The sequence below is a fragment of the Sinohyriopsis cumingii genome, chromosome 17 (genome assembly GCF_028554795.1).
Source record: "Sinohyriopsis cumingii isolate HCF-2022 chromosome 17, ASM2855479v2, whole genome shotgun sequence".
NCBI lineage: Eukaryota > Metazoa > Mollusca > Bivalvia > Unionida > Unionidae > Sinohyriopsis > Sinohyriopsis cumingii.
Genome location: NC_142977.1, coordinates 18,510,546 through 18,582,634, shown reverse-complemented (window position 1 = coordinate 18,582,634; position 72,089 = coordinate 18,510,546). Strand labels below are relative to the sequence as shown.

General features: G+C 37.6%; 1 protein-coding gene across 1 annotated transcript; it reads left to right on the top strand.

Annotated features, from left to right (window-relative positions):
• The first annotated feature begins 17,406 nt into the window (after positions 1–17,406).
• On the top strand, positions 17,407–50,892 carry LOC149777848 (uncharacterized). Its single transcript, XM_089938917.1, has 16 exons — positions 17,407–17,479; positions 24,279–25,188; positions 26,533–26,603; positions 27,594–27,668; positions 28,689–28,808; positions 29,778–29,903; positions 31,740–31,814; positions 32,286–32,410; positions 35,646–35,741; positions 37,742–37,831; positions 41,447–41,542; positions 42,525–42,720; positions 43,361–43,534; positions 45,153–45,247; positions 46,275–46,345; positions 48,372–50,892. The coding sequence occupies exons 1-16, from the start codon at positions 17,470–17,472 to the stop codon at positions 48,859–48,861; spliced, it is 2,820 nt and encodes a 939-aa protein (XP_089795043.1). The 5' UTR covers positions 17,407–17,469; the 3' UTR covers positions 48,862–50,892.
• Positions 50,893–72,089: the final 21,197 nt, after the last annotated feature.

Sequence of the window (72,089 nt, the reverse complement as noted above, 5' to 3'; positions counted from 1 at the left end):
GCATCAGTAACACGCGAGGTTGCCAAAAATTGGCTATCAAAACAAGCAATATGGCAAATCTACTTACCACCACCTCGACAAATCAACTTTGCACATTTTGATGTTAGTACCCCCAATGAAGTTCATCAGGCTGACATACTATTCCTGCCTCATGATACTGTCCGCAGAAAAATATACAAATACGCGCTAACAGTAGTTGATGTTGCCAGTAGATACAAAGAAGCAGAACCGTTAGCGACTAAAACAGCGTCCGAAGTCGCCTCTGCGTTTTCGCGAATTTATCAGCGAGGACCTCTAAACTGGCCACGATTATTACAAGTTGATCCTGGTAAAGAATTTCAGGGCGCGGTGTCATCACTGACAAAGCAGCATAACGTTACCATACGACGAGGACATACTGAAATTCATCGGGATCAGGCAATTGTTGAGCGATTTAATAGAACACTCGCTGAGAGATTATTCGGATACCAGTACGCGAGGGAATTCATTTACGATACGAGATCTCGTGAATGGGTTGCAAGACTGCCAAACGTGATAGCCGCACTGAATAATGAAATTACCAGAACAACAAACATGAGACCTGTAAATGCAATCACAAAAAAATATATACCCCGCGTCAGTGAACGTGTTTCAACGCAGCCAACGACGCTAGCGTCCCCGTTGCTGGGTAATGTCACCGTTAGGTATTTATACGAACCCGGCGAACTCGAAGGAGGAAAAAAAAGAGCAACCGATCCCACATGGAGTGTTACAACACATAAGATATCTAGCATAACCAGATCAACTGGGAGAAACGCAATCTACAGATTAGATTCAACTGCTCCTCAGCGTGGGTTCACACGCGAGCAACTTCAGGTGATCCCCGCGGATACACAATTACCACCTCGATCACTTAAATAACTGCAGCAGCACCTCTGCGTCGGTTACACTCAAGACAGGTCAACATCACATTTTCACGCGTATGACCGCGATTACTATCTATTCTATCTACGGTAAATTGCCTTGGATTATTTTTCGAATACTGCCACAGCAATAAACAATTACAACTCGCGCAGTGATTATTCTGCTGTTGTTGTAATTGTATAATAAATGTTTCGTCGAGATCAAACTCGTTGCCATTTTTTTTGTCGCTCTGTTTGTAACCGGCTAATTTCTTTCTTATTGTATCATCAGCGATTGATCTGTTGATGCTGTCGTTGATAACATCATCTAATACAATTCTTCGTAACTGACCTATCCTTCTTACTCTTGACACGGCTAAATAAACTAAATTTGACCACTCGATGCGATCATCAACAATCCAAACTGTTGTATCTGAAATAGTTAGTCCCTGCGAACTGTGGATGGTCATAGCGTATCCTAGCGTCCACGGGGATTTGCTCATTTTCAGTGCCTGTTCAACAGCATCAATATCAACTGTGACAATATCATTTAATACTAAATTCTGTTTTTCCGATCTCCCAGGTATATCAACGTCGGTATTCTGCAATCGCGTATCAGCTGGTCTATAACACAACGGCACTACCAGCATGGGAAATTTCTTCTGATGTAACTGAAATAACCGCTGCTGAAGTGTGTCCCTGACTATCTTTCTACTTGCCACAATTAAATCACCTGGTTTCCACGTTTCCCAAAAGTCGCTCAGCGAAGTCTCTGGAATTATTTCACGCATTATCTCACACTGGACTTTATTGGTTTGTAGCCTGATCAACGCCTTAAACTCTTTCAGCGTTTCATCGAGTGCTCTAACATCGTTAGTTATTTCCTCATAATAATCTACAAAAGTTTTCAGCCACGTGTGTGGAGATTCACCTGTAAATGGCGGTGGTTGACCATGATCGCCGCACATAACAACTGCGGTATTTTTCTTTAGCAACCAATCCAGAAACTGTTTTAATGTATCCAACGGCACAGTGTCTATCTCATCCCAGATGATTATTCCAGGGATATATTTCGTTCCCATTCGCGTAGGAGTCCATGTGCCGCCGCTGTATTTGAAAAAACTGTGATACGTACACGCGTTAACATCCCGTTGTCGCATCTCCCTGGCAAGTCTATGTGTGGGTGTTAGCACAATCATGTCAGAGTTTCTAAATAATTCTATCGCGCGAGTTGTCTTACCGGAACCACCAGCCCCGTTGAGATAAACTGTTCTATGTCTCACAACAGGATCGTGCACCGGCGGCAGCGAAGTTGTCGTAGAAATTGAAAATTTCCCAGATATTTCTGCGCCGCGATATTCATCCTCGATTTCAACATCAGCTGATTCACAATATCCATGCAACATTTCATTTTTTATTCTCCATGAACCCCACGATGGATCATTCGGTATAACCTTATTCAACGCCGCTAAGTGTTTTTTATCGATATAGAATGAATCCGTTGCAACTCTCACTGCGTCAACGGGAAACCTATTAATCATCGACAATAGGTTTATTGATACATAAGCTAGCATCGAAGATCTCAAATGTGTGTACTGAGATGATTCTCCGTCGATATAACTAAAAACAGTTCCTAATTTTTCCCCGTTTGACAGAAACACATCTTCGCGGGTACAAAACGTATTATTCGTGGCGGCATTAGCGACAATAAGATCCAATTCGGCCTCGTCCATGATTAATCGACTATGATGTAGTTTATGATCATACGCTCCACCTTGAGTAAATTTTCCTATTATTCTTCGTCCTAAATCTTTTGCTGTGCTTTCATCAGTTCGGGGAGCTCTTTCGATGATAGTGTCGATAAACGATTCTGGATATTCTCGGAAATTTTCAATTTCTACGGTGACTTGCGGAGTTGGCAACCAAACTTCGGTTTGACGACAATAACATATAATCGCGGTACTGACCGTCAGCGACAGCAGTATTCGACTGTCAAGCATGTATCGCAATAACACTATTGGTGCCCATCGCTTCTCAACGAAATGTTTACCAAACCAAGCATAACACACAGGATGTAAACCCGTAGCGAGTTTAAACGACGACACACAAGCAACCCCGGTCAGGTCAAAATCAGGCAATGGTCCGTTTATGGCAACTCTTGTCATCGAGCTTGTAATATGACCAAACCGTTTAAAATACTCACTACATTCTCCCCGCCCAAGAAAACTTCCTGGATAACACGCCGTCATATCCACGGATATCATATCGCGGTGATCATACTGGGTATTCCACAAACCACCGTGTCCGTATTCGATACAGCTCTGTTGAATATCCTCGAGAAAACTCTTCGGGGTTGGTCTCCATGAATTTCGTTCTCGGGCTATATGCGTGACAACACCCGGGACAGTAAAACACTGCGTCAGTAACGTATCAGTGTTCGTCGCATGATATTTTTCTGCGAGTTTTTTCATTTCGTGATGTAATGCCGCCGTTCTGTATACCTCCCCGTTGGGTTTCACAAATTGATCAAACTCTCCCTCGAGGTCACTTCGGAATAACCACACCGACACTGGATCGGTTTTACTTATCTGATAAATAAAATCAAACATGGAAACTCTTCGAGTTTCAATGCTGGCATTTCCAGAACCACTAGTGGTTCCCCCGCTAGCATTTTCCAATTCCGGATAATACTTTACAACACGATCTCGAGGAAATATCCTAACCGAGTCAGTCCAGGCGTGACTGTTATGATCGATAATAGTTATTGGTGCTCCACGGGAATCATATTTACTCTTGTACAATACCTCACCGGTCAACGATGAAACCGTTATAGGAAATTTTAGTAATCGTTCGAGCTCGGCAACATCATTTATTGACGCTCCTTCATCCACTACTTTTGCCGCCCACGCTGTTATTTTAGTCTGTCTTAGCGGTGTTAGGCCGTTTCCTCGCGCGGCATTTTTAAAATGTTCCATTACTCGCTCGGCTACACAATTCAACCCTGTGGATTTTATCAATGACTTTGACATCTTCATCGGGGCGAGTTTATCAACGCGTGGTTTCTTCATCGGATAAATTCCATAAATGACTGCGGTCACAGGATACGCTCTGGCATAATACGGTATATCAATCCCAACAAGTACTCCCGGGTTTGAGTCTTTGGTTACGACGACGGTTTTCCCCCGCCGGGCATCAAGAATAGGGTCTAGTTTGTCTCTGATAATCCACGTTGTTTCACCTGTTTCCGTGTCGTCGACGCCAACGATAAATTTTATCTGAATGAAATATTTTTTATCATCGAGATACCCAATTATGTTCGACGCGATTGTATCGTTGATGGTACCATCAATGATGGCATTTTCAGAAATGATTTTATACGAAGACCACACATGTGCGGCACCATCACGACGAAACTCTTCTTTGGCGTTCTTGATAACACCAATTACGAGTGTGAGTTCTCGTCGTCGTCGATCAAAAGTTAACCGGTCAAGATCGAATCGACCTCGGGGAAATTGGAGATTTCCAGGTTTTATTCTGGATAGTCTTTCAAAACTCATTATTATAATTAAGACAAGTATTTAAATAGACAAATATATTATATGCACCAATGCAAGTGGATTAAACTAAATTCATCAGCGCCGTGTAGCAAACCATGCAGACACGAATACTGTGGACAACATGCTCAACAGGTCCGCGGTGGGAGTCTAGGACCGATACCGTGTATCAGATGCGGCATTGGAGTACGAGGAAAAACGCAATTATGTTCAGCGTGTGGGGGGAAACGCTATCGAGAACTAAAACGGTATTATGATAAAAAAAATCCAGACTCGAACACGTTCTCGGAGCGTGATTACATAAATAAGTTTTCAGACAAATTATGAATTAGACAAATGATTTGCTTATAGTATAATGAATCAAGAATTCGTCCCCGAACAAGAATTTGTTCCCGAACAAGAATTTGTTGCACATCCAACTATTCCAAATTATGAGGCAAACCGAGATGGCACGGTGCGACACTGCACGCGAAGACGACCAGTTGGTACAGTTGATAATGCTGGTTATTTAAGATTTACTGCCACGTGCTCAAAGAGGTATTTATGTCATCGTTTCGTCTATGAGGTTTTTAACGGAGTGATCCCTAAGGGGTTTGTCATTGATCACATTAACGGTAACATACTTGATAACTCTATAAACAATCTTCGTGTGGTCACTCAGAGCAAAAACTGCCTACTGGGTAACACAGGGTGTTGTAAAACAGTTGCAAGAAGAGCTATTAAATCTATAAACGCAGGTGAAGAAATTGTATTCCAGTCAATATACTCCGCCGGTAGGTATTTCGGTATTTGTCCACCTGCTGTACAGCGTGTCGCAGCTGGGATCCGCAAAACAGCATTTTCAAAGAAGCTCAAACAGAAGATTTCATTCTGTTATATAACTCTTATCGCTGACACAAACGACGATAACTCCTCCACGAGTGTGTAACGCTTTGCAGAGTTGTCGTCGTCAGAGGATTTGCTCCCCTGAGAAAGCCACCTTGATAAAATATTTTATCGAGTTCATAACATGTAATCATTTATTTACCGTAGAATATATATTTTTTTACAAACAATATCCTCGTTTTACTGAATATATCCGACTGTTTTGCTCTTCTGTGCTTGTTATATGACCGCGCTCGAGAAAACATACAATTAAAATATTTTAAACAAGTCCCGCCCACTGCTAGAGCGAATTTCCAACTCGCAAGTAACAGTTGGGTTATATACGAAATCGCTCCCTAAGACCTTTGGGTCGATCGAAAGTCAGCACGCGCAAGCAAAACCATAAATTTAATCCGCCAATGGCGGGTGTCTTTTGTGCACCATCCAATGGTCGATTCAATGGATGGTTTTGCTCTGCTGCTGACCGTAGAAAATGACCCACCTGCATGTTTGTGTCGTCATAGGATAAGGTCTTAGGATAAGTTAGGATAAGATTACATGTTCATTGTGCCTTTACTTGCTGTCATACTCGAATCAGAGGTAAAGGTTGTTCTGTGTTGTATCGTCCCTCCCGAGCTTCTAGACCGTTATTTGACGATCTAGAAGTTCCTCATGGGGTGAGTGACCCCCAAAAATAAACAGATAGATGGATGCATAAAGCTCTACGTCACCTGGGTGCCCACCAATAGAAACATTCAGAAAGAGTGTTGGCCAAAAATAAACGGTAACATGAGGTGCCTAAGGGAAAAATCACAACACGAAGGTCTAATATAAGACCAAGAAAAAAAAATCCTAACAAAGGACTCATGAAAGAACCGTAGGCCGGTGAAGAGTACCCAGTAAGTGATAACCGCTCATCATCTATCTGTTTATTTTTGTTTTTGGTGATGCTAGCATCGCTCATGCATTTAAAAATATAAAAATATATAATAATATGAATCACGAAAATATAAATACCATACTTGTTGAAATTAAAGAATTACAACAGCGAGGTTTTAATATTTTACTAGACACTGAAACAATTATGTCAGATTTTGAATCCTTGAATGAGCTATCACAATCGGGAAAGAACAATCTCCCCGCGTGTTATAGGTTCATTAAGGGTTTGCAAGATCGCATTTACAGATCACTTGCCGGGATAACTGAAAATCAGGTATCTGAATTTATTCCACTGTGCCGTGCAGTTGAGAAGATTCGTCTTGTATTGTCAAGCGAGTATGAGACTCGAAAATTAATTAGCACCAGAGTGAGACGGTTAAAAGGTTATATAAAGAATCTAGACACGGAAATGCCTTGCATTTCTGACGAAAATACTAGTATTTGTGACTACGAGGCCGACAAGGAAGTATAAACCGCCGCGTGTGACTCACAGCACAAAGTGAAAGTAGAACCTGAGAAACGCTAGCCCGAGAAGTCCCTTGGACTTCCGGGGAAACTCAAAGAGTTTCTCGAGTGTAAAGCACATTTCCACGGTAAAAAAAAAGTGTATTATTTTTTTTGCCCGAGCGTGGAAACTCTTCGAGTTTTACATGAGAAGTCCTTAGACTTCCAGGATTTGCTTAAGCGTTTCAACATCAATACAACAATGAGAATAGTTCATAATCTGTTCTCGTTGACACCAAGCTGTGATCATATGATTTTGCTGTAGCTGTGTTAATTGTGACGACGTTAACAAGAAGTCTTCGTCGCCGTACACGTCAACGATTATTTTAACGGGGAAATACTGTTCGTGTGAGTTTCCAAATGCGGTTTTTATTGCCTCGTGAAGAATTTGCTTATCATGAATATGAACTCGTGCGTGAATGTATTCACACATTATATACAACTGTTTTTTTTTAAATGCGTGAGCGTGGAAACTCGAAGAGTTTCAGGACTTCACCAGTAAGTTCACGGAGACAGTCTCGCCACGCAGGTCCAACAACCCCCCCCGTTGGTCGGTGAGTTTAAAATTTATCGTTGACAACCACGGATTATTACACCGCAGATAGACCACATTGATTGGTTCTTGCACAATCAGAAAACCAGGAGGGTCTCTTGGTGTAAACGTATACAGGATAAACCCCTGTTGGGCCGTCGTAGTATCTGATGCGCTGTAGCTACCGTCGATGACGTCACATACAAGATTGACCGCAATAACATCTGTGATATTTACGATCCCGGGTGAGATGTGTCTGCCATCGGATGCTGTACTGTTGTCGTGTCTTAAAATAACAGGTTGTGGTTTTGTTCGCGTGTACGTGGCAGAAATATCTTCGAAAGATTCCGCGATGAGATCCTGGACTGATTTTCTCAGTGTGTGCGCGTTATATCCAGGAAGTTTAAAATCTGAAATATCCTTCACGGGAATACCAAATAGGGTTGCAAAATTCGATCTTTTTCGGTTTCCATAATCGCCCTTGAGATCCAGTAGATGTTGAATTACTTTTTGATTTATAAATTCCATCGTGGATGCGAGTTTGTTTAGTTTTTCTATGGTGGTGATAATGTTCGTGCGAGAACTGCTTGCAGTTCCAGGTTTTGTTATATCAGAGATATAATCTTGAAAATATACTCGCAACAGGTCTAGCTGTTGTTTATGTGCTTGTTTGATCGGATTAAAAAAATGAGCTTCTATGTCTTCTGGCTGGTAATTCCGGAATCTCCCGTCTTCGAAACCTACCCCTATTATATCCAAGGGGAGTCTATCTGATGTTGAAAACCGGGCTTGGTCTGATCGTAATTGATCTGGAAATAATAAATGCTCACCGTACACGAGGTCGTGTAGTTCTTCCTTCGTGGTCTCGAAATCCGATTTTTCAGGTTTTAGTGGATCCGGTCCAACCTCGGGTCGTTCTCGTGGCCATCCTAATACGGTCCTGATTGAGCTGCTATAAATATCCACGGCGTATCCCGGTGTTGAGATTTCAATGACCGCAGACAGCGTTGGTTCGTGCGCGGTCACAGATATTTTGGCTTCCTTGCCGGTGATTCGTTTTATTTGGCGTTGTATCTCATTGTTGATTTCTTCGATCTGATAACTCCCAGTGGGTAGCGTAATTGTATCCCATTCAAGTTCACGTTGTTGTGGGTCCGCGCTGGGTTTCCCGAACACAAACGAATTATTCGGCTGCAAACCGGAAAATGATTCCGACCTGATATTGGGCCAGCTGTGATACGCACTGAGCTTTGCCAACGCGATTTCGCTCACACGAATTGGAGTTCGAAAATTAATGCTGAATTCTGGTGTCGTCGAGGACACTGATATCATCGTTGTTTTTACCGGTGTTGTGTTTGTGACTATTTGCTGAAGCAGTTCCTGTGGCGTTGCCATCAGTGACATTATTTATTTGTTTAGTTTTCAAATAGTCATTGTACACATCTGACATTAGTTTGAATTCAGAATCTGATATCAACGCGGCGTCGCTGGATTGCGCGTCTAACGATGATGATATCAGCGATGATAATTTCTGATATGCGGTCGTGGCTGTATTTAATTTTGTCGTGTAATCGTGTAATTTTGTGTTAGCACACGAGGATATTTTTTTTGCTATGATGCCGAAAACTCCCGCTGTTGCTGTAGCAGCGGAAACAGAGATCGTGGCAGCGACTACTGCAGTCACTGGAGTGACCGCTGATAGTATTACTTCCGCGGATGCAACAACGGCGGATACTGAATAAACCATAACGTCTAACACTGTTATGCGTCTGCGGTATTTTTTTACTTTTTGACTGGTTACTTCGATGACAGTTTTTAACTCAGATTGCCACTCACGGACTTGATTGTATCGATATTGTTGAGCATCTGGAAATCCTTCGGATTTCAACGTTGACATTTATTTAAAAATCGCTGCCGATTTTCAATTACGCGGTAACCAATTGAGGCGTTGCAGCGACGAATTCCAAACAAAACCAGTAAGATGTTGCTGTTAAAGTATCGTCGGCGGCTTCAAGCATAAATGTTTCCTCGGTTCCGCTGTTTAGTATTACAGTGCAAACCCCGGAATACTTATCGGTGGAATGTCTCCAAGGATATGTTGTGAAGATTTCAAATTTAGCGGCTGAAAACACAGACAACCTGTAAACACCGGTGGCTGTTGCTGTATATTTGATAGTGTTGTTATTTTGTCGTGACCATGTTGCGAATCCCGATGATACCGTGAATACGATGTTGGTGATATGCCCGGGAGTAACTCCAGTGGGAACTTTAATCAAACTGGTTTTGTTAACGATCTCAGGAATACCCGATACTATATTCTGCTGTGTTTGTTTGATCGTGTTAATGTTATTTTCTATTATCTGAACTTGATCTGAAAAACTTTTTTCCGTTCTGACTACACCTAACCGGGTATTAATCTTATTGATATCGTTGGCGTTATTAGTAAGATTTGGTATGATTTCAGAAAGTTTCGTGTCGACGACTGGAGGATCCCCAAAGAACTTATCCACGGTCTCATCAGTTTTTGAGAAGTTTCTTCGAAGTCTTGTAAACGCGCCCACGTGAACATCATACTCTGCACGCAGCGTATTTAGTTTACCGTTGACGATGTCCACGTATTGTTTGTTTGACGCATCCTGGTCGGATTCGGGATTTGCTAACGCGGTTATTTTGTTGCCGCTCATGCTGAGTTCACCGGTCATTACGTCGCCGGCTTTTGTTACTTTATCGATGATTAGGCCAGCAACGTGTTGGTACTGCGTGTCGACGTATTGTTTATTTGCGGCATCTTCGGGACCTTCCGGATTTTTTAGAACGGTTATTTTGTTGCCGCCGAGGCTGAGTTCTCCAGTCATTACGTCGCCGGTTTTTTTCACACATTTATCAACACCTTTATCAATACTGTCTTTGATGCTTGCGATTGATATGTTCGAGTCCTTGATCCGGCCGCCATCACTAAATGCAACGAAGTTATCCTTGGTAGCTCCAAGAACTCTGCGAATTATATCATTCCACTTAATGTTGCTCGTTCTTAGTTTTCCCTGCTTGTCCTGAAAAATAGCAACTTCATCTGGGTCAACTCCAGCTATATTCAAAAGATTATCGACTTCATCTCGGGTCGCATATTTTGAGAGATCAGCATCTGTGCTTGGTTTACCTCCTCGTGTGAAAGGTCTTCCGTAAATATCCACCATTATTCTTATTGCTGTTTTTCAAATGCTAGCATTTCTCGATGCGGTATATTCATACACTACTCGATGCGGAGACGTTGCTGGATTTCTTGAGATTGCATCAAGAACATTTAAAACCTCGTTTCCACAAATGGGCGGATCAACTAATGTTTGTGTTGGTAGCGTCGACTGCCACACTGGAACATTATAAAATCTGCTGTTGAGAGTGCGAGGCACTCCGCGGACATACCTGAGAAACTCAGTTGGCGGTGCTAAACCGTACGAATCGAAATAGATAATTCCACGTGGATCGATCGCGTAAGCAACCCAGTGAGTTCCCGGACCATCTTTGTTGTCGAGATTGATAATGCCAGTTTCTGGATTATTCGGCCGCGTCGGTAATTGATCTCGCATAAATACTCCTCTGAAATGTTTTATACGCAATTTTTTAACAGCATCGAGTAAATCAAAATTGCTCAACGGCGTTAGAATTTTTTTGGATACCATGATGGTGGAGTTCCTGGTAGTCTTAGCCCTGATCCGCGAGTGGATCTCCCCTTTTTTTTCTTGTATCCCTTTCCGATTGCTTTCTTTAGTGCCATTCCAGCTGCGGTTCCAACTGTACCTAACGCTGCAGCTTTTGCCGCTGCGCCAAGTAATCCTGGAATTGCAGCGGCGAGTATTGGGATGAGGGGAAATATTCCACCGGTTTTAGTCATGTCCTTGATAGCTGCAGCAGAGAAATCAAGGCGGATACCGGTTTTTGCTGTTAGTGCCTTATTAAAATGTTTAATCTGAGTATTAGTCAACGACAGCTTGTTTGGACCACTACCAAGTTGATCTCGTTTTAGTGTTATTGATGTCCCGCACGTGCTTGCGTTCTTCGATTGCAATTTCTTCGTTTGACCGGAAGTCAAGGTGACATTAACGTGACTGTATGACATTATATTTCAGAAACTAATCTAATTGTTACATGTTTTCTACTGGAGCGTCAATAACTCTCATTCGTCCGCCAACACCTTCAAGCAGCATTGCTTTATCGGAGAGTATAACCGCGACAGCTCTAAAACCACCAGGAATTGCAGGTGGACCAACAACTGCAGCGGGAAACTCACCAACGTTAGCCTTGAAGTGTATATCAACGACAGATTGTTTTGTTAGATCAAGATGTTCCAACGAAAAGTAATAAATCGGATACAGCGTTGTAAAATCCAACTGTGATATCTGCAAACCCGTGTCAATATTTTGATCGCGTCCCATAAATGTCATTAGACGATGATACGCACACGCAACTTGATTATTTTCAAAATTTATCACTATATCCTCGGATGGTTCTTGATGTCCGTTTATTCGCAGCGAAACCTCAGAAACAGCGAGTTTATCAAATATCATATGCGATCGGGTTTGATTATTTACTCGTGCGTTAGCTTGAAGTGTTATGAAAATATGTCGCGGTGCTGACACACCCTGCTGTGATGAGATATGCCACGTGAATTGTCCAACACCAGCACCTTGAATAGAATCTGTTGTTGTTGTTAACCATGATATCAGTGATTTACCGCCTGTGTCCATAAAAGAGAGTAACCGTTGCTCTTCAGCGAGTGATGGAGACATTACTGGCATCCACAACGCAAGCTTTGATAATATTACTTTACCGGCAGCGACAGCGGGATCATCTTCTCGCCAGATAGCGTCAACGTCATCACCTTTTCGGGTAAGTACAACCGTGTGATTGGCTCCAAAAATAACCTTTCTGACATTTCTACAGAACCCAAAGATGTGAGACAGTGGAATTGCGCATGAAAATCTCCTGCGTACACCTGATAACATTAATTTACGCGTAGCAAAACCTAAATTGTAATCTGGACTAGGCCTTAATATTGGAAATGCAGCACCTGGCCTGGCCGCAAATCCAGCCGGTTGTGGATCTACAGCAGTGTCTCGGTCTGTTTGTACTTGAATAGCAGATCTGTGTTCAGGATGATCAGAATTATCCTTAGCGAACATCATAGTCGGACCAGCTGATCTAGTGTAATCATCTGAGTATCTCGCTAATCCCAGGATTGTTGTAGCAACGTCAACATTATCCTGAATTGTTTCAATTTCTCTTCCGTCAATGTTGTATGAAGCACTTTTGAACAGCGCCATGATACCGTTATTAACAAAACCAACTCGAACATTAGCTCCGTATTCTGTATTAGCGGCAACATCTGTTACAAGTTCACCCGTGACTTCAAGAAATGCTTCAGCGGGCAAGAAATATCTACTTGTATCCTGGACTCGTAATTCAATTCGTCCGCGTTGATTAGGTACTGTTGCCTCGTAAGAATAATACTGATAATCGCGCACGGATTCGTCTTTGAGTATTGGTGCTTCCATATCAAATGCTGGATCAGATACGCGTTTAAACATTTTATATAAAATTATTGTCGTCTAAAACGAAGACCACTTCGGGAAATTCCGCTTCCTGATATCAGACTCGTATTTATTTGTTCAGGTATTTGAGTTACAAGCTCTGCAAGTTTTTGATTGGCAGCCTGATTTATTACTTTACTGACGTCCGCGGGCATAAGTTCAGTACTGGCCAGTTTCACCGGTGGCGGTTTTTTTGATCTACGAGTTAACCGTAACAGTCTATCCTTGATTGACGCGAATGCCTTCCCGGCGAGATCACCAACAGATCCAAGGGCTTTATCCTTGATAACATCAATAGCTTTCATCGACAATTGTTTTGCAATCGGTAATGCCTTAGGGGCTATTCTTGAAAACAAACCAGTAATTGTATCACCGAGACCATCTCCGTAGGTTGCTCTGTAGACTGGTAATCGCGAGTTCACTACGCGGACTTGTAACACACGAGCGTGTCCGGGTTGAGAATTGTGCACGATCATTTTATTTAATTATTGTTTCTCTAACTAAATTTGCTAGTCGCTGTGGTAACCATCCGCGAGTTCATCAATGAGTCCCCGGTAAACGCCGATATCCATGATGCCACGCTGAAATAGTCTCTGACAGATATTTGCGGCCTCGTTTATAATTTCCGGAGAGTTGTTTCCGGCACGTTTTCCTCCGATGAGAACTTCTAGCCGTGATACGTCATTGACGATATTGTCAGGACAGATGTGGTTGTTATATCCGCGACCAGTGTAACCTTTTCCTATTTTCCTTATTTCCTTTTGTACCCTTTCAATATCAGAAATTACATCATTTTTCTGAGCTATTTTATCTGATAAAACCATTTTAGCAGAAGTACCCTTCAATGTTTTTTGTTCTTCTATTTCATCGTTTAATTCTCTTAATATATCATTTAAATTGGCTAGTTCCCCCTCTAATTTTTTTCTTTTTTCTGATATATTTGGGGGGATGGACGAAACAGGAGTGGTAAAATCATCATCAGGAGCGCTAGCCCCCATTTGTTCAGGTAATGAAATTTCAGGCACTGGATCAGGCAGTGTTATTGCGGGGTCTATTTTTAGAGCTGGTGGTTTCTTCTCCTGTAGTCTCGACTGTTTTTTCATTTCCTTTTCCTGTATTTTTTTCTTCTTTTCTTCCTCCCTTTCCTGCCTTTTCATTTCCATTTCCTGTATTTTTGCCTGCCTTTCCCTTTCCTTTGCCCTCATTTGTTGGTCTCTTAGTTCCTTACTAACCCCAATTACGCCAGTTTTTATGAAATTATAGGTATCATCAATTTTAGATATTCGAGAAATACCTCGGTTTATTTTGTAAACATAATCCCTCCAATCATTCAGGGTCATACCTGAAGCAGCTTCTGGTTTTAGAAATTCTTGCCGGTTAGGATAATTTAAGACAATCCAAGCAGAAAACTCCTTAAGTTCATCCACGTTAGTAAGCGGAATATTTTTTATCTCAGTAATACCATCTTCGGTAAATTTATTAATAAATGTTTCCTTAGCAACTGTCACTACTCCCGCGGCGGCACCTGGATCAACTACAACACCTGCATCTGCCTGTTGCTGTTTAAGTTCTTCTATTGCTTGAAGTAACCCTCGTTTTGATTTTGTAGGGTCAGCAGGATCAGGTTTTCCTACAATTGCAGTTTTAACTTCACCAGTAGCTGCTGTAATAGGCTTAAATAATTCCTCCGCAGATGTTGCAAACTCAACTTGCGCTTCTTGTCTTGCTTTTAATTTTTCTCTGACGGAATCACGGACAGGAATAAATTTTTTAATCGCGGCTAGTCGTTGTCGTGCCAATCTAGTTGTGAGTGCTTCTCCGATATTTGCCATTATTTATTTATCAATGATTTAATTCCGTTGACATAAAAATGTTTTCTTGGAAATCTTCGTCTTCGTAGAGCAGCAGAGGGGCGCAAACTACACCTGATTTTTCGATGATACCTCACCGTGGAAATTATGTCGGATACGAGTCGGATTTATTGAAGTAACTCGCGTTATATCAGCGGAAATACAAAGCATTTCTGGAAATGCGAAGCATTTCTCAGGGACATTTTTTTTGTCCTGTATTCTGAATAGAAGGGTTTATTTGTCGAAATAAGCCCTCTATCGGGAAAAGTTTCCGTGGAAGGGTTTATTGTGAAAATAGTTTCGGTCTGTTCGCCCCCTCTGCTGCTGCCTACATAGGTATTCATCACCGACTATTTCAGTAATGGGTGTCATTATTTAGAATCTGAGTCTACATACTTTTAAGTGGCAAGTATTCACTTCATTTAGATTCGTATACATCCATATTCCTTTGGAAGGTCATTATTTAGACGCCTCAATGGTGCAAAAGGCAAAATCAGTTTTAAAGTACTTAGACCTTTTTAGACGAAATGAACCTAATGGTGTGATCCAGTACAATCCGTACAGAATGTCGCGCGCTGTGATGTCACAATGAAAGCTACGTATATTGATAAATAAATTCGTACTACCCTCGATTGTGACGATTCCACTCGAAGCGCTCTTATTTTGACCCATGTTTAGTACATGGCCACCATTGTAAAAGTCCATAGCGATATATAATTTTTGTTTGGAAGTTTCTTTGTGACAGTTAAGGTGCAGAGCATTCAATAATCTGGACTGAATAGACTTTGGTTAGAGAAAATTAGTGCTAAATTTTAAAAGAACACTTTATATTTAATTTAAAATGAGCAAATGCGCATACATGACCCATGTGACTTGTTCTATCGACAATATCCGGGATGTATTTCTGTAGAACAGCTTTAAATTGCGCACTACATGTTTATTTCTCTCAAAAAAGATTAATCAGGTTGAGTCATTGAAAATCTGAGAATATGATGACAATACAGTTTGTAGGTTAATTACTGGCGAGATATTATGATTAACTGGGGTAGAGGTGACTTTCATAAATTTAATTTGGACTGCTCCGGTGGCCTAGTGATTAGAGCGTCCGCCTCGGAAGCGGGAGGTCGTGAGGGTGTTTGTGTGTGATTAGGATTTTTAATTTAGCTTTAAACATTTTTCAGTCATCGCTACGATGTCTGCAGTGTGGCAGTTTATAGTGATGTCTAGCACCGGAGCATCAATGCCGCAGACATGTAGCATCACATATATCTATAGAGGAAAGTAATTTTAAAGTGATGGAAGACAATTTTAAGTTCAATATTATATAAAACATGTTTAAAAGTGTATTTCCAAATGCCGTGCTGACAGGGCGCCCCGCGTGTAATCGAGAGGGACTCGCCAAAAGGATCCAAATCGGGCCCCGCGTTTGCTAGGCCGGTGCTGACATCATGTTCCACCCAGTCACTTTATCCTGACACCAGGCCGACCAGTCCCAACACTAACCACTTAATGCTGATTACCAAGCGACGCAGCTGGTAGTACCATTTTTAAAGTCTTTGGTATGACTCGGCCGAGGTTCAAACCAGCTACCTTCGGTATCCGAGCGGACGCTCTAAACACGTAGGTCACAGGAGCTGTCTCTTACAGGTTGTCATTAACATTTAAAGGAAGTCAGATAATTGAGGCCAACATGTTCTGGTACTGTGTTACTGTCGCTCATACTAGTATAGACAGCTGAATAAGTTTTCCTCAATTTGACTTCTAATGTCCAGCAAATTCTCTTGTGAAATATATGGATGTCGTAGCTAAAGTTGCCTTTCTGGTGGAGGTCACCTCTGAACCTGAAGATAAATACCAGCTTTGGATAGGCGGCAATTTTATCCCTTTCACATGCAGATACTGGAAATAGAACATAGGACCAAAGATGTGAGTGAATTACCACCACCATATACGGACCTCAAATACATATTTCTGTGTAATAAAAATTCCAGAAATCAAACACACAATACAAACAAAAATCCATATTCGGCCCTATCTATATACCTTTATAGTGAAATGAGCGACAAATATATATTGGTCTGACATTTTGTGTTGATTATGTATATTGATATCAACCTTCTGGTTATTAGAACTTGTCAATTTTATTTAATATATGGAGAGCTATTACATATTACTGCCATTAATATTTAGGAAACATTTTATTGGCCAGTCTGAATAATAATAATAATAATACTCAGTATATATATATATATATATATATATATATATATATATATATATAATCTTGATTCAATAAAGTACGTAAATATGTCGTAATAGAAGCCGAGATAATAATCTTCAGTCTATGACTGACAGCTTTGTATGAGAGAGAGAGAGAGAGAGAGAGATCTATCTATCTATCTATCGATTTAATATTACGCTCTTACTGAAAAACAGATATGTTGCCTATTTTTGGCAAAGCTAAAAAGCCATACGTCAATCACAAAAAGAAGCATAAAAATAATCAGCTCATGTACATAGATATAATTGACAGATTGACATTAATATGGTCTTTTGAAAATACATGATAACTGTTTAAAATAAATTGTAAGATTACATCTACACGGTCAGGTTAAAGCCATGCCTTTAAATGTGTATATGATCTTACATTGAACACGTGACTAGTGGATACATTAGTGTTGTTTATAATAACAAGGTTTTTCCGCTGACACACTTTCATTTTATGCATTACAGCCTCAAAGTCACGCCGACAATGCATCCATGATTACAGGTATTTTAATTGTCCGATGAATAAGTTTTGGAATATTTGCGTTGATTATGGTTACACGACGTGTCATATATGTGGTAGATTACAGTTCCTGTTTAAGCGTAGGAGTACAAGCATATGAATATCCAGATGAGTATTGTTATATCTTCAGTTCATAACGCCATTGTATATCTTCCACTAGTACATGTACATTTTGCACATTTGTTAGAAGAGGGTTTATCTTGTGCAGTAAATAATTACGCATTATAATTGTCTCTTGTGAAAATCTTTGCTTCAGTACACATGAATAAGGCAAAGCCAGTTTCGAAAGAGTCTTCCTCTCTGTGTGGGTAAACCTCTAGTCTCAGGGGGCCCCGGGTGGCCGAGTTATCTAAAGCGGTCGTTTTAATCGATCACTTACTTCTATCAGCGTGGGTTTGAGAACCATACTCAGCTACTGTGGATATGTAAGAAAGTTTGCCAGTAGCTTCTCGTGGGTCGGTGGTTCTTCCTGGGGTTTTCCCGGGTTCTTCCTCTCCACCATTAATACTGGCAGCCATGTATAGCCTATCGTGTGCTGAAAAATGGCGTTAAACCCCACAACAACAACAACAACAACTGGAGTTTTAACGGGCTCATTCTCCACCAATTATGCTGGCCGCCATGTGTACAACTATCGTGTGCTGAAAAATGGCTTTAAAGGCCACAACTCTAGTTTTAAAGATTCACACCCACCCCTACCACTAACCAATGTTCTCTGTGCATAATATATTTACTGCATTATATTGGGAAAGAAGTACAGCACTTTTTACCATTAAAAAATCTAGACAGCACCACTTACGTATTAAATTATTGTTTGTTGTCTCCCTTACGAGATTAACTTACATGGGTTAACTTCCTTTTGATTCTGCGTTTATGTGTGTCAGTCATGTGTCGGCATTGTATATATGTGTGTGTGTGTGTGTGTGTGTGTGTGTGTACCTTATATATGATGTACACATAGTACACAGGGCCGGATTAACCCATTAACCCATAACTTAGCAAGGCTAATAGCCGTGGCCGTTCATGTTTTTACCTTCCTTTCGGCCTTTCATTTGAATGTCATGCATCCTTAGGCCCTTGCCATCTATTAGCTGTAGGCCCCTCATAACCTTAATCTGGTCTGATTGTATATTTATGTGATCGAATCACTAGGACAAATTTACTATATGATCATATTTCATTGTGCAGTAATGTCTTTACTTTTCCGTTTATATGTGTTTTATAATTCTGAGTACGTAGTACGTAGTAAACACAAAAAGGCAATTAAAGCACACTTCTGCTTCTTATAAACTCTCATAAAACTTCACCGATAATGGAAGCACGGATATGGGGGGATACGGGTGGCTGGTTAGGGCATCGGTGGGGTTTGGGTCCATTTTAAGGAGTCTGCGGTTCTTTTTTTAGAAGGACCAAAGACGACGCTCTCCTGCTTCGCCATTTCGTCCAGTGCAAATTTGTGACCAGCCTGGATAGAAGCGTTATTTTAATTCACAACGTACAAAGTATGATAGGAAAAGACAAAGGATAAGCATTGGAAAAGGTCCTCATTTATGGACCATTTACTGACTCACGTTTTGCTTAATAAAAATAAGTCTAATAGGACCGGCTGGATAAGAGCAACAACGAACACCAAGAACAACATTAAGATTACAATTCCTGTATGTATGCAATGTTTTATACCTGTTTCAACAAATGTACAGATGAGGGTTCGTAGTGAAAGGCACATTCGTTATTGTGGTCACTCCTTAGCCCCTCCATTTTAAAATGTTGTACATACTTAGGGCCTGTTGTCATGTTGCAGAAAGTTGTTTTCATAATTACGTGTAATAAATAATGTAGGTCGCATTGTTGCCTAATGAAATATTGCTCCATTCGTATTGAGAGTAAAATTAAGAGACAGTTTTCATGATGAGATCGTAACGAATTCTCTCAGAATGATATGCATTTTTTGGACTAGATACTATTGCTGGCCTTTTATGGCATGTTTAGAATTATCGTGATACGAATTATCGTATTTTAATTCTAAGACCTCAAAGAGAAATGAGTTAAATGTCATTTGTGCTTTGTTGAGTTTGTGTCTGAAATGCTCGACATTGGTCATATCCGTGTTTTGAATACTGAATACGGAGAGATCATTTCTGTGTGATTGTATTACAGCGAGCTTCACGACGGAGTCGAAATCATGAAAATGTAACATCACGCAAAGTGCGTGAGCACAATAACGTGTCACCAAAATCGTTAAAAGTAAGCATGCATTCTGTTCCAAAATAGTACATTCATGACAAAGTATCAACGCGGACATTTCCTCCAAACGCACTGTTAGGTTCAGTTTATATTCAACGGAAATTCATTGCGGGAGCAAAGTCAAGGCAGAGAAATGCGATAGTACCATAAGAGCCTTAGCTATAGTTTACATTTTTTAAAATTTTTTTTTTCGGACGAGACAACCATTCAAAAATACCAATTAATCATTCCAAAGGAAGCTTACTATTTGACAATGTGTCCCTGATAAAAGAAAATGAACTATTGTCTTCGACATTGGATTGATAAGATTTCAGCACTCTAACATCACATGATAATTGAAATAATTTTTAGGTACTTGACCGATTCATCTAACTAAACGTACTTGCACTTAGATACAAAATTATGATTCAGTTACTCTGCATAATTAGGGAGGTTTTTCTTAGTGGCTATATAGCTATATACACATAAACGCATACATACACCTAACACATATAAAACTCGCTGCTATTGCAGAGTTTACTGCCTGAAACAAATCAAAGTAACAAAGAACATAAAAAGTCCCGTGTAATATAACGCAGAAGTAGAGAATAAATAACTGTGTCGGATGAAAATTAACATGCTTTGTCCTCCATATCCCAACATAATGCGAACATAATACTATTTAATAAATTGTTGGTATAATAATGTAACCCATTCAAAATTTAACCCATTCAGAATTTCTACATGCATGATATTTTTCGACCTTGAAGTGAAATTACAGTAGATTGTTAAAATATGACAAACAAGCATGTGTTTGTAATAGCTACATTTATATTTTTAAAAAATGGTTTCGTAACAAGATAAGTAAAATGATTCGAACATCATCATGATTTTTTCATTTGATTCCAATATTACATTTTTTCTTGGAGAAAACAAACTTAGTGTGTTTGCACTTGCTCGTCACCATTGCAATATGTTATTTATAAATGTCGGTGATATGTGACAATCCAAGGACACATGGGATATTTGTTCGGCACATTGCATATATAAAAAGCGAAGACCATTTGTGACAATTGTTTTGTATTAAGTAGCGTATTTATCAATCTGATTAAAATCTACTGGTCTAGGTGAAGACCTGACCTCATGGTCTGTTGACCTTTGTTATTATCTAAATCGCTAATTTTATCAGCCGATCAGATGTGTGTGTGTGTGTGTGTGTGTGTGTGTGTGTGTGTGTGAAAGAGATTTAGACTATTAACTTAGCTTTAACAATTTTTCAGTTATATCGCTACAATGTCTGCAGTGTGACAGTTTATAGTGATGTCTAGCACTTGGGCATCATGTCGCATACACGTAGTATGATATCCCTCCCAGTCACATTATCCTGACACCAGGCCGACCAGTCCTAACACTAACCTCTTAAGGCTGAGCGCCAAGCGAGGCAGCTGTTAGTACAAGTTTTATAAGTCTTTGGTATGACTCGACCGGGGATCGAACCTACGAACCCTCGTAATATCCTTATATAAATAATACGAAATATTGACGAGGAACCGATGCCTATAAATGGTGGATAAGGTGGCGCTTTACAGTTTCCTATTTTGCACAGGGTTAGAATTTTAAGGAAAAAGAATTTCCCCGGGTGTACTCATTGGTTATACTGGCTATTAAAAAAGACCTTGTATATCTTAGGTATAATTCAAAGAAGTATTAATTCCATTTAGTTTGGTGTATGATTAATGGGTGTAATATGGATTATAAAGTATACAGCTTTACCTTACTCCAGATGTGCAGCTTAAAAAAAACTGCTAGCTCCACTTGGTTATTTTCACTTCCTAGACTTTGGAGGTAAATTGTAAAAAATGGAGCCGATACCTTTTTTGACATTTTATATATTTGTTAAATCATACATCGCACTTTCAGAAGCTGGTATTGTCTAGTTGTGCAAATTTCATTTCCTATTTTAATAGGTGCTAAAGATATTGTACTTTAGACTAATTCAGGCTGATTTTGTTTTAGCACAAGGGAGCAGTAATTTTAGTTAGCAGTGTGCTTAGATCATGTACAGTTTCCTTAAGTGCAATATCCAAAGAAATGTCAGTCATATTACATCAAAGTAACATAGAGGTATATCAACATTCTCTCCATTGTGCATGTTGTAAATGCAATCAACTTCACCTTACAAACGTCACACTCTCAAAATTACATATTAACTATGAGCGCCCCCTATCTTCCAAAGGTGTAGATGCAACAACTACGAAAATATTTGCTACACATTACTAATGTAGTTGACAAAAATATGCACTGACAGACTGACAGACGGACTGATAGACAGATATATAGATAACGACGATAAATTGATGGATGATTACTGGGTGGTTGGTTATACATCTAGGTATCATTTGAGATATCAAGCAAGGGCTTAATACTAAGGGGGGGGGGGGATCCCCGAGTGGCCGAGTGGTCTAAAGCGCTCACCGTTCCGGATCAATTCCATCTCACCTATGTCTGTGTGGGTTCGAGTCCAAGGCTCGGCTAGCGTGGGTATGTGGGAAAGTCTGCCAGTAGCATCTAGTGGGCGTGGGTTCTTCCCTGGGATTTCCAGGGTTCTTCCTCCACCAGTTATACTGGCTGCCATGTATAGCCTATCTTGTGCTGAAAAATGGCGTTAAACAACAACAACTTAATATATATATATTAATGGATTGTTATTTTGATAATTACTTGCGATCTGAAAAGGATGTTTATATGACGATTTGGATATCAAGCAAATCTATATAAAGAAGTGTTTATTCGTCAGAAACAGTAGCAGAATGTGCCATGTGTTAGCGGAAATAGCATAAATTCCATAGAGAAGGATAGGTAAAACGAAATTAAATGATATGCACCTCACGGCATAACTTTACTCATATCTATCTATCTATCTATCTATCCACCCATCCGTCCATCCATCCATCGATCCATCTATCTATCTATTAATCTACCTATCTATCTATCTATATATCTATCTGTCTGTCTGTAACATCAAATGATTAGATACGTTATCCTTCTATTGTATTCCTAGAGAGAGACGGATATGTAGCAATACTTGTATAAAGTCTATTTTTTAATATATCGTTATTAATTGCCCACAAGAATTATTGTAAATTCTGATTTAAAAAAACTTATAAACATAACATACAGACAATCGTCTACATCATATACACGCTATTCTTATTTCCTACCTCTGGTAGAGCTTATCTGGATGTAAAGAAATATATCATCTAGTAACAAATCTGTATATACCTACCTGTTGTTTACCTCTTATAAATTCATCGTCTAATATACAACTTTTGTGATAGTTGTATCAGGTATATACATACATTAGGCTATACAACCTTTATTTTTTTATCATGAAGAAGAAGATTTGAATGTTATAGTCGTGCACATGGTATACTCTCAACAGATACTGTGCACACTATTAGGTACTAATGTTGTTTACAAACATATTGGACACCTGTGGGAACTAAAATAAAAGGATAGCAATACATTGAAATTTGTTAACTGAATTGCCACCTTAAATTCGTCCATATTGTTGCAACTCTTTGGTCTTAATCAACGTATTAAAATAGAGTGCAAACCAACAAGTCTAGTAAAATTCAAAAATTAATAATTTCCAGTAAATAGAAAGTGACAAACTAAAAGTAACTTAACAGTTTGGTAAATGAAATCCCATTTAGTCCTAAAAGTTCTTTCACATGCCCAAAAGTATTGAGTAAACCCAAATGAGTTACAGTGGTAATCCAACGAAGTTCACGCTCTTTTGATGACGTGCCAATGGTCTTTAAGTATCATGATGATAAAATCCAAAATGTCTTTAAAAGACTTCGCAGTAATCCAATACCGCTACTAAATCCGAAAAAAAAATGAACACTGAATAATACCCCCCGCCAAAAAAAATCCCCAAAACTATATGACTCTAGTAAAACTGACGATAATGCTAATAATTTTAGTAATCATCTCTTTATCAACACCTGAGACGCAATACCAGGTTTGAATTAATCACATTGGTATTTCGAAATCACTCTAACTGTAAATGAGGTCCAATAATTTGCCGCTAACCAATCAGAAATTTGGTCAGCTGGAATTCCTTCCGGGGAATCACATGACCTGTACTGAACTCATTAACATTTTTACTTCAATAAGAATACATATAATTATCTCTGAAACTATGACTGTACTTACCAGAATGTCCTCCTCTAAAAGGTACAATCCTAGAACTATATATACTAGTAGTATCTAATATCTTATTTAGTAAATGACACTTTCGATCTGGAATCATGAAAATTAACACACATAATATAGATATAATAAACAATATGGCGAAATGGTGTTACTATGAAAATTGTCACAGTTACGTAAGTTAATTATTACGACTGATCAATACACATTATATATTTATGAACAAGTTAAACTATATTTTATGTTTTAAGATTAATTTCTGTGGAATAAGTTTACATGTTATATTTTAGTTTTGTACATTTACTTACTGATCGAAACTTTTAAACGGATGTCATTCTAGCGCATCCAAGGACAGAATACAAGTATAAAAGAATGAGAAGAGGAAAGCATTTCCGCTTGGACAACCATAACAATTATGAGGAAGTCACTGTTTTGGTCAACACTCTTAACAGGCTGGCGACTCGTATAGACACTCTTAACCATCGACTGGAAAAAGGAAAAAAATGGTTGTGTGCTCATCCATGCTGTCATGAACACATCAAACGTACCAGTAGTTCTGTAAGCTGCATCAATATCCATGAGTTGGCTGGCGACCGTGAACCTAGTGCAATGAAATCCACAAATCACGGATCGCTTGAGATAAATAAGGGAGCTTTGGATATTCATATGATTGGTGAAAAACTGCATAAGCGACCACCAAAAACCAAATGTGATTCACAAATACTGGAACCTTACCAGTTCTTACTAACCCAACAACCACGTGATTTAAAAGAGCAAAAAAGACACGTATCATTTATTGACACATTGGCAGGACAACCCCAAAATAATGATACAAATCAACCAGCCATGACTATCAAAGTGAACAACGATCCGAAACAGCCGGATATTAGAGGGGTCCAAAATATGAGGGATAGATCAGACGAAGGTAATTCACCTGCTCAGTTTGTTCGTATTTGTTCATCCGGGTTGAAAAGCGTCAAAACGGATCCGAAAGAAGACAACAGAAAAAAGACAATTAAGGAAGATTTTGAAAACGATACTAACTCTGCCCAATTAAATGTTGGTAAAAATAAAGATAAAAACCCAAATCGTGAACCTAATTTAAAGAAATACAAGGACGTCCAGTCCAAAGGACATATAAAACATGCAAACAGACAGAAGAAAGAAGTGACACCATCTTCCAACATCATGATGGCCAATGACAAACCCAGATCAGAGAGAAATGTTGTGACGATGGAAGATAAACATAGGTTATAGTTATAGTTATTACATCTTTTCTTTTCTTTCCTTTCATTATTACTTGTCTCATCTTGGTTTGATTTATTCATCTATCGATTGATCGATTTCTCTATTTAGCTAGGTAGCTGCCTGGAGTATGAAGTGAAGTTTAGAATGGATACTTCAATATGATAAAATAACCCTTTGATATACTTAGACGAAAGTATAATCTAGCAGGCTACACTGGAACTAAGGAATGCGCGCGCGTGTGTGTGTATGTGTGTGTGTGTGCGCGCTCGCAGAGGGATTGGCGAGGAGTGAGGCAATTTGAGCAAGAACTAAATGGATGTGTTTCTGTTCAAGCAACAAAGGAGATGATAAGGTATTAAATATGGCGTAGTTAATAAAGTGATAAACGATAAAAACGACCACTCTTACACTTTCGCTTTGGACTGGGTTAAGTTAGCCAATTTCGTACTTTGAGATAACTACCAAAGATGTTCCTTAAACCTTCCTCAGTTTCTTAAAAGTAAACGCGAGTAAAAGTTTTATACACGAGCCTTTTCAAGCATGAAAATGTACTGAAATAAACATTCGTTTACACATCTATACACCCTTAAAACATCATTTCTTCATGAGCGACAACCATGAATCAGTTAAACATCAAAACTACAATTTCTTTCTTGGGATTCCGTAATCGAAATTTCAAAGGCTCTTCATATAAGCTCAAAGAAACTTCATCATTAATTAATGACTGTAGCCTAAATTGTGATGTAATCTGCAGTAAGCCTAACTAGTAACGTCATCTTCATTAAGCCTGACTAGTAACGTTATCTACATTAAGTCTGAGTAGTAATGTCATCTACATTAAGTCTGACAAGTAACATCACCTGCATTAAGCTTAACTAGTAACGTCATTTACATTAAGCCTAAATAGTAACGTCATCTACATTAAGCCTAACTATTAAGTCATCTACATTAAGCCTAACTAGTAACGTCATCTACATTAAGCCTGACTAGTAACGTTATATACATTAAGCCTGACTAGTAACGTCATCTACATTAAGCCTAACTTTGTAATGCTACTGATTATATCATGTCGCTGATATGGTATACAAAATGTAATTGTGATTCAATGCGCTTGACAATGCTATACTTCATTATATGGTGTTGTTCTTTGCGTAATTGTTTTCTGTGTCTAACAGAGTGGGCTGTTTTACTGATCTTTTAAATCAGATTGGATTATTGCATACATACATACATATATACAGACAACATACATACATACATGCATAGATACATACATACATACATGCATACATACATACGTGAGTTAGTGCGATGAAATATATTACATTTATTGTCTTATATTACAGGAATAAACATATCTGTAGTACCATATCAGCACCTGTTGTCTCCCACACTGCCAAGACACTTACAAGAGCAAGTGAGTTTCAGTTATATCGCTATATTTTTTGCTAGAAAAGAAGAAATGTTGATGAAAATTAAATACAAAGATGCATAAAGATAAATTAAAAATAGTAAGAGTAAATGAGTGTGTGTGTGTGTGTGATTTGCATTTTTAATGCAGCTTTAACATTTTTTCAGTCATATCCGCTACGATGTCTGCAGTGTGGTAGTTTATGGTGACATCAGGCCGACCAGTCCTAACACTAACCTGATGCTGACATTTTTTTTTATAAGTCTTTGGTATGAATCGGTCGGGGATCCAACCTGCGACTTTCAGCATCTTGGCGGACTCTATAAGCACTAGGCGGCCGGAGCGGTAGTGAGAGGAAATACATAATTTATTTGACTCCCAAGTTACTGTCAGCCTAATTCTTATCCTTGTTTGGTCATTTCTGTATGGCGAGAAGAAATTGTACATGTTGGGAAATTGAAAAGCTTTTGAAAAGTCATTAAGGTTCTTTGTGCAATTGACACGATTATCCGATCTTCGACTTTTGTTATAGAACTTTGTTGGTGTGACGGCAGCACATAATCAATATGCAATTTCACCGTTTTGAGACAATTTTTTCAATCATTTTTTTGTCTTTCTTTTATAATTAAACTCGTGTTTAGAGATTCATTTGTTATACAAACATGTAGGTGGTCCAGAGTTTTCTTGGTTTTGAGCTTGGTGATTGTTTTGTGTATGTTAGATGTTCCTTTCTTCACAAATATTGTTAAGTATTTCTTCCGTTATATATTCTCTCTCTCTCTCTCTCTCTCTCTCTCTCTCTCTCTCTCTCTCTCTCTATATATATATATATATATATATATATATATATATATATATATATATATATCTGTGTGTTTATGTGTGGGTGGGTGATGAAAACAGGAAGTGATTGTCACGAGAATAATCTCCTTCCGGAACCATTGAAGCTAATAAATATATAACCGACCATTTTTTAAATTTCTCTTCCTCTTTCAGATGCACCATTGATGGTGCAGACTCATTTGCCACAGGAATACTGGGACTCAGTTTTCGACGAAACCTTCCAGAAAGGTAGCAATATATTTCAGACTAAGTAATTTCACACACCATTAAATGAACTGCGGCTATATATTTAATTCTCTTTCTTTAAATACGCAATTACATGTACAATATATTGAATGACCAAGTATCACTAAGGTTTAGACTAACGCTACTTCAAGCTGTGATGACTGTATCTATCTAGGCCTGACAGACAGCGCCGCTATAACGTTCACACCTTCTATAATTGATTTGATAAAAGTCGATTCATTCATAGTGCAAACATCAATATGCCTAAATGATGATACGCCATCTGACATGTTATTTGATATACTTGTGTAATAGTGTATCGAAACAGATATTTCTACATGGGTAAGAAGTATACGAAAAATGATAATCTCGTTTTAAATTGTAATAAGTAACCGGGCTACTATTAAGTTATCCGATTATATTCTAGATTTACCAAAAGGTAAACGAACCTTGGTGCTTTGGCTGAACTAGGACTATGTCATATGTATGATGATGTCATTCATCAGTTAACAGAATATCAGGCAGGGTTCTCTGAGGCATTGCGTGGTGCTTTCACTGAATAAAAGTCTCTCGCAACTGCAGGAAAATCAAACAGACTCCGCATCAGCACACATCTACAACTGTGCAGATATTGACAACAATGTTCATAATTTTACTTCTGTTTATATTAAATTGGGCATTAGAAAGGACAATCTCCTAAAAAAGTTCACTGAATTGTTGAAAAACAAACCAAGAAGAGACTCCTTTGAAGATGGCATTCAAAAGTCTCATCTTTAGTGCATTCAGAACTCACCTTTAGTACTCTAGCTACCTCATTATATATATATATATATATATATATATATATATATATATATATATATATATATATATATATATATATATATATATTCTCTTTATATCTATCTTATCTCAGTTTTATAGGAATACATTTTATATATATATATATATATATATATATATATATATATATATATATATATATATATATATATATATATATATATATCTGTGTACTTGCAGCTAAGGAAATCTTGAAATCAAGGTCCTTGGGATTCGACACAGTAATATGTCTGGATACATCAGCGTCTGTGGCTGAATACTGGGGAGATATCATTGACTTCCTCCGGAACCTCATCAACGGTAGAGTTATACATAATATAGTTTCAGTACACCTTCTCGATTCATAAGATCTGAAATTATATTTTTATACACATTTCATAAATCCTTAAAATGAGCTGTGGCAGCAAAACTAAAGGTCTACGAGAACGCCATTGTTTTAATATTATGTTATTCGGATTTCTTATGAAGCTGTATTCACAAATATTATTAGGTATCATTATCTTCCGAGTGCTTAACTTAACGTTTCCTTGATATAAATAGGACAATATCACATAAGCGAATATAACAAAACCAATAAATACACAATATTTAATTGTGCACGTGACGTGCTGTCAATACCCTTATTTGAAACATTGTTTCATTGCTATCGTCCCTGAAACGCAGGTCCCGTCGGCAGAGAATGTTTTATGTTCGAAATTTGTTTCATGGAAAGTTTCCTTATACCTTGGGAAAACTTGATCATGTTTGTTGCATCTACATATTTCAAGAACGACAAAGATAATGCTAGTGGTTTTAATAATTATTCAAAATCAATATCCGTTTTGAGAGTCAGAAATGACAGCTTTTATAATGTCCTTTTCCGCGCATAATGGAATCACATAATTCAATGAAAAGATTGTATGAGAGCAAGGCCAATAATTATAGCATAAACGTCTTTGTCACTCAAAATAATTTTTCTTAAACTTTACACTCTATACAAAAATATTGCTTGAAATCACGATGCAACACGATAGTTTGTAATTCGCTAGAGAACCACAGTTCCAAACGCTTATAACACTAGAGTTGAACCTCCAAATGAACGGATACGTTACAAATTAATCTGGAAGATGTCAGTACAAGGCCAGTTTATTTTGAAGAGAAAATAAAGGCCTTACATGTTTTAAAAACTGTCTTGGTGAGAGTAATCCTGGTCGTACTAGCTACCGATGATGATAGCTATGATGAGAAACAAAAAGGCGATAACGGTGGTGATTATTTTTGTTGTTGCAGAAATAGAAATCTCGCAACCGATGGAGGGAGGATTAATAGAACATATTGCTTTGGTGACGTTTGGCCATGAGACACGTGTGCTCGAACACTTTACGACAAACTACAAGGAAGTGCTTGCAAAAATACGTAAGTAGGATCAAAACAATCGTTTCTCATGTTTCTTATCTCTGTATTGTTTTCATTCCCTGTATTTGTCTTTGAGTTTTGATATTGTTTGTGACAAGAGACAGGAAGGTAAGATAAAAACCTCTGAAGTTGTCCTGTAAACGTATTTTGTAGCCTGAATGTTGTATTGGACCCTTTGTTCTTTCAAGGACGTTGATGTTAAGTGCGCCAAAACAATATATACCGATACGTTTTGCAGTCACGTTTTAGTTTTAATTTTTCATTCACGTTTTGATCTCATCGGCCCAACGCGGATTCAAAACGATCGCAAGATACACTACTGTCTCCATACCTTTTAATGGCTGCCTTTAATATTTGGATCCTATAAAGACACTTACTATCCATCGTACCTGAAGTATAACAATAATATTGTGGCAATGCTTACCATTTCTTTTACCTGAAATAAAACTATCACAATGCACCTGATACTTACCATATTGGATACATGAACAAGTATAACAATATCACTGCGTCAATACTTACCATCTCTGTTATGTTATAGGTATTACTGCGCCGATACTTACCATCTCTGGTCAATGAATATATACCACGCCGATACTTACCATCTCTTTTGCATAAGCTATTTGCAGCACTGTGCCAGTACTTACCATATACAGGACGAGAACTATAATTTTGCGCAAACACCTGCCCTGACGTTGGCATTGATAGTGTATTCATACTATGCTAACTTTAACAGTTACCCGCGGAAATTACCTTGAATATAGTAGTTTATCTGACTCAGCATCTTTTTATTAAGGTTAATACAGACATGGCATAGCAAACAGTAAGGGGTAAATAGTTTAGTCGTTCGTGGGTAATCCTAGGAAAAAAAACTATCTTTACAACAAACAGTATGAATTTCCAGTGCAGAGAAGAATGCACAAGCAGACACTTCTGAGGATTAAAATATTAACTTTGGATACTACAAAGATTTTAAACAAATCTTAATCAGATCTAAATCCGTCTTGCTTTGGTATACGTTATAGATATGTAAATTCATTTTGCTATGGTATACTTAATAAATTTTAAAAAATGTCTTGCAATTGTATACGTAATACAGATCTAAATCGTTTTTTATGGTATTCGTAATAAATACATTAAACCGTTTTGCTAGTGTATACTTAATAAAGACATACTGTTTTACTACGATGCACGTATTAAAGATTTAAATACATCTTGATATGGTATACGTAATTAAGACGTAAGTCCGTCTTGCTTTGGTATACGTTAAAAAGAACTTATATCTGTATTGATTTGATATACATAATACAGAATAATCCGTGTTGCTATGTTATACGTACTAAAGACGTAAATCTGTCTTGCTATGGTGTTTGTAATAGACATAAATCCGTCCTGCTATGGTGTTTGTAATAGACATAAATCCGTCCTGCTATGGTGTTTGTAATAGACATAAATCCGTCCTGCTATGGTGTACGTAATAAAGACATGTATACGTCATTCTGTGTTATACGTAACAAAAACGTAAATCTGTCCTACTATAGTATACGTAAGAAATCTGTCCTTCCATGGTATACGTAACAAAGACATAACTCCCTTATGGTATGGTGTTTATAACGAGGACGTAAATCCGTCTGGATTTGGTGTTAGATAATAAAAGGTAATTTTGTCTTGCTATGATACGCGTAATAACGTCGTTAATCCGTCTTGCTATGGTGTTTATCATAAAGATGGAAATCTGTCTTGCTATAATATACGTAATATATACTTTAATTCGTTTTACTATAGTATTCGTAATGATAGTGTCCAAACGAGGTACAAATCTGCTCTTACTTCCAGATCCGATATATCCCGAAGGCTCCACCCCCTTGTTCTGGGCAGTGTATTTGTGTCAAGCAATATTGGCAGGAAGTGGTGAGTTTTTCCCTCTCAATACCATCTGTGGACAGGAGCTAATACAAATTAGTAACGCTTGTTTGGTAATACATCATTACATAAATGACATGCATCTATTGAACATATTTTGAGCTTTATTAATACGGAGTTATTTTATTCTTATGTAATTTGTTTCCAGACCATTCTAGAACAGACATAATATTTATTCGCATAAAATTAATACAATATGATGCGTCTCTTCTGTCAATTTATTTTTTTAAAAAAATGTAAAATAACATAATATCATGATGTATATATTTTACTTTGAAAGCATGAAATCATCATTAACTTATTTCAATATAGCATTCGTATTTAATATATGCATATCAATCAGTGCCCACATACATGGATGAACTATTATTACTTGCTCGTGTGTTTTACGTTTATATTCTTTCATTGCTGGTCCAGTTGTATATATTCATTCTTCATACAACAACCTGTCTGTTGCAGCGTTGGCACCGGAACTGAGAGACTTTAGATTTGCCCCGAGGTTGCTGCTTATCACAGACGGACGACCAACAAACAAATTTATGACCGGAGGACTAGATGAATCTGTGAAATATGACGAAGACAAGGTTATAATTTAGATATTTGCAGTCAGTATGGTTGACGATTTTTAGACCCCCCTCTAAAGTTAATATGAAAGTATCGTGAGCTGCAAATTTAATAACAAAAGGAGATAATAGTTATGAACTAATGGTAAGGTTCCATTAGCTTTGAGCATTATAAAATATTGGCCATAAAATAAGGAGTATTGCGCTACCTCTTGCTAAGATACCAACGTTGTAGGTTTCTACTCATTTTACTTCTTCAGGATCAGTCTAATTATTTCCAAAAAGCCAATGACGTTGATTCAAAATGTTTGTTTGAAATAAAATCCCTTTTTCATCACAATGACTTTTTTTTCTGCAATTTTGTATCGGCGTACTACTCAATGTTGGGCGGTTTTATGTAAACTCTAACAACAATTGTATGCATAAATGTTTCTAGTTTATTTTAATTTATAATTATTTTAAATTCTATTCATATATAAGACTAATGTTGAAGTGAAAATATAATCTTTTACACAAATCCGTATAATCATTTATCTAGCTTTCAAAACGCGCATGCAAAGGTAAGTCTATTATATTGAATTTAATATTTGGAGCACAACGTTACATCGTCGTCACAGGAGGAGAAAATAATTGGAAAATATTAAGATCTTTACTTCTATTGTTTACAAATTGTTTTCATTTCCCTGAATCATAATCAGTTTTAATTTGGAAACGCTTGTCAGGAAAGTGTCATCACAAGAAATAATGTGTGGAATGAGGTCAATGATGAAGTAGATTGTTATCAAGGACCTTACATGGTCATTATAATTTATGAATGATGTCAGTCACTACTTTCGTACGTCAGCCAAAAGATGGTGCGTATCATCTTATAACAATGTCCTTCCGTCCGTCTTTCTGGATATGTTCCCTGATAGTTTCCACCAAGTGCTTCAAGTTTTATAACATCTACTGCGTCAAAACTATGCAAATAGGTATGAAAAATGATTGTCCTGTTGATGTTCAAAAGGTCAATAGCTAGATCTCTGGGGCTGAACTAGAAACAAAACAATTTCGCACAAAAACATTAGATCTACATCATAGACCTACACCATTGACATCATTTCTACATAATAGGCCAGAACAAAAACTAAACTTCGCAGGGACTTAAAGGAGAAAAAGGGTTTTGCATAATAACTTTAGCTGGAGACCACGTGCCGTGGCCAACGGTGTAGGCTCTCGTGCCCGTAAGGTAAGAAACAGACCTAGTTCTTTGGGTCAAAAGGATAAAGGTCATTGTCATTCTGACTCGAAGATAAATGGGTTTTGCCCAGGAACTTCTGACCTAGTCTCAGCCCCTTTACCAAAGTTTCATGGATAGCATGACTTTAGTTTTAGAAATGAACGTGTAAGTTTTAGGGTTAAAAGGTCGAAGGACATGATAATGGTTCGTCTAATAAAGAATGATGGTATTCGCATAGAAGGGATGGTTCAAAACCTAATAGTCAAACGAAATTACAAAATCACTGACATTCGTTAGTCAGAGAAATGTATACAATCAATCATTCCCTACCAGGGGTTACAACAGGGATTATTAAGCCCGGGGTGGACGTATACTGTCCAGTTAATGGTATTCTTGCTTAGAAACATGATGGTCAGTTCCACAACTTGTGGCGCAAACCATAAGGGTATTCCACGTCCGGCATTCCGGAATACGTTTTTGTCTGGTAAGATAGACGATCTTGGTCTGTATTCTATGACCATTTTGAGTACGAGACCAACGTTTATAGTTAAAAATTATTTAGCATGCTGTGACTACCAATAGGGCAATGAATATATAACTTTCAGTATGTGCTTAATAACAATCATTGCGCCAGCAGGTAATATTTAAATGACATATATGTAGTCTGAAAGTGATATTGTTTTCTCCTCCTCACTAAATATTTCCATTACTTTAGCCAATCTTCATTTTTTTCTTCTTCACTCCCGTTTTCTCTCTCTTCTCTCTCTGCTAGATAATGTCCTTTCAGTCATGCATTTCACATTTTGAAGTTTTCTTTATTGCGAAATGAACAATTTATCAAGAGTATTTTTCAGTTTATTTCGCATAAACCTTGTGTATAATAATAGAGATACAATAATTTTAATATGCATTGCGTTTTATGCTGTTCTGATAATCCCATGAAATTCTTCCTCAGTATTCTCGAAACGGTTGCGGGTAGAGGGGTGGGCGGTATGTATGCAACATGGAATCCACCCTATATTTAAGAGTGGTCAAATGTTAGCTTATAGGAGTAAATGAACTCACCTCTGTTCACAGCAGAATGTGGACATAAACATGTCAACAAACTGACTTATCTAACAACAGCATGTTTATGCGTTATAGTAGCTCTAAAAATCTAACGTATTTCATTATGTGATGCAGTTCCGACTCTAAACAAACTTTGTCTATGTCTGCTGCAGAATACTGTTCCAAATCGAAAAATGCAAATATCCGGTCACGAACACATTACTGCAAGTCTGGAATATCTGCACATCTAATTATACCTTCCTACGAATATCCAACAACTGCAATGCATATTAGTGAAACTGACACGCTTTGGCTGTTAAATACTGATCTAACCGAACTCGAATCGAACTATGTGACATCATACTGAACTTGCATAGACGTTCTATTTTGAAATGTTATGTTGTCTGAGTTAAATAGTCTATTTATTTGGAAGGACGGTTGCTTGTTGATTTATAATTGGTAAAAAAAGATTTAATAAATGTTGCTTGTTATAGGACAGCACAAACATTCCACTAAATCCAGTGACTCTTTTCACGCGCAACAAATGAAGGTTGCAATTTCTGTTTCACGCGCAACAAATTGAATTTGCAATTTCTGAGTAAGAATGAACGAAATTATTTCTTCTTCTTTCTCTCCTATTTTTATCAAAATATGTGATAAACAGAATATAAAGTGGACAATGGCTTAATATTGAATTGATGAAACTCGTTGAATAATGTCCAGTTCTGGTTAGTCAAGGCTCGCAAAATCTGGATGTTGTGTAATTCGTTTCATACATTCAGTAGTAAATCATTACCTGCTCTAGATCCTCTAATTCTTTACTTATTTCATATTGTTTATGACGACTTGGCCACACACACACACACACACAAACATTATATATATATATATATATATATATATATATATATATATATATATATATATATATATATATATATATATATATATATATATATATAGTGGTGTATATAATGTGTCTTATTTTAGGAAAAAGCAGACGTTGCCACAAGACTGATTTCAATCAGCATGAGAATTCCACTGCTTCGAGTTTATCCGGTCGCTGTTGGCAATAACTGTGATATGGTGAGATGCATACTATTTAATAAATAATCACTGTTATAATTTGAAGAGTCACTAGAACCTTTGTAAATGGTCTCTGTTGAAATTGCTTGAGTACTTGGATCTTATTAAATGATTTCTATTCTAACTGGTTGAATTACTCGAAGCTGCCTTGTAATTATACAGTAAAAGTCAGCTAGACTTATTATACAGGTATTCCTCTTCCAGAAAGAACTCGTATTTGTATTGTTATTATACAGGACTTTCTCTTCAAGAAATAAATCATATTTGTATCGTAATTATTCAGGTATTCCTCTTCCAGAAAGAAATCGTATTTGTATTGTTTAAAAGGCCAGCTTACTTTAAAACTAGGCATCTGTATATTGAATTGCTGTATTCACTAAATAATATAAAATGTTCACGAGTGGACAGACGAAATGTTATGACCAATAGACATCGCGTAACTTTTGTTTTGTTATGAATACACATTATGGTAAAAAGCCAAATTTACTGTAATGCACTGCTTAAAATACTGCTGACATTTGTTGCTTCGGACGGCGATTCAAATTTGCCATATGACTTTTCTATTTTCTGATAACAGCCAATCTCAATGAATACAACTTCTAAAGTTGAGACATATGAACAAATCCACCACTAATTCTGATTTTGAAATATTATCGGCTTGACACTGTTAGAAGAAGTATTAAAATTGTAAAGAACTCTTTCTGGAAAAATAGTCTATACTGTTCTATGAAGATATAGGAATTGCTAAATGTAGATATCAGAGCAGCATACAGTAGATAAAGGTATGTAAAAAAGAACAGTGTATATGGAATTAAATTGCCTAAAATGTAATGCTCTGTCAATAAAATACAGCATTTACGATGTTATATATATATATATATATATATATATATATATATATATATATATATATATATATATATATATATATATATGTAAAGAGAGAGAGAGAGAGAGAGAGAGAGAGAAAGAGAGAGAGAGAGGATGGAGAGCCATCTTGTAATAAAGATCACGGAATAGTAACTATTTATGTAACAATACGTTAAGAAATAGGTGAAGTCATACAATCTTGAATTCAGCCTAATAATGAAAGATGGTCGTATCTTTACTTTGTTTTGCAGGGTTGAAATACCGCGTCGGTGACTAGCTTTGTTTTCTATGACGTGTTAAGGCGTGATGACTGTTACGTCATCACACATGAGAGACTAAGATCGTGATTCAGATTCATTTGTCGTGCTTTACTGAGTATTGCAAAATTATTAGAAGTTTGTTTTAGGGGTTTCAAGAATTATACTGGTTGAGAATCTGAAATCAACATGGGTAGGGCAATGTTTTGAGCTTTTCAAAAACTGTCATCTAATCAACAGTCATGAGATATACAATCTTGCTTTGGACTCATGAACTCAGTCAAACATGTATTTTAGACGAAATGTATTGAAGATCTTCCATGAGGGTTCATTCTATCTTTTTTTCATTTTTGTGTTTTGGTCAGGACAAGGTTGACATTATTCGACTCATTTCATGTGTCAAAATTCCGTTTAATTCTCGTCATCATGTTAACTGATTCTTACTTTATTTTCACCTAATGAAAAGAAAACCCATCTTGTGATGTTCCCTGTTTTTTTTTTGTAATCGTTAATAATAAAATAATTTACCTTTGATATCGGTTGATGCAAAGAATTCATCAACCCTAGAAGGAACGATATTTACCAAGGCTTAAACCTCATCAAAAGTCTATTTTGATTGCTGCAGTTAAACTATTAGAGAACAAACTTTGGGAACAATATATTTATAGTTTCCGCGTTAATGGAAGATTTTAAACTGCTGTTTACGGCCCAACATAGGGATGAATATTGTTTGAATGTAGTATGCGGATAAGATTTTAACAAAAGGCCAGGTGGTAATTGAACCTGAGTGCAGGATACCTTGAAGTAATGAAATAAAAGCGATGTAAGTCATTTAATTATTTGTACATTTTTTAAAATTTAATTTCGATGCAGGATTTTTTAACAGCGATAGCAAATTCTTGCGGCGGAAAGGTAATGACTCTGTCAGACTGGTCACCAGTGGCGCAATATGGGAAGAAAATGGTATGTAGCACATTTGGAATATTTACACAGTTAAAACGGAAACAGCATTTAAAACGTGTTTTATCATGACATAAACATAAACTAAAACACAGAATAAGCTGCGTTAAATATACTCCTGTACGCAAAGTTATTTACAAATTACGGTTCAGGAAACGGATAAAAAAAAAAACAACAGATTGAGTCCATAATTTTGTCCTGGTGATACTCTGTTGTCTTTCCCGTAGCCTGTCATCTATGAAAACAAGAACTGTGTATATTTCATCTATTTGCACATATCCAACTGTAATACTGGAAATAATTACATAAGTAAATATAACACACACACACACACACACATATACATATATATATATATATATATATATATATATATATATATATATATATATATATAATAATAATAATGAGGACTTTGTATAGCGCCTACTCTTTAGAAGCTCTAAGCGCCTTACAACATCAGACAACACCTATAAGATAAAAAGTATATAATGATATGATTACAAAAACAAACGCCATGAAACCAGATTTTTTTTTAAGAAAAAAAACATACTGAGAATATTTAAGGTAGGAAACATTATAATGTCTTTAAATTTGTTCTTGCAGTCGAAATAAGTGAGTTTTAAGAGCACTCTTGAATGGGATCACTGTGTCTTTGTGTCTAAGTTCAGTGGGAATTCATTCCACGTTGCTGGGCTCTGGTATGTAACATAACGTTGTCCATATGACTTTGTTTTCATAGTGGGAATAATGAGTATACTATTGTCAGAAGAGGAGCGTAAGTATCTTGCTGGTGTGTACACATGGGTGAGGTCGGACAGGTATGTTGGACTAGAGTCCGACAGTGAAACGTAGCACAGAGAATAAATTTTGTGTTTGATTCTGGATTGAATTGATAGCCAGTGTAGGGTATAGAGCAGTGGGGAGGTGTGCTCTGATCGTGCTACTCTCAGTATGATCCGAGCAGCTGTGTTCTGAACTTTTTGAAGTTTCCGGAGAAGATATTGAGATGAACCAGACAGAATTGAATTAAAATAGTCCAGTCTTGAAAGTACTAATGAACACACAATTGTTTTAGTGGCATCAACTGAAAGATATTTGCGAATTGAGCTGATGCGTCTCAGCTCAAGATATGCAGCCTTGCATATGTTCATGACATGTTGGTGCAGTGTGAGAGTACTGTCCAGAGTAACACCTAGGTTTCGTACTGATTGTGTGAATTTAATGTTGGTGTTGCTGATATTTATTGTTTGAGGTAAAGGATGTGAATGAGAAAGTCTTTGTGTTGTGATCAGAATGGCCTCATTTTTATCATCATTCATCTGCAGCTTGTTACATGCCATGCATGAATTCACATCAGAAATGCACCTCTCTACACCTTGGACGGTAGCATCAACTTCAGTTGGGTGGCTAGATTTGTATATTTGGGTGTCATCAGCGTACAATTGGTGAGACACTGGATGATGATCTATGACACTTGAGAGCGACTGAGTGTACACAATGAAGAGAACAGGTCCAACAACAGACCCCTGTAGAACATCACAACATAGATCAACTGGGCTGGAGTGTATTCCATTTGCAGATACAATTTGTGTCCTGTTGACCAAGTAGGACTTGAACCACAGTAAGATTGTATCATGAATGCCAAATACATGTTGGAGACGGTGAAGTAATATATCATGGTATATTGTGTCAAATGCTGCAGACAAATCAAGGAGGGTGAGGACTGTAATCTGTCCGCTATCCAACGCAGAGAGAATGTCATTAACTATTTTTAGAAGAGTAGTTTCAGTACTGTGGCAAGGGCGATATGCAGATTGTGCATTGCTAAAAAGACTGTTTGAATTTAGATGAGATACAAGCTGGGATAGAACAACCTTTACTAAGATTTTTTGATATGAATGGGAGATCAGAAACTGGGCGGTAGTTCTTTAAATCGTTATGGTCTAGTGTTGGTTTCTTCAGCAAAGGCTTTACAATGGCAGTTTTGAAAAATGATGGGAATTCCCCGGATGAGAGAGGTATTAATAACATCAGTTAGTGAAGGCAATACTGGATCTATGCACTCAAGCAGCAGTGATGTTGGAATTGGATCAAGTTCACATGACTTTGGTGCACTCTTCATCAGGATTGTACGTACGAAATCCATAGAGACAGGTTCAAATGCTGCTAATGGTTGCCGCTCAAATTCTGTATCCCAACTGTATGGTGACGACGAGTCAATTGAAATTGTTTTGTCAAGCTTATCTCTAATGGTTTGTACTTTGTCACGGAAGAAATTAATTTGCAAACATGTCCAGAAGGTCGACTGGAGAGAAGGTAGTTGGAAGTGGTGTAGATTTGTTCCTTGACATTAGCTTGTTAGTAATCTCGAAGAGCTCTTTGCAGCTGAAACTTTCCATGATCTTAGTAGTGTAGTGGGCTGATTTCGCTGCATGGACTATATTTGTGACATTCTTCTTAGCGGCTTCATAGATTTGCTTATGAATAGTGAGTCTGGTGGAAAGCCAGAGCCTCTCAGCTTTACGGCGGTCTCTTTTAGCAGCGCGAAGCTGGTCCCTAACACTGCTATACCATGGAGAACACTTTTGAATTGATACTCTGCACTTGGTAGCTGGGGCATATTTGTCAAGCAATTAACGCAGGCAGTTATCGAGTTGTTCTGCGGTACTAGGTAAGCAAGTTGTTAGGTTAGCTTGGATATCATGCATTAGTTTGGTTCTATTTATCATACGGAGGTTTCTCTTAGTAGCAGATAAAGGTGGAGGGTTAGGGACTGATACGTCAAGATGGCATATAATGCAGAGGTGATCTGATGCAAGGTCATGCGATGCTAGGGAGGACCGTAGAATGTTATCATCAGGTCTATGAAGAATCCAGCCTAAAATGTGACCATGTTTATGGGTGGGTTGGTTAACTGACTGTTTGAGGTTCAAAAAATTAATAGAATCTATGAGTTTTGATGTATCTGAGTTTCCGGGGCAGTCAAAGTGAAAGTTGAAATCTCCAAGAATAATCAGGTTGCCACCTATCGAATTTCCATAGTCCAGGAGATTCGGATTCTGCTCCAAAAAGAGAGAGTCAGCCAACTTGTTTTTTCTACTGGGCGGAGGGCGGTATAGGCAGAAAGAATGGACTGACCTTTGCCCCAGTGTGAGTGTGGTTAAGGACTAGTTCAAACGATGTTTGGTAGAAATTGAATGTTGTGGTGTGGTTAAGACGTTTATATATATATATATATATATATATATATATATATATATATATATATATATATATATATTATTTTTTTTGTGTGTGTGTGTAACCTCAAGCTAAGTTGCATTATACAATGTTTCTTAAGCTATAGCATGAAAATGATTATTATTTTGAATGCCTTATAACGAATGTGCAGTGATGCGAGATTTTTCTGATACTATAATTCACCCTGATCAAACCTGACACGATGTTTTAGAGCATTTTGATACGGGTCAAAGATGCTGTCTTTGGTAAGTATGCGTGAGGTTTGGATAGGCAACCAAAACCGGTACAGCATTTAATTAAAAGCTTAAGCTATGCTTGAAATAGAAAGGCATGTAATAGTGACTTCTCACATTTCTTTCCTGCTTCTTATTTTAGGATCTGGCTTCAAAATACTTTGGTCTTGCCAGCGTGTCACAAGATTTATTGGCTAAAGTGCTGAGGGAGTCGAGCGGTTTGCCGCAAGAAGATATAGTAAGTGCAATACATGTATTGCAACAATTGTAATTTCTATTAAAATTTAATAATAAACATCTTTATAATATTAAAATGATTTACTCTCATGTTAACAGTTTAAAAACGGAAATAGAAACAAGAAGACAAAAGCAAACCAAACCAAACCAAACCAAACCCACCTACCCCAACAAAACACAAAGCAAAACAAAGTAAAAAATACTAAAAATACCCAAACATTACCGACCACAAATGGTCCTCGACCATCTCCCTTCTTAATATAGTCATGGTCTATATAATTACAACTTCTCCTAAATCTGTTATTACGTTTTTCATAATTTGATATATATATATATATATATATATATATATATATATATATATATATATATATATATATATATATATATATACACACACACAAATGGAAAATAATACTTGTTCTCATATCGATTGTCCGTTTGCAGACATAAAGAGCCTAATAGGTAATGATTGAGAATAATGTCAGTAAATACAATTTTCAAACGCTGAATTATTAAGGGACGCTAATTTGCGAGTTGGTAGCACTATCTCGGTAAATGGCTGTAATTAGTTTAATAATTACTACATATGTACCCATACCTTACTCATACCCTGTCAAACCATTCATACTGTGTTGTTCGGCTGTATTCACTCTGTCATGTTGTTAATAATGAGCTAACAAAGAGTTTTCGCTTACAATACTCGATGCTAATAACAAGTGACGTGAGCCAGGCAATACTTCCATGCGCAGTCGTTAAACAAAGTCTGTTAATTACATTTACAGCCAAGGAGCAATGTGTGGAACGCATATACCATGCTAGCATTTACATTCATTCATATGAATTAATGCTTATGCCAGACTAAAATAGACTTTAACCAGATTATATATATATATATATATATATATATATATATATATATATATATATATATATATATATATATATATATATATATATATATATATATAATTTTATGACAGGAATTAATTGCCACTGAGGTTAAAGATCAGTTGGATTATCAAAACGATAAAGGAACAACCACCGATGAGGAGGAGGTAGAATGTTCCTACCAGCTTCCTCCAGTGGGGTCCCGTGTTCGAAGAGGTCCTGATTGGAGCCGACGTGATGAGGACAACAACGGTCCTGGAACGATAATTTCTTATTGCAAGGGTAAAGGTACGAAAGCCTGTAAAGTGCCAAAAGATATATAATTAGATATGTTAAGCTAAAATGTAATATTTATAGATTAGATTTGCTGTACATACCAAATATGTGCATAAAGTTTCATTTGTTCCATTTAACCGGTTATTATTACAATCGTATTATATAAAATGCAGGATAGATTATTAAAATTTAGTTTGATGTGTTTGGATTAAGATCGTTATGGAACATCATTTAGGACTTTATTAACGGCCATGTTGGCCTATAAAATGTAAATCTGGAATTACATAATCACTTGTTTTCCTTTCCGACTGCATCTGGCATCTGCAAATTGCGTTTAACTGTTTAACACCAATATAATGATGATCTCTGAATGTGAGCTATTTGACGTAAAAGGTAATGCCGTCTTTTAGGAGCAAACGTACCAATTTCTGAATTGACAGTTTCATGAAATCCGATTTATTTAGGATATATAGATAAAGGTCTACATCTAAATGACTGTTTTATATAGTCAATAATGGTCTTAGAACTGAAAATATGGAGCGTCACGTACATTTCTTTCCTGTGAGGTAAATTAGCTATAGCAAACTTCAGGCTCAGTCCAACATTTTATTATTCTAAACATCTAGAGCATATTACGTTCTTTTTATATTAGTTTTTGCTGGCTGGGTAATTGTGGAATGGGACAAAGAAAAGAACTACAGCCGATGGAGGTTCCGCTACCGTTATGGTGCAGAAAATGCACATGATGTCAAAGTACAGGCACGCGAAGGACCGAGAGTTATGGAACATTCATTCATCATGAAAATCGGTTGTGAGGTAGTAAGAGGTAATAACTTATCTGAAACATATATCTAAAACCTGAACATTTAAATCATTACGATTTTCAAACCAGCCATGCTTTGCTGTTTGGATTAATTATGATTTCAATCACTGGTTGGTTGGAGACGCATAGTACACCGACCAGATTTACCCTTCTTCAGGTCTTAAAAGATGACTAATCGAGGCACGAGCCGCAGCTGCTTAGAGGTTTGCGTGGCGTAGTCGAAACCTAAAGAGTGTGAATTTGAAACCTACCATCAGACCAACTATTGGCGATTACCAAGTTATGCCCCTGGGAAGCGGACATTACTCCAATTGCCTCGGCAATTAATAACCTACTTGTGTTGATGTGCCTTAACAAAATAAAACCAAACAAAACCGAAGAGACGAGTTACGTGCAAATGCTAGCTTCTTAGAATTTGACTATGAACAGCACCCTGCAAAATTGTGAATTTTAGGACAGAACCAAAAACAGCATACACTACATTTAAATAAATGTTCGCACTATTTTCAAAACTTAAGTTTTAGAAATGTTTTATTATCTTAAAAGTTTACATATTTACTGTAGGGCGAACTGAACGTTTGCATGCGGTGGGAGGGATGGACGTCAATGATATAATGTCATCCTGCAAATTATAACATCAATTCAATCACACGAATAAAGCGACAAACAAGGAATAAATAATGTTACCCAAATGGTACTCCAAGTACAGGCATAGTCCGCGTTCCAAGACTTCATCTGTGAGCATCATTTTTCAAAAGGATTAATTGTTTCTAGGCACCATCAAGTGATGGGAAAATATTGTCAGTAGACATTGTGTTAGCAGCGGACCTTGACATTTCCAAGGATAATAATGAAATATATATCCGGTGAGTTGATGAGAGTCGGTTTCTAACGCGAATCAGAAAATATCTTCTTTCCTTTAAAAGTGTTTTATAGGTTCAAGTCTGCGCATTTTCAAAAGCATCCTTAAAATTGTATTCCGGCTTGAAGAATTGGATAGGAAAACTAGTGTGGAATTTTATTTATAAGTATTCAAATGTTTATCAGGTAAGCATATGAGTAATATTGTTACCATCACTCGGTATAAAACTTTCTCTTTTTCCAGCAGGGGGCGAATTACAACACATTGTGTACAAATAATATTTTTAGTGCATAAATTGCGTTCCCAGCATTGTTGGAAGGTGTGTATGAATGTGACCAGCATTGGATCTTTCATCATTATGCATGGGTATATTACTATTCTTATCATTTTTAAAGGCTGCACCCAAGCCAGATAATTCTGTTCATAGTCGTTAATCCCCACGGTTGCAAATTGATTTGCTTGCCGCCCTAGCGAATAAAAGGTTGCAGGGTCAAATCCTGATCAGACCAGGTCCGATTGGTACACTTAATGTTTTTCGGAAAGTTAGTTTACTCTGATTGCCTAGGCATTAATATAACCTTTAATTTATTGATTTGTTGCTGAAATAAAAAAAACTTATCAGTCTGCCTTTGTCTCTCTGTACATCAATGTGCATCTCTGTCTGTCTGTCTTTCTGTCTGTCTCTCTCTCTCATTATCTATCTATCTATCTATCTATCTATCTATCTATCTTAATTTATATGGATACTCTGTTTGCAAGGGAGTTACCGGAAGTCCAATGATGATGATGGAATTGAGGAGGGAACAACAGGCATGGTGTATAATACAAACATGGACGGTAAAAATGTTGCCAAGGTAACATTGTGTTTCTGACATTCATCTTCTACACGTGATAATGGAAATACCTCACTCACGGAAAATGTTAAACATTTTGATGAAAACATCTTTGCCAATGTAAGATTTGAATAAAATGTGTTGCTACTGAAAAAATTAAAGTCTACAATAGGGTCCAAACCGTGGGTTTCTACGTTCAGTGGCATCAGATACAGATGAAATTGTTACTCTACTTCGTTGAATTAGTTAATCTGAGAATTTTATTAAATTTTATTAAATTTATCCCTTGAATTTGTAAAACAAATCGCAGAGGGAGAAAGGTTTGGAAAAACCAATCTCTCTGTCAATCAGAGGATTACTTAATAACGAACATGAATTTGTACTTGGTTTTGATCTAATTTGCTACATTTTGATCAGTGCTAGTAAATAATTGCTAATAATATTTATAGCGGTGATGACTAGCTTGAAAAGACTTACAGTTCGTATATTATTCTGATATAATTCCTTCCAACCTAAGTTCTGCAAAAGTAAGAGTTAAGATGGCCTTTTCACAGGAAGCAGTTAATTTCTGTTACATACGTTTAATATAGTCTGCATTTGATCACATGATTAATGGTTGCCAATCTATGCGTATGATAATATGTTTATCCTTTTGGTTGTTTAGGAAGTATCGTTTTGCGTTGTTGTTAATGCTAACAGCCTGGTAAAAATATTGAGTACAGTAAAGAAAACATAGACTCATACTAATTTCAAAGTGGGTCCAATGTCGTGTAGAAATCTGCACTGAAAAATCATTTATGAAGGAAGACACAGATCACTTTCCGACACATTTATTCTAACTTGTAAATGTAACTTGAGTTGATGCAAATAAGCTAACTAATAACAAAACCGATAAGAACTTCTGACATTGACCAAAATTGCGAATAGTTAATACAAACGCATTTAACAAAGTATATACAAAGTTTCATACGTGTTGGTGTACTTATAATCTGTCCATGTTAAAGGTCCTTATTATAGTCTAATACATGTATCTTTATAATCTCTGCAGATTCGCTGGCAAAATGGGAGAAAAGGGATATACACAGGCGAAGCTCTGAACTCTGGCGAGATTCAATTAAGGTTTGTTTTTATCTCAAATCGTAATTTTGTCTTCTCACAATATATGGCAAACGTGTCTTACGTTTCTTTTATTGAGTTTACTAATTCATGTATAGATATTGTTATGGTTTTCGCTAAGACAGATTTAGTTTGTAAGATACATCGTGAAGAATAATACATATTTGAAGCTTCTGAAACATTGTATACGTATCGTCGACCCCCTTCCTCTTTGGTCATACGTGGAAGGGTAGAAGATACTGTATACTGCATCTTCCTACCATGTTATTGTCTGACTTAGCTTGAATATCAAAGAGCCTGATACAACTGATATACTTATTTCCTCAGCTTCAGTATCATATGGCCTAATTGATACAACTGATATACTTATTTCCTAGGCTTGAATATCATATGGCCTAATTGATGCAACTGATATACTTATTTCCTCGGCTTAAATATCAAAGGGCCTAACTGATAAAACTTATATACTTATTTCCTCGGCTTAAATATCAAAGGGCCTAACTGATAAAACTTATATACTTATTTCTTCGGCTTGAATATCAAAGGGCCTAATTGATACAACTGATATACTTATTTCCTCAGCTTGAATATCATAGGGCCTAATTGATGCAACTGATATACTTATTTCCTCGGCTTAAATATCAAAGGGCCTAACTGATAAAACTTATATACTTATTTCCTCGGCTTGAGTATCAAAGGGCCTAATTGATACAACTGATACACTTATTTCCTTGGCTTGAATATCAAAGGGCCTAATTGATACAGCTGATATACTTATTTCCTCGGCTTGAATATCAAAGGGCCTAATTGATACAACTACTATACTTATTTCCTCTGCTTGAATATCAAAGGGCGTAATTGATACAACTGCTATACTTATTTCCTCTGCTTGAATATGAAAGGACCTAATTGATACAACTGATATACTTATTTCCTCAGCTTGAATATCAAAGGGCCTAATGGATGCAACTCGCTCAAAAAACTTACTGTTAAGCATCTAACGATTTTAGTTTAGTTCAAATCACCAGTACAACGTTAATGCTTAAATCGAGGTATTAGAGATACACTTACTTCCTCATTTTGTAATGACTATATTACATAGTGCAGATATTTTCGATACTATATGGATAATTTATCAGTGTATATGAATCTATTAATTAATCGATTCCCAATTTATTGTTCTCGAGTATCCATTGGCAAGTGTGTTCGATCCCTTTTGTGTTTAGTATGTTGGTGTTCTGTTTAAATTATTCATTCATATGTTGGTGTGTTTGCCATTAAGGCCTGGGTGTAGTTATGACTCGGGCCATTTATGGATGGCTTCTTGCAATGATACCTCAAACAAGATGCTACCTCTATGCTCTACAGCAAGAAATATAAAACCACCTAACTGTACATATTGTTTTCAGAATTTGTCTTATACTGCGTTACACTACGTTTGTCTACCTCATTTAGATCATTGCCTTAGTTTTCTTTAACGTTTACAGAGGGCATTCTTCACATTTAGTGTAAAAACAAGAGGTTTGCTGATAATAATATGTAATACCACATTATAGGCCATGTTTCAATTTTGTTTTGTTCAGTTGGAAGCAATTAAAATGCAGAAGAGAAATTACACTGCTCATAAGATAGCAAGTTGACAAGGTTACTTCTACCAGTATTTGGAAAAACGGACATGTGAAGCTGCAGCAAATAACTCTGGAGCACCAGTCATGGAGTAACTCATGCAATAACTTTCTTATCATTTTGCTTCTATTTATATACACAATGACAAGCACACATACACACGGATAAGACACACGCTCATTTAGGTAAAGCATGTGCAAATCCCAAATAAGACAATATACATAAACTGAAACCCCCCAACAAATCAACAAAACAAAAGAACAAACATACCAATTATGATTCATAATTCAGAAAGGTAAGCAATATCTTGGCAAGGAAAAGGCAGACATACAATTTAAATATGTGGGTGTCATTTGTTACATAATATGTTATATTTGTTTTGGCGTCTATCAATCCTTTTCAGTCCTCGCAGCCGTCCATATTACGAGATGATGCCGTTCAATCCATTGCAGTTTTTACCCAATCTACCTCCGTCTACAGTCCAACCGAGTTCGGACGATTCCAGACGACACCCATCGAGACAAGAAGCCTTGCCGGCATCTACAGGCCAGTTATCAGCAAGAGAACTGCAAAATCCCAGCGTTTTGGATAATGAGGGTAGTGACAGTGATGTTACGGGGGAGAGAGAAGCGTTGACAATAGAGAAAATAGCACATTTTGGACTGTCGTTCGTAGACGATATGAATAGCAGGAATCAAATCCTGACAAAAAGAGAACAAAGAAGGAAGAAACAGAACTTTGGTGCAGCTAGAAATAGTTCTTATTCAAAGACGAGCTCTGGGCAAATGGAGATGATGAAGTCAGATACCCAGACAGCTCCACATGCAGATGGATCTTATAATGATACGAAACTACGCAGGATACGAAAAAGTAATAAGAACTCTGATGTTTAATCTACTAGTGTTGATTTCTGAAATCTGAAACATCTTTACACTGTTAGTTTACTTTAGAATAATGACTTTGAGGCGGTCGCAGTCCCGCCGTGTTAAAACTAGTACTTCAGTCCCACGCAATTCATCCCATGAAGCAGCTTGCACGAAAAGAAGGACTACAAGATCACAGCCCTATTCACAAACACATATCTTGCAAGAGGTCAGTCCAATTTGTGTATTGGCCAATGTGTTTTCAAAATCAAAAGGTCCCACGTGTTGACGATTATTAGGTTCCAGGTGGACAAAGTCATTCGGATATTATGCCAGTGTTGATCGGTCTAGACAGAAATGTAAACAGAACGAACGATTTGTTGGTAAATAGGATATTAATCTGAAGTTTGAAAACATATTATAAGATTTGAAAGGTGAACTTGTTTCTTTGAAAACAACAATACAGCTTGAAATGGTTGTGTTTAAGGTAACACGAATGCTGTTGAGATGAAATGCAGTTTCATAGGAATGAGCTGGATATTTGAATTCGGCGTGTAGAGAACAATTTGCTTAATTAGCTAACAATGTTAGAAAGAACCGATCTGTTAAAATATTGCTGTCAACAACTGACAATGTCTCTTATTTCAGTTTGTCAAAGATGCTTACTTCACTTTAAAATCTGTGTTAAAGATAACATATTACATTTCAAGCTTTAACGTTTAAGCATTAGTACATAAAAAACCACAGCTGTTTGGTTTTGAAAGTTACTCTGGCTGTAAGAACAGAACATACTTAGATGACAGAACATACTTAGATGACGATTTAATTTGGGGCACACGCGGGTGTAATTGATAAACTATATTATATTCAACAGATCTCACTGATAGGACACAAACGAACTAACACAAGAAAATTACGAAAATTAAAAAAAGTAGTTTGATAATAGGAAAAAGGCCCATCTTACACCTTTGGCAGAGTTAGTTGTTTTTAAAAAAGTTTGATACTGACCAAGTTACCCCCATATACTACCAACGCCGCCCTTATCACTTTCCCACTTTTATCGTGGAACTACCTCCCTTTGCTGTAAGATTGTTTTGAACGACACACAGACACACACACACACAGTGGGATATAAATGACATTAATTGTGAGAACGGAGGATTAAATGTGTTGAATGTTTTTTTACTTGTTGATTAAATGGAGATCATCTTTCTGAAAATCGGCTTCGAAAAGTGGTATAAATGTTATTGCAGGCAGTGTCCTGGGTGGACGAGTCGCTGCAACGTACTTGCATTTATAGACCACCCACACATCTAACCTTTGTCATCCCGGCTTGCACTCTCAGGTCTTAGCTAATGTGGGAATGTGAGAAAGCTTGTCCGTGACTTCCCGTTGGTTGTGGTTGCTTAAGGGATTAGCCGGGTTCTTCATCCACTTGTTCAGTATCTACCTGTTGTATTCCAAACAAATTAATTACCTGAGTGAAATAGTATTTTTATTAAAAAAAATTCCTTGAATCATAAATTAAATAAGCAAATCAATAGTAAGTTTCAGATGTTTTTCATTCACATACTATATAATATGTATCAACAAAAATAATCTAGTCTACATAAATATTAACGCAAAAATTGCAGAAAATATGGGAATTGTCATCTGGTTGATTAAAAAAGCAAAGAAATCTCAGGATAAATTAAAATTGACTGGCAAGGTATTTTTGGCTTTTAGAATAACCGAATACCCTATGTCGAGGTGGGTTATTACTAAAATGTTAGGTATTCTCGGGTAATACAGCATGAATCAAAATTGGGAAACGGGAAGAAAAAAGCTTTGTGACGAATTTAAAGAAAAAAGGTTTCACACCTGCTCTGGGACTTTACGTATATCCAGTCTGTTTTGGACTAACTTTTATTAGTACTAAGTAGCAAATGTATACATTCATTTTAGTAGTTCAGAAGAAAATGCGCTTTTTGGTATACATAATAATCGAGAGGCAGATGATGTTATACTTGTGATTTTACTTAGTAATAAAAACATATACACTTGAAAAAAAATGTAATCGCATTTACCGTTTTTGTTTTTAAACTTTCATTATTATTCTGCGGAAAAGTATATTGCTTTCACGCACTTTGTGTGGAATGCCTTTATGAGAAGGTGGATGCTATATAGAAAATCTCGTGGAATCGTTACAAACGCTATACTAATCTATGACAATACATAAAACAATCTATAATTTTATATCAAATGGTATCTTAAGCCTGTGTTCTCTAGATTTTCTTTTCTTTTTCTTTTTCGTTATCTCTCGTGCAACATAAACTGTACCTTCTGGATAGGACCATATGTTTCGACGGTGTTCGGTCCACGTTATTCCCCACTTTGTGCGAAAAATGTATTGCCTCGCTCTCTTTATTTGTACAGTGATTATGTAAGCATGGATGTATGTAGGATGGATGGATGGATGGATGGATGGATACATGTATGTAGTGATAACACTGAATCTTTGGGATGTTAAACTTTAGAAAAATGAATGTGCGAATGCGTTTCAACAAACATACAATGTATACAGATGAGTTAATCACTGTTTATCGCCTTAATAATAGAGTGAGATATGGAAGAAAAATATGTTTTCGCCGTTGTTATTGAGTACCATAAAAAGAACAAAAACTGCAACTGATATTGCCAGCCATCACCACCACCGTCACCACCTGCCCCTCCCGCATCATACAGTTGGAAAAGGTGGTTGCTGCCTGCGGTCCCAAAAAGGTGACCAATCACATAATATAATAATTTTTAATTCTCGCGAATAAGCATGTACTATAAATATTCTATGTTTAGACGACAGCACTCAAAGAATCTTCCCAAGAGACAAACCCATGTAGAGGCGTTGAAGGATGGTGTACAAATGTGCAATCTTGCCACGAATAGTCATTTTGATCATACGCCCATTGATGATAAATCAGGGACTCTCAATTGTGGATCGATCTATCTATACATTATAAGATAATGACCTAATGACGTACTTCGAAGCGTACAAAATGACAATATCCACGTTCAGACAAGCGTGAGAAATACACTAAAATGGGCGGGATGTGTTCAAACACAATCGTACAGAGGGCTGAGCCCTGGCCACTTTTGCCTTTTACTTTTTTTTTTAGTTTACAAACATTCGCTGAAAACAAGTAAGTCCTAGATATTTGAAGGCTGTTTTATTTCAACAACACTTGTAAAATTATTAGACAGCACGCGCATAAATGGCTTCTCTCTATAACGGTTATATATTTAAACCATATCATGTTACGGATTAACAAGATCATTTTCACAACTACATGATTAAGAGGCCCAAGTCAAATACAAATGTTAATGACTTAGACTTAGTCAAGTTTTGGTAAGGTTTTAATGTCAAAGAGCTTAATGTGTCCTTTTCGTTTTCTTAAAACAAACATCAGTTGTCCAGATTAGTAAAGGACGTGTATCGTTTGTTCTAACTCTTGAGACTATCAATAATGTACACCTCCCACCTTCTGCTTGTCTACTACAGCGTACTATTAGCAAATCAATATTTGTTTGCTACTTAGGCTATTGCAAATTGAATTGAGCGAACAAATTGAAATTACAAAATACTAAGCAAATATAATTTTCAAAGACATTAATGCAGCTTTCATATGTATGGCCATCATGAATACTTGTAGGTTTGAAGACGAAACATTTCTTTGAAACTGATGTAAACGTATTGAAGTTCCAGTTAAATGTAGAGCAATTTTTATATTGAGAGTCTCTGTCTGCGCCTCACTCTCTCTCTCTTTCTCCCTCTCCCGCTCTCTGTCTCACTCTATCTCTCTCTCTCACATAAAACATGAAAACAATCACAGTTGTGCAATAAGGATATTATACACATGATACTTTTCATGGGCGAAAAAACGGTTTGAGTCTTAAGCGAATTAACACCTTGTAATCTAATTCTTTGTTTCCTGAACTGTGAGTGACTTTATTTCTGAGAAGATTAAAACATTCATTTTCTTGCACATAAGGATATAGGGATAAATACGATATGGTCAATATAATAGCACTCAAAACATTTACGACGCCGTTATCTTTGCCCTTTCTCTTCAGCATGCTGATGCTCTGAGCGTGGTGGACTCAAGACCAAAATGGTTCAAGTCTGACTTCTTCACAAGACAGGCCGAGTTGATTACCATTGTATATCTCTGTTGAGTCCCACATTACTATATTTGTCACAACATGATGTAACCTTTCGCATATTGATGTACAATGAAACCTCAATCAATTCATGAACATTTCTTTTTCTTTCACCCATTCTGGGCAGTTACAACTACATCAGTCTCTTCTTTTTCTCTATTATCCTAAGTAACAGCATTAATTTTTATGTCGTTATCGTCGTCATTGTCGTCATCATTGCCATTAAAAGTATTAGTAATATCAGTAGTAGCAGTGGATAAATCAGCTTTGCATGGTCATAATTATAATAATCAGCATCGTAAGCTTTGTCGTTATAATGAGCAGTAGAGGTTGCAGTAGACGTTTAGTAGCAGTAGTGGTGGTTGTGTCCGTTGTAGAACGAGAAGCAGTTGTAGTATATTCATAAGGTAATGAAGGATAGAGTGGAATGAACAGCAATTGGACTGTACATATTGTGACATATTTTCCTTGTTGTCTCCTTGAAATGCGCAAATAACTTATGTTTCTCACTGTGTTATGATGGCCCAGTATATGAACACTGAACCTTGATATATTACCCACTTAGATATTGTCGCAGAATAGACACCAAGTAAATACAATGATTCTCTCACGCTCTCAACATACGATTTACTCAAATCACTCTACACAACATTCACACATCAAAAATAAACCAAACATATTAAATCAAAATGAAATACAGGTCCAAGAAACCTCATGGACTGCACATACGCCTCAAACATTACACAATAAGAGATTCACATAATCTCGAACATAAATTATATTAAGATTCAAAATAATCTTAAGAACACAACTAAAATTCAAAATAATCTTATGAACATAACGAAGATTCAAAATAATCTTATGAATATAAAAAAAAAATGCAATGGAACAACAAATGATCCAAATGTATGCTGCTAGACCCCTTGTACAGTCGCATGATTCCTTGGGCTGGTCCACACTCTTATCGACCGCTCGCGCCCTTTATGAATCCACCACGACTTTCCCATTCTACCCGTTTCTTTGAATTCCTTATTTTCTTTTATGCCCATTTCTCTAATTATAACTTTTTCGTTTCTGCCTGTCTTTCTTCCATTTCTGCCTGATTGTCGAATTCCTCCTTTTGCTTCAAATTTTATCCGTTTTCATTTTTAAAAGTAGCTTTCTTTCAAATGTTCTTATCTCTTCTTGGTTTACTCTTCCTGCACATATTTCGATAATGATTATGCCTAAACTCCTTCCCATCCACAATAACCTCTGAGACTAAGTAGATGATTGTCATTAGTGATACGACGACCACTAATATATATGGGTTCCAAGGGTTGCCATCACCGGCGCGGATGTGGGAGATAAGCACCCACTTCCCTAGGAAATCTCCCAATGGCTTTCGTCTGATAGAGCCTCTGACAACCAAATCCAGCTCCAGTCCTTCACGAGTGGCGGAACCTGTTTGCACGGACTGGAGAAGGGATGACAGGCGAGTTTCTGGCGCCTCAAAACCGGATGCTTCGGGCAGATGGGGGTCGTTAACCTTGGGTGGTCGCCCATCTAGGAGAAGGTAAACTCCGATTTCAAACTTTCGCTGCCTTGCGACTATACCCTCTCATGGAAAAGGCCAAGGGAGTAAACCCCAATAGAAAGTCCGGATACGGATTCCCTAAGGTGACTTGGCATTGCGTTTGTGTGTCAGTGTCATGTCGGCAACTCTTGCGACGCAGCTGGTGCCATGACGTATAGGTTTGTCCTTTCCCTTGGATCCAACAGCTGCCTGGAGAGGGGGGATCAACTGATATAGGCAACAGTTGATTCTACATATCACCATGCCCAGGCTTGCGCCCTGGAGGGGACACTCCAGCTTCGCTCCACAGCGTCGACACAACAAGGGAAGCAGCAGTTTACCGGTTATAAGTCACCGCTCAATTGGCGTAGAGCCTCAAACTGGGCAACTCCCAGCCAATAAGGTGCCGTCCCGCCACAGTTCGCCTGCCTTGCTGGGTGCGTAAGGCTTAAGGTACGTGAGGACCTGACAAGCGGACTGCAACTACTGCACCAAGAAATAACACCAAAAAATAAATAAATAAGGAAACCTCCAATCCTCGAGCTACGTGCCTGGAATGTCCGGACCATGCTGATAGGTCTTTCAGATGATCTCCAGGCAATCAGCGATGTCCTAAAGGCTTCAGTCATCATCGACGAACTTGCAAGACTCCAAATCGACATCACCTCGCTACGGAAGACACGAATACCAGATTCTGGGTCCCTCAGAGAAAAGAACTACACATTCTTCTGGCAAGGAAAGAGCGCCGACGAAGCCAGAGAGACTGGTGTCGGATTCGCTGTCAGGAACATTCTGCTGGGGATGATAAAACCCTGCCAACAAGGAATTGGAAGACTGCTATCCCTCCGACTCCACACCACAAACGGGCATGTCAACCTGATCAGTATTTACGCTCCCACACTAAGCGCCTCAGCAGACACCAAAGATGCGTTTTACGATGAGTTAAACTCACTCATCGACAAAATTCCCAAGGAAGAGAATTTGATTTTGCTGGGCGACTTCAATGCTAGGGTGGGTGCCGACCATGACTTTTGGCCCTCCTGTCTTGGCAAGTTTGGTGTTGGGAAGATGAATGAGAATGTCATCGCCTAGTACAGATGTGCTCCTACCACGACCTCCGCATCACCAATTCATGCTTTCAGACAAAGCCACAACATAAAGTATCTTGGAGGCATCCCCGGTCTAAACACTGGATCCAGCTGTACTTCAATCTTTACAAGAGGGTCAGCCATGAAGGGTGTGCTTCTTACCCGTACCTTCCACAGTACTGACTGTGACACCGACCACTCGCTGGTGTGCTGCAGAATGAAGCTTCAGCCGAAGAAGATCCACCGTTCTAGGCAAGAGGGTAAACCAAGCATAGATGTGAGCAAAACGTCATATCCAGAAAATGCTACGGAATTCACCTATGCTCTTTCCAAGACGTTTGATTCAGAACCTCCCAACGGCAGTGCCAAAGAAAGATGGAATCACATCAGAGAGACTATGTACAGCACAGCCACACGGATCTTTGGTGAGAAGCAATCAAAGAACAATGACTGGTTTGAGACCAGACTCATATTAGCCATAGAAAAGTGTGCAGTGCTCACTTATTAATACAAGCGATTCCACTGCCATAAGACACTACAGGCATACCAGAAGCAAAGAGCAGAGATTAGCACGGCAGTGTGTCAATGAATACTGGCTTCAGCTCTGTCAGAGCATCCAGTCAGCAGCAGATATCGGAAACATCAGAGATACGTACGATGGCATCAAGAAAGCAATGGGTCCCACGAAGAAAGTGACAGCACTACTGAAGTCTGCCACAGGCGATACCATCCACAACAAGGGCAAGCAGATGGAGCGTTGGGTGGAATACTACTCTGAACTGTACTCCAAAGAGAAACACGTGACCAATGATGACCTCAACGCCATTGAAAACCTCCATCTCATGGCCGAACTAGACCAGAAACCTACTGTAGCCGAACCAAAAAAGGCTTTAGAGAAACTGTCCTTAGGTAAAACCCCAGGGAAGGATGGCATCCCAGCAGAAGTCATCAAGCGCGGCTGTAGCGTGCTGCTTACACACCTGCACGACCTCCTTTGCCAGTGCTGGGATGAGGGTGAATTGCCTCAGGACATGAGAGACGCCAACATCGTAACCCTGTACAAGAACAAGGACGAATGAAGCAACTGCAACAACTACAGGGCATATCCCACTACAGGGCATATCCCTTCTCAGCATTGTGCGTAAAGTTTTCGCATGCATCATCCTGAACAGACTGCAGACGCCTGTTGACAGAATGTATCCAGAGACGCAGTGCGAGTTCCGCGCAGAGAGGTCCACAATCGGCATAATCTTCTCCGTCAGGCAACTGCAGGTAAAATGCAGAGAACAACACAGCCTCCTCTTCCTGGCTTTTATAGACCTCACCAAGGCGTTGGATCTGGTCAGTAGAGACAGATTCTTCACAATCCTGGCGAAAATAGGATGCCCTCCAAAGCTGCTAAGCATGATCCAGTCCTTCCACGATGACATGAAAGGCACAGTGCAGTACGATGGCTCAACATCCGACCCCTTTGACATCCGCAGTGGAGTGAAACAGTGCTGCGTCCTTGCCCCTACGCTCTTCGGCATCTTATTTACAGTCCCGCTCAAGCACACCTTTGTGACGTCGACAGAAGGGATCTACCTGCACTCGCGATCAGACGGCAGACTGTTCAACCTGGCACAACTTAAGGCAAAGAGCAAAGTGCGTGAAGTCACCATCAGGGACATGGTCTTCGCAGACGATGCTGCTCTAGCCACCCACACAGAAGCTGTGCTACAGTGCCTGATGGACCGCTTTGCTAAAGCATGAGATGAATTTGGGTTGCCCATACGCCTAAAGAAAACAAACGTGATGGTTCAGGACGCTGACTCCCTCAGCATTATCATCAACAACTACAAACGTGAGGTGGTCAGCCAGTTCATGTACATCGGCTCTACCATCACCAACAATCTCTCGCTGGATGCTGAGCTCAACAAGCGGATCGGAAAGGCATCAACAACTCTTTCTAGGATGTCATAGAGAGTGTGGAACAACAGCATGCTAACCCTGAAGACCAAGATCACAGTGTACCGTGCCTGCGTGCAAAGCACTCTCCTGTACGCCAGTGAAACACGGACTCTATACGCCTCACCATGAAAGACTAAGCGCCTTTCACATGCAATGCCTCCGACGCATATTCGGGATCACCTGGAGCGATCGCGTAACAAACAAGGAGGTGCTTGAACGTGCCAAAATTCTCAGCATGGTCACACTCCTCCGCCAACGTCGCATCAGATGGCTGGGCCATGTACGTCGGATGGATGACGGACGGATCCCCAAAGACATTCTTTATTCGAAACTCGCCTCTGGTAAAAGGTCGATCGGCCGGCCACATTTCCGTTTCACGGATGTCTGCAAGCGCGACATGAAAGCCCTTGACATCGATATCAACACTTGGGAAGAGCTCGTTCTAGACAGATCAAGTTGGCGACATGCTCTGATCACTGATCTGAAAGCCGGGGGGAAGACAAGCTACGCATGTGCGCACTTCGATCGTCTCTCGAGACTAACGGATGCCAACAACAATATATATATATATATATATATATATATATATATATATATATATATATATATATATATATATATATATATATATATATATATATATATATATATATATATATATATATATATATATATATATAGATGAGAAAGAGAGAGATATGATGGGACAGGAATCGTGGGGATTTTGTCGTATAATATTTAAAAGTGGCTCATCCCTCAAAAGTCCGTACATTATGTTGATATCTGCAAACATGCACACTATTGGTCTTTTAACAGTTTAATCCATATGCCAATGAGGAGAAAAAATACTATCAGAGGAATATATTTTTGTAAAAATAATATTTTCACTTATACGATCTACTCAGAAATGAATACATCATTCTTATATAGTAACGTTGGTCAACAAATATATAGCCTTAACTCATTTGATATCCTTTTCAAAGGAATCAATACTTGTCTTAATTGCACGAATATTAGTTTACCTCATTATTTTTCAAACAGACAGTAGGTTAATTAACAGAAACCAAACAATTTAACGCGGCCCTTATTAGCAAAATTTGTAACCCAACCCAACACAACCACCCAACCAATCACCCCAAAAAACCAACAAAACTACAAATTCGGTAGACATTCCTCCATAAAGGGCAAACCAGTTGAATAACCTTACCAAGATCAAACTTAGTAAAGACAGCACTAAAATATACGTCATTTAAAGAGGTAATATTGTTGACAAGTTTTTTTCTGATTTTTGTTTTAATCATTTAAAACACAAAACTTTTAGAAGTTGTGAACATATTAGATTTGATGCACAGGCATGTAATTATAGCTTTATAAATGCGTTGTAAGTTACATATACTGTTTCCAGGCAAAACAAGAAACGTTTTCAGAATTTAAATTTTGCCTTGTGACGCTTTCCTTTTCGTATGTTAAGATATATATTTGCTTCTGACACTCCTTTTATTCCTTGCCTTTAATATAGTAGACCGTATCAGCTTTCATATATAAAACGTTCCAGCTTTTTACAACTCTTACGAGATAACATATTCAAGGAACGCATTTAATGTATGCAGTTTGTGTTATAATCCCCGGGATCGTACTGAACCGCATTTAGATTTGTCTAGTATCGATTCTAGAAGCATTTAGATTTGTCTAGTATCGATTCTAGAAGCATCTTTGTAATAATCTGATAATGTTATATCATAGAAACGTATGTCCAGTCTCATAGTACACCATCAAAAAGTATGTCCAATCTGAGCATAGTATATCATAGCAAAGTATGTCCAATCTAATCATAGTATATCATAGAAAAGTATGTCCAGTCGCATAGTATATCATAGAAAATTATACCTAATCTCATCTTGGTATATCATAGAAACATACGTCCAGCCCCATAGTATATCATAGAAAAGTATATCATATAAACGTGTGTCCAATCCCATCTTAGTATCATAGAAAAGTGTGTTTAGTCTAATCATAGTACATGATAGAAAAGTATGTCCAGTCTCATCATCTTATATTACAGAAAAGTATGTCCAATTTCATCTTGGTGTATCATAGGAACGTATGTCCAATCTAATCATATCATTATAATATCATATAAAAGTATGTCCAATCTCATCCAAGTGTATCATATAAAAGAATGTCCAATCTCATTATAGTATATCATAGGAAAATATGTTCAATCTCGTCTTTGAGTATCATTGAAAAACATGCCCAATCTCATATAGTATGTCATCTAGAAGTATGAGGAAAACTCTTCATAATATATCATGGAACATTATATCAATGACAGCACATCCTTTCTGAGTTTCCATCAACCGTCAAACTGTCAGTGGGTTAACTACTCTCAAATGGAAACTAATATAAAATGTTCATCATTTCAATATGTACGTTTACCTATGTTATGGCAATTGAAACTGAATTTTATATTAATTAGTCGTCAAAATCACTGGTTTATGTCGAGTTTAGTTTTGTTTCTTAATTAATATAGACTATAGTTTTAACTACAATAATCGTATTCATGCCTACAAATTTGTAATTTTGTAATACAGAACGAGAAAATCATATCTTCATACGAATGGTCTTCTAGACACTACGTCTTTATATATGTATATATGTATATATATATATATATATATATATATATATATATATATATATATATATATATATATATATATATATATATATATATATATATATATATATATCCCATTTGAGGTGTTTTAAGTAATAATGGGATCAAACGTAGTCGAAGCTGATGTCTGAGCCTTTGCTGAAAGTTTAACAAACTTTATCTGATAGGAGAAAACTGGAGAGCCCGAAATAATATGATAATGTTTATGATACATATGATCATTTTATAAAATCGTGCGTAAGATTTTAGTTACCATTTTGATTTGTTTGTTCTCTTAATTAGTGCTGTATTGTTCAAGATCTTTTAAGATGAATATTTCACTTTTTATCAGCATGCTGAACTGTGCACTTTCTCCCAATGCTAAGAAACTGCAGACTAAAAGTATTACAAGCTAAGGAATGAAAAGATATCATAGGATAAGTCTGTGCAGGCGAGTAACATGTCCCGGGTTTGTTTCCATTATTTCACGCAAAGTTGACTCGAAGATAGTATATGGAGGAAGAAATGATATCGCCGGGCACATGCAGACACATGCAGCATCTTCTTTATCCAACAAACCCACTTGACTGGCTCACAAATGGATAAAGTGGCACTTGCAGAGGTTGTTTGAATGTTGCAGCAGAACATAATTTATTATTCCTCACAGTAGGTGAGTTTACTAAACACGTCAAAGTGTTGCTTAAAGACTGAGACTGCACATACATTTTCATATCAGCATACGAAAGCAACAAGCAGTGTCACTCAGGAACTTCCCCCACTAGGATGGAGACGTTGAAAATATGTTTATGCGTCATAAGGTCATTCTCATAGTTGCACGATCAAAACGAAAGACAGTGTTGAATGCTCTATCATAGGATAAGTCTGTGCAGGCGAGTAGCAATGGTCGAGGGTTTGTTTCATGCAAAGTCGACTCGAAGATAGTGTATGGATGAAGAACTGATATCGCCGGGCATATGCAGACACATGGCATCTACTTTATCCAACACACCCATTTGACTGGCTCAAAAGTGGAGAAAGTGGCACTTGCAGAGGTTGTTTGAATGTTGCAGCAGAACGTAATTTACTATTCCTCACAGTAGGACAGTTTACTAAACTGGTCAAAGTGTTGCTTAAAGACTGAGATTGTACATACATTTTCATATCAGCATATAAAGACAACAAGCAGTGTCACTCAGGCCCTCCCGCCACTAGGACAAAAAAGTTGAAAATATGTGTATGCGTCACAAGGTCATTCTCGGGGTTGCACGATCAAACGAATGATAAAGTGTTAAAAGTTATAGTCCGTGTGTTTGAGGAATCAGTTCAGTATAATTCTTCCAGATTTCTTGGTGTACCCGTATGCAAGATGGGCACAAGAGACAATTTTACTAAATCTTACATTTTTGTTGTGATTTTTGAATGTGAGGAACATCTGGACCAGAAAAGTATTGAAAACTATGCTTGTTACGTACACAGCTAAATAATCATTAATAGTCACCATACTGGGATCACTTCTGTATTTTAAGTTTAATCAAATTTAAAATTAAGAAGAACAAAAAGATATACAACTCTTCCTTTCTCATTTAATTGACAATAAACTTGACCGTATTGATTTTAATTGTAATAGTTTCCATTACAATCTGACCCGTGTGAAAAACGTGTTCTATTATTACAGTATGAAGAGTATGCATATTGCGGCAGAAAATAGACTTGTTGCATGTTTTCAATCCTTCATGTAACGAACATTGAAGTAAACTCTATGCTATAGCAATTTCTCTCACTTAGAAGCTCATTAAAGAAAACATTAATAATGGAAATAATATGGGTATGTGATGTACGAGAGCCTCGATTTAAAATCTTCATACGACTAAAATATGAAACTTATTGGCTGATTAATATATTACGTAAATATCAAATATATCTACGTCCGCGTATTTTTAAGATCAAAAATGTGAACCCTGTTGAGTGATATCAAGTTCCATTCCACCTTTCGTCATACAAAATGCGTCCTGATCTAGAAGCAGCAAAACCCAATATTTCAGATGCTGAAGCTTTCACTATTCTGAGATCGCCAAGTTGATCATCAAAACCGAGTAAAACAAGACTTGATTTTCGCCAATTCAAAAAGTCCTGAACAAATCTTCTTGAATCCAGAGACAATTCAACAAAATCAATGCCTCCAATCGTGGTCATTCGTCACTAGAGACACTGTTGATGCTTCCGATGGACATGCAATGCCACTATCTCGATCTACTTATCTGATAAAACCCCTAAATGTTACGCATATGATTAAGCCATATTAAAATCATTGAAATACACTGAAATAAGTCAAAGCAAACGCCATCATCTTTTCGGATTCCCTTTCTAACATGAAAACATTACACTTATATTTGAGAAAACTTTGACGTCTAAGATCATACAGAAACATGATTTCCTAATCCAGTCTGGAAAAGGTAGTTTGTACTGTTGACTGCCTATTTAAATTAGTATTGGGGGTAATAAAAGTGCAGATTAAGCATCCAATGATTTCATCATGTGTTGACTTAAAATACAAAAGCCACATTTTCTTTATACTTGCAAGACATGTAGAATCAACACTCCAGAAACACGTTTCGTAACGCTATACTCATTATTGGTGTTCTCTCATAGAAATAAAAACAAAACGAAAAAGTGTTATTATTGTGCATCGATATCCACCCTGATATTTCGTTGTAGTTTTTATCTGAACTCAGTCAAAAAGTAACTTAATGTGCCAACACATAAAATCTCGGACTATTTGAGGGAATGCGGTTTATACAATAAATTTTGATCCTATAATTTTAGGATTATATATTTTATAGATTTATTTAATTTTTTTTTATTAATAATACCCATTCGATATTATGTTCCACATTTTTCTTGTATGAAGTAAGGACTTAAGTTCATTTGGAAGAGTACATCCTATTAACATTTATTCTGAAAGTTGTTGCGTTTACTCTCGTAGAGTTTTGCCTATAATCGGCACCACTAAGATACTAACTAACCGTTATGTCCAATGATCTATTTATCTCTCTCTCTCATATATGTATACCCACCCCCCACCCCCCATATATATATATATATATATATATATATATATATATATATATATATATATATATATATATATATATATATATATATATATATATATATATATATATATATATATATATATGTATATATATATGTATATATACATAAGTTCAATGTATTGACTTCCAGTCCGTTAGACTCTTTCTTTAAAGTATAGGTTTCTGGTGATGTACCATCCGGGAAAAGGTGGGACATTTAAAAACATCATTTTTAGAATCTTATTTCATACGAATTTGTCCCACCCAGACATATATGTATCACACTTATATACCATCTAAATCATCATTTGAATAGCACTAAGCTCGATGACTCTAACAGCAGACATCACGTAAATACGTATGCAAGCAAGATGGCTGGCACTAGATCACATGACCGGTTCCACACAGCAAATTTTTTACGTTCACATTTTTATTCTGGTTCGATTGTTCCTTATAATACTGGCATTCTTTTATACAAGCATGAGTATGCTTTGACTATTTAATACTGTATTCTTTTTCATGCTGGTTTGGTTAATGTATTTCTCCTGTTATCAGCGTTCATTGGTACTTGTTTACTATTCACCCAATCTTAGGATTCTTGGTTATGACTTACAAAACTTCGATGTTTGACAGACATGACATAATGCATAATATTTATATATTTGCTAATTACAAAGTGTAAACGGACAAGTGTTGCTGGTTAAATTGTATATTAATCCTCAGTTTGTGTAATAGGTTGTAGAGCATTTTTTGGGGGGCACCATCATACCTTTTCGGCATACCTGACAAGCAATGAATTTTTAAAATTAAGTCAAATGAAAATTTTCCGAAGAGTGTAAGTAGGAGCGAAATTCAAAGATCGGCAGATAGCTCCTCTATCTACATATCTCCATCAAATAAAACGAACACTGTACTGAGGTAGTTATAATTACAAATTTACTGAAAACATTGAGAAGCTCAAAGATACTTATAAACATAAGACAAGCCAACGAATTTTAATTTCTTACCAAAAATAGACTGGAATTACAGACACACGGATATATATATATATATATATATATATATATATATATATATATATATATATATATATATATATAGAATAGAATAGTATAGTATAGTATAGTATAGTATAGTATAGTATAGTATAGCAATAGGATCAATTCAATTCAATCACATTCAATTGATTGCTATTAATTCATGCTGAATACAAATGTACTATTGTGCCATACTAAAAAAAGTAGCTATACCCCACCACACCAAGAAGACTAACTTTTAAAATACTTACTCTGTGGACCATCTGAATAATTATGTTGAGGTTATGAAGGCCAGCATATAATAGCATTTATTTATTACATATGTTACACGTAATCGAATACATATATTGATGCTTTTAGTCATATTCTCCTTTATTAAGCATCTTCTCACAATTTCATAGTCAAATTTATTATTACCTCTACACAAGTTATCTTATACCTCCCCCCAATCGGTTGCAAATGGTATCAGAAGTAGGATGCAATATTTATATGTGACATCCAGGATCAAATCTAAGTCCATTTTCGAAGAGTGGTGGCAACATCAACAGCATTAAATACCGACGCTTAATTACTTAAGGCCCCAAAGGAGGGCAAAATACCAGTTGATTACCTAGCGTTCATTGTTTTGAGAATGGCACAAAGTCCCGACCCAGAAATTGGATTGATACAGGAAGACTAAAATCACATAGAAATGGCCAAGGAGACGTAAATGTGGAAGAAAATTAAGTTTCCCACGACGGTTCTGATGAAGTCTATAATAACGAAGATGGTGGAGATGTAATGGAGTAAGAAGCATGCACACCGCCAGGTGACCTAGAAATAATAGAACAAGTAATGTTTTTAGTATTAAACCAGAACTATTTAGTGGAACCGAAGATTTGGTAGAATATATTTCCCGTTTTGAAATGTGCTCAGAGCTTGGACATTGGAGAAAATCAGAAAAAGTTCTAGCCCTGACCGCAAGCTTATGAGGAACAGCCAGAAAATTTTACATTAGTTTATCGACAGAAGAAAAGAGATCTTACAAAGCATTATTTCATCAACATGGAAAAAGAGTTGATAGTACGAGACAAAAGAGCAGATGGTTGGCACGACTGGAATCCAGTAAGAGCTTTTTTGGGGAGCCGATCGCAGCACTGGCAGACGATTTGAGACAGATGTCACATAGGGGGTATGTCAACCTTGTTTCAAGAACTCAGGAAGCATTAGCTCTAAACCAGCTTTATAAAGGTATTTTGCTTCATATGAGAAATGTAGATACAAAGACAAAGACTGTCAGACCGTTGCACATGCAGTCGAAATAATTGAGAGATACGATGCCACTACGGGTGATCAATGGAGATAATCAGCCGTCAGAAGGAGTGTTAAGTCTTTGTGATACAGGAAAGAAGTTAAATAATGTACAGACAGAAGGTGATAGGACACTTGAGAAGTCGAATAGATTGCTTTCCCAACGACAAGAACGACTGGAAAATACCAGATTTTCCAGAGAGGGCCAAATTCAATCTTTGAATAGGAATACCGGAAAGAAGACATGTTTTATATGCAGTGCATCCAACTACCTTTTCAGGAATTATCCCATTTAAAAGAAATCTCAAGCTCAAACAAGTACTACCAATCAAGGCCACGGAAGCAAGCCACGAACAGGAAATGAAAAAGGGAGAGGAAAACTTGAAACCGTCATCTCTGTAATCCGGGAGTTGATGCATAAGGAACGGCCTACCGAATAAAAGAATGGAAGTGGCATATATGACAAATGTATACGTGTGGGGCATATTGGGAACACAACAGGACTTTGGGATAATAGTCTTTTTGTGAAAGGTAACCTTTATGGACTGCCATTAAATATCCTAATAGACAGCGGTTCTACCTCTACAATATTTTCATGTCATACATATTTGATGAAGGATGATGAAAGATGATAAGAAACCGCCTCTAGAGGAAGCACACTTCAAGTCACTTGACGTAAATGGATATGAATTAAGAGTGCACGGATGTTTCAATATGCCAATATCACTTGGTTCCTCAATTTATAGAACGACTGTTTTCGTCTGTGACATAGACCCCTATGCCATTTTAGGGCAAGACTTCGTGTTGGAGCATGACAGCAAAATTGAGTATAAACCTTTACATCTAACTGATAAAGGCATTGTCATGACCTCTCCAAAATTTGGGCAGGAAAATAAAATAAATCGCACTCACAAGAGGGATAATACATTCAAAAGCTGAGAATCAAGCGGTACATATATTAAACTTTGGCTCAAATCCAGTTATTCTCTATGCAAATACGAAACTTGGAACATGTATATCCTGTTAGCATATTACAAACAAGGAGTTAAACTAGTGCAATGCAATATCAACAGACGAACTGGAAGCAGCAGCTGATAAACTGCCAGAACATCTACAAGATTTATGGGAGAGAAGCTCTGCCCAACTTCAAAACTAAGAAAAGGGGAGGCTTGCATATTTTCTGATAAAATAAAAGTATATCTTCTCGAAGGCATCTGATTACTTTGGAAGGACTGATCTCGTAAAACAACATATCAACACAGCTATAAGGGCAGCCTCCACGTAGATTGCCTATTGGGTAAAGAGAAATAGAGAAGACGGATTTCAAGAAAATTGTAAATCAAGGAGTCACTGAGCCCCCAAACAGTGCATGGGGTTCCAACATAGTGCTGATCATCAAGAAGGATAATTCCACCCAATTTTGTGTAGACTACAGGAGACTCAATGAATTAACGGTGAAGGAAGCTTATCTCTTACCTTGGGTTGATGAATATCTTGATGCCCTTTCAGGTTCAAAGTGGTTCAGTTGCTTGGACCTCAGTTCTGGAGTTTGGGAAATTGAAATGGCCTATGAAGATTGGGAGAAGACTACCTTGTCTACTAGTACTGGTCTATATCAATTCAGAGTAATGCCATTTGAGTTAGCAAACAGCCCATCCACGTTTGAGCATCTGATGGAGATTGTCTTGAGGGGTTTGCAAGGGGAAGAATGCTTAATATACATGGAAGATCGTATGATCCCAGGGTCGACTTATGTAGAAAGTCTCATAAGGTTGGAGGATGTGTTTGTCCGTCTGGAAGAAGCAAACCTGAAGCTGAAACAATCAACATGTATCTTTTTTCAGCAAAGTGTAAATTTCCTGGGACATGACGTTTCTGAGAATCGAGTTCATAAGACCCAGGCAAGATCACTGCAATTAAATATTGGCCAGTTCCACGGAATGCCAAGGAAATTACGTTTTTTCTTGGACTCGCCTCCTATTATAGGAGATTTGTCAAAGGATTTGCCAGAATTGCAAAGCCATTTTATAAGATATGCGAAAAGGGCAAGAAGTTCAATTGGTCTGAAGAATGTGAAAAATTCTTCAACCGATTAAAATAAGCTTTAATGTCGCCAACAAGTTTAGCTTACCCAAAGCCTGGACTACAACGTGTTCTAGAAACAGATGCCATTTACCAGTCGGGGACTGCCGTTCTGTTGCAATAGCAAGATGGCGTCGAAAACGTTATCGTCTACATCGGCAAATCCCTCAACAAACACGAAGTCTCATACTGTATTATTCGGAAGGAGTTATTAGCAGTTGTGCTAGCTGCTAGTAGTTTCCAGTCATATTTGTATGGTCAAAATTTCCTCCTTCGCACCGACAATGCAACAGTGAGCTGGATGCGGAACTTTACAAAACAATCCAGCTGGATAAGTCGTAAGATGGTTGCAGGAGCGAGTTACATACGATATGGAGGTTACTCAGAGAGCGGGAGACAAACACAGAAATGCTGACGCTTTTTCGAGAAACCAATGTAAGGTCTGTTACAGACAGCAAGTAGGGAATAAAATGTATGAAGATAATACTTTGTGTCAAAATGACGCTAGTCGAATTCAACATATGGTAGTTACAGGCGACGGATATAATCATAGAGTTGAAGGCTTCAAAGCTGTTACCAGAAGTTGCAGAATGACAAAATAGAGCAGTCAAGAATAATACGTGTGGCTTGCTGGATGGGAACCAGAGGAAATTAGGCGTCAGAAATTGAAAGACCCCACTATCGGATTCATAATGATTGTTCTAGAAGACGGAAGAGATAGGGTGAAATGGGAGGATGTCTCAAGCAGTGCAGCATTATTAAAAACGCCCAGGAGCCAGTGGGACCGTCAATATTTGCAAGAAGGCAAGCTGTATCGCAAATGTGATTGCAATGACGTGGACACCAAATTCCAGCTCATCGTCCCCGAAACCAAGAAACAAGAGCTTTTGAGGTATTTTCATGATACGCCAACAGCAGCCCATCTTAGAGCTGAGAAAACTCTAGAGAGACTGAAGACTGGATTCTACTGGCTAGACATGAAAGTATATTTTCTAGAATATTGTCGAAAATGTGACAATTGTTCCGTACGTAAATCTTCAGGAAGCCATAATAGAGTCCTGTTAGGACAATATATTGTTGTAGAACCCTTGGAAAGAGTAGCAATCGATAATCTTGGACTACTCCCAAGGACAAGACTTGGAAAACAAGTGCATACTTGTCAACTGTGATTGTTTTACTAAATGGACAGAGGCCATTGCTATACCAGATCAGGAAGCTGTAACCGTTGAAAACGCAGTTGTTAACAGTTTCATCTGTAGATATGGAACGCCACTGCAATTACACTCGGATCAGGGGAAGAATGTCGTATCTCAAGTCTTCTAAAATATGTACCGATATCTGCACATTGACAAAACTAGAACTACAAGCATGTGGCCAAAGTCAAATGGAAATGTGAGGAGCTTCCATCGCTCGCTTGAAGTGAAGTTGATCAAGTATTCTGAATCAAATCAGAACTGGTGGGATGAAAAACTGCCACAAGTTATGCTTGCATACCGCGCTTCTGTTCACTCAAGCACATCTCAGACACCAAATTTGATGACTTCGGGAAGAGAAGTTGTCATGCCACTACAAGCAGGAATCGGATAGCCAAACATTATGGATACGCATATAGAATGTGGAGAGTATGTGTTTAGCGTAAGGGATAAGTGTTTTTTTAGGTTCATGAAATAGCCTGGAAATGTCTGAAACAAAGGACAGTGCATGATAAGAAATACTATGATCTATTAGCTAGGAAAAGATTTTTACAATTAGAACAATTTGTGTCGGTGCATGCGCCGGTCAGGAAGGTTGGAGTTTGTAAAAAAACTAACCCCTTCATTGTTGTAAAAAAAATTGATGTTGTGATTTATCGCGTTAAGACGTCTATTAAACAGCCGTCGATGGTGTACCACATTGATGGTTTGACACCTTATTATAGAAGAAACATCCCATTGTGGGCAAGGCAGCACTAAACGTTGGAATCTTGTCGACCATGGGGATATCTCTTCAGAACGGGCACCGATTTTACTTTTTTATAGGTGCTTGCTAGCACACCATTTTAATTGGAAGGAGGAGCGCTTTATCGTGAGGTTTGTGTATGGATAGGGACTTAAATGATCACCCATTTGCTTCTCTAATGATGCTATACTTATTCTTGTCGGACGGACAGAGTATGTAAGATGGTTCCATTATCAGACGTGATGATGGAGGAGGTGCGTCCATGACAAGTATATTGTTTTCCATTTGTGATGAAACAACTGTACGGAGTATAAAGTTGTTTTTTTTTGTGGTTGAAATGTTGTGAAAAGTGCTCAATTCGCACGGTAATAGAATGGTAGCCAAAGATAAGTATACTTTTCAAGCTTCCAATTATCCACACCTAGATATGTATGGTGCAGGTCCTTTTACGAAAATAGGGCCTTCAAACCACATATTAGTAAAGGAAAAATAAATGACTATACCAACATGCAAGAGAGATAGCTATTAGATGATTAATTCGTTGTTGTGGTACAAATGATACTTATAAATATCTGATTTTAACGGAACCGTTTCTTTCGTTAAATATTCTTCCTTGGGTTACGGAGTGGCTGCATCCAAATCAGGACTCACTTGCTGGATCTTTCATGAAAAAGTTAGTAGTAATCCGGATTTAAAGAACCATCTATTGGCCAGTCCACACGGCTGCATGAAGGTCATTTGCCCCTGATGTACCCTTGAAAAGTCGATATATAGAATGATGACAGAACTGAAGAAGCATGTTCTCGTGAAGACACTACAACCTGAATTTTTAGCGAGAGCAATGGGTTCTGGCTGTCACGACAGACAGAAAATTATAAAATTGTTTTAGCCCTAACGAATGGGAGTCGAATATGGCAATCTGAACGAGAGTAGCAGTGTCGGACCAGCTGAGAACTATTAGTAAGCCATGGACGGGACAGACGGAGTAGGAGTCTGATTGTGATGACATGATAGGGCAAACATCAAAATCAAGCCAGCAATACAGTACAATCATAAGACCCGAGACGACAATGTCGGAATCCAGATTTGTTCCTAATTATGATTAAGAGATTGAAGAGCCACAGTGCTAAAAACCCCGATGCGAGTCCTACTCGCCCCCCCCCCCCCCACCTGATATCCAGGCAGGAGTGCAATCCTTTCGTATGACTGGAGACGGAATGACGATATATGCTTCATCTACCAGTGGTACTATGTGTTACAGATGCGAAGTAAAACGAGAAGAAATAAGTGCGAGGTTGCTACATATTCTCCTCCGAAGAATGAATGCTAAAACTCACCACTTCGATGAACCCTCTTTCCACTATGCAATGGGGGAAGACCCAGAAAGAGAAGTGAAACTCAGGTTGGCCATAATTATAGCAGTTAATCAGTACGCAATTATACGTATCAGCCAAGCTACAGCCACATTTACCCTGCCTCGTGCAGTTGAGAACCTTCTGATAGTCTACCAACCATGGCAAAAGAACTGGATCTAAATCCGTCAGCAACGACAAGGTGTACAACGAGAGGAACACACAGCATAGCGGAGGAAGCTCCGGGAGCGCTAGACCTATCTGTGAAGAATTTTTCTCCACCATAAATTCCAGACGCAGCCACTAATACGCCAAAAAAGTGCTTGGCCAAGAAGGAAAGAGTGTTGATGCTCTTGGAAATAGGATGCGTGCCTTGCTTGGCCCCTTCTCGCCGGGAATGAAAGAAATAGATGCATTTTACTTTTACGGACAGGTCTAATGTAATCCACTGGTCACCCAAGGATGGAGCAAAATAACGCCTGACCAGAAGCTGTTATCATGGGAATATGTAGCTATGACGCCTGAGGTAGGGGTGGGATCAAATCAAGGATGAATCCAACCCTGGAGAGGAGTTACCTCCTAGACAAACACAACATGCTAGCTTTTCCAGGAACAGCTAAACCTGCCTATGAGGGTGTTATGGTACCAAGAAAAGCCAGATAATATAACTATGAACGGCTGCGACAATCGGCCATACATAGCTGCAAATCAATAGCAAAGATTTCTTCGCGATGGCTTGATGTGATCAATCTACTGAAGAATCTTAGAAAAGATACAAACAATTCTCCTGCGTATTAACTAAAATGCATTATTTTTTTTAAACTGCTGTCCTGACTGAAATTTTGGGCTTCCTTTTTAATTCAGAAGAATCAATTTTATTGAAGCTGGGGGTGGTGTAATAGACCTGGGGGCTCCAAAGTTTTAATATGATGAATAGGGAGGGTGTTTTTTATGTCATAAATTAAACATATTTTTCATTTCCTTGATATCTGTATTAAATCGTTTCTGTTGTATGCAAAGTGTG

Excerpts from the sequence above, each read along its gene's own strand:
- LOC149777848 (XM_089938917.1), top strand. Across the intron at positions 35,742-37,741 it reads TTGGCAATAACTGTGATATG|GATTTTTTAACAGCGATAGC; the intron begins GTGAGATGCATA and ends ATTTCGATGCAG. Across the intron at positions 46,346-48,371 it reads TCTGGCGAGATTCAATTAAG|TCCTCGCAGCCGTCCATATT; the intron begins GTTTGTTTTTAT and ends AATCCTTTTCAG.